This window comes from Chroicocephalus ridibundus, chromosome 12 (genome assembly GCF_963924245.1).
Source record: "Chroicocephalus ridibundus chromosome 12, bChrRid1.1, whole genome shotgun sequence".
NCBI lineage: Eukaryota > Metazoa > Chordata > Aves > Charadriiformes > Laridae > Chroicocephalus > Chroicocephalus ridibundus.
Window position 1 is genome coordinate 16,852,457 of NC_086295.1, and position 69,198 is coordinate 16,921,654.

Genomic DNA, 69,198 nt, shown 5'->3' on the forward strand with positions numbered 1-69,198 from the left:
GGCCTTCTGTTTCTAAGCTAACTGGTGTTAGTGTGGTGCAGGAGCTAGAGCTGGTGACACCAGCAGCAGGGAACCCTCTCTTGAATTCTCGCCAGCCTTCAGGGGTTCCTGCCCATCACTGATGTCTGTTAAAATGGACATAGTTACTTTGGCCTGCCAGAGACTGGTGTAATCGGAACTGTGTGCTTGTTCTCCTTCTTGAAGATACGTCCTCCGTTGTCCATCCAAGTTTTGCTTGCTGGCACAGGCTTGGTGGGCGCAGCTACCCGTGTGTCGTGGATCAGACCCCAGCAAGTGAAGATTTGGCTATTGCAGTCCAATTCGGCTGGGCTTTCTGTGTGCTGCCAGGTGACAAGGGAAGCCTGGCCATCCCCTGGCAGGGGCCCGCATTGCTATTTGGAAGGGCAGCAATAGGCTCTCTGTGTAGGAGTTTCCACGCGAGCCTTTTTCCGTAGGCAGGGGTAGGGATCTTGCACCGCTTCTTCCTGGAACAACTCCCCGTGGGTGTCAGGAGCAAGCAGCTCCTTTCTCTCTGTATTCACGATTTGCAGGTCAGGGAAGGAGACCCTGGAATGCAGCCTGTTGGAGGCTCAGCAGCACTTGTCTGAGCTGGAGATCAGCAGGAGTCATCTCGAAACCCAGCTCCACGCGGTGGCGCAGGCCAAGGAGGTGATCCAAGGTGAGAGCCTCCCGTTTCTGGTGATCCCGTGCCTGGGGAAGGTGGTATGAAAGCAGCTCTGTGTCCGCAGTGCTTCTGAGGAGTGAAGGAGCTGGAGACAGACCCCTCCTCCACGGAAACTCAAAGGGCGTAAGGTCAGTAAAGTCAGAGCCGCTGTTTGTGCAGACTCTGACTCTTGCCATTTGTCGTGTTTGCAGGGGAAGTGAAGTGCCTTCAGTGGGAGCTGGAAGCGGAGAGGTCTCTCCTGAAGCGGGAACGGCAAAACATGGCGCAAGAGCTCCTGCAGAAAGAAGAGCAGCATCCCGACACCCTCAAAGTTCGGGAGGCCGACCACCAAGGGGAGATAAACAAGCTGCTGCAAGACGTGGTAGGAAACACTATGCTTCTGAATGCTTCAAGCCAGCTTTGTGGGCTGGCTTGAGGAGAAGAACAGCCTGAGCGTGGGAAATGGCAGCAATGGTCTGTCCCGGGCGACACGGTGCCGGGCCAGGCAGCAGAGCCAGTGGCTCGTCCTGGAAGGAGCGTGGAGACCCCCAGGACTCTGGTGGGACAGTAAATGCAGGCACGGGTTGCGTGTGGGCGTAAGAGGAGTTCAACAGAAGGTTGGGTGGTCCCCAGCCAAAGCACGGCAGCAAAGGGCTGGGATCTTCCCAGCCTCCCGCCCGCCATGGAGTAGACTCCTAACGCTGCTGCCAGCTGCAGGCGGGGGAACTTTGTTCCTTCCTTTCTGTCCTTTGGCGGCTGACAGAGGTGTTGGAGCAGACGGAACAGGCCCCTTGTTGCTGGTACTGGCGTTCGCGGCCTGTCTTGTGAGGAGGGCACGAGGGTCTGGTCCCTTTCTGACCCTGCAGTCCGTCTGCACCTTTTCCTTGATGAAAAGGGAGCCGAGCTGTGACAATGGAGGCTGTGAGCCTACGCTGTTCTGAGGAGCTTGGCCGAGACTTCTTGTTTGTGTTTGTGCTTGGGCCGAGAAGAAAACGTTTGCTAGTAATTCACCATTCAGCTGCTCAAACGCTTTCCGTCAAGCCCAGAACTAATGAAAGAACTACGCAGCTTGCCGTTAAAATGAATGCGAGTCCAAGAGCTGTGCGTGGGTGGTTGGTTCTCTCCTATCTAGGCAAGATGAAGCAATGTGTGGCGGTTGGGATTTGGCCTGGAAAGGGCACAGTTGACCAAGCGAATGTACTAAACGTAGTAGAATTTTGTAAGGATGGCTGAACAGCAGCGACACTGATGGTGCTTAGAGGAGGCTTTCAGAGGTGGAGACTCCTGAGGTCCAGCTTTCCCAGGGTATTAGAGAGAATGGAAATGGTACCGTTGGCTGGTGAGGTTGAAGGCTTCATTGCGCTTTCAGGGTGTTCTTTTGGCGCAGGGATTTCTCCGAGGTGATGTGGAGGAGGGCCCCTGGGAAGGGAGAGTGTTGTTTTGGGCTGTGGGCCGGGAGGAGGAGGAGAAGGGACGTAGCACTGTCCTCTCCTCCATGGTCACTCTCCGCGATGTGTTGACTCTGGCCCTTCTCTCCTTTCTGTGGCACCACTCCCATCATGTGCTCTCTGAATGCCCAGCAGGCGATTGCAGAAGGGCAGCGGCTGTCCTGGCTCTCGGAGAAGAGACTCCTGTCGCAGCGGCTGGAACGTCTGCAGCGAGCAGTTGCAAGGCTGGACCGGGAGAAGACGGAGCTGAAGCAATACAGTGCTGAGCTCAGGAGGACTCTGGAGGAGGTAGACCAGGCTTTCGCTGCCTCTGCGCAGCATCACGGTCCTCTGGAAGGCACCGCATTTCCAGAGGCAGCACTGTGGAGTCCTCGGCTTGTTTCCTTCCCTCTCCCACTGTCCCCCGTGGCCACACGCTTTTGTCTTTTCTCTCTCTTCTGGCACCCCGTTGCCTTCGCAAATGCACGTTCACTGCGGTACCAGCCTTCTTGCCCCAGTGTCCCCATCCACACCCACTGGACACTCTTGTGTCAGGAACTCTTTCCTCCTGCTCGCTCTCTTCCGTGGGCTGCTTGGAGTGCTTTTTGGCCCCAGCGTTCTGTGGTGCAATTCACAGTCTCTGAGCAGCCATCTCCTTGCCAGGATGTCCAGAGGTCCTTTTGCTCCTTGTGTGGTGGCAGGTTTCTGTGACCCTTTCTCCTATCCAACGTGCAGGTGGAACGTGAACGGAGGAGGCTGAGGAGATATTGCAGAGGTTGGGCGCTGCCAGATGCAGGCGGATCTTCTCTCTCCGAGTCTGACCAGCACAAGATGCCGGCGTCTCAGCAGGTGAGACCAGGATCTTCCTTGGTGGGAGGAGGCTCTGGCCAGATGGAGGAACGATGGCAGCAGCCCCCCAGTATAGAGCGGGTGAGGAGCAGGAAAGCTCTCATCCAGAGCCGCTGTGGCTGTGCTGATGGGCACAGCTCTGCACGATGCTGTGGCCCGAGTTTTGTTTGGCCATCAGGAAGGGAGGCCGGCAGGCGGTGGGAATACCCAGTCAGACGCGTCCCTTGGCCATGGCCAGACAGCATCGTTCCCCGAGGTCTGGTCTCTGTGGTGCCTGTGGGTCAGGCAGGGTGGGAGAGGGATTGGAGGAAACTAAGAAAACGGAATGGGTGGGAAATAGAGAATAGTCTAAGGACGTTCCCCTTGAGTCTTGCTCGTCTTGTTGAGCTTTCCCATTTTCCCTTTTCACGCGCTAGCTGTCACGTTTTCAAGGCAGATGAGAGCAGAAGAGTTCCTCAGTGCCTTGTGTCACCAGTAACTCTCCTGCTGAGGAAAAAGCCTGTGGCAGTAAGGTGGCAGCAGCCCCAGTCTCTCCCTTGGAAAGGGGAGTTGGGTGACTTAATCCTGTAGGAACCTCTCTCTCTCATATCCATGGGATGTCTCGGGGTTGTACGTGTGAATGGTGAGCCAGAGAGAAAGTCAACGTGTTGATAGTGTGAGGTGAGGCCAGGGTGACTCTGGGAGCCTGTGACTTCCATTCCCCGAAGAGCAAGTGTTTGTCGGGGCTGGCGTTAGAGGGTGCGTCTTCCCCGAGAGCCGGTACCGTGGAGCTAGGGCTGGTCCTACCAGCGTGGGCTTGTCTGAGCTCGGCCTTTGGCCTCTTTCAGGTGTCCCTTCCGCAGACGCAGCTGGCGCAAGACGGAAAATAGAAGCGGGACTGGATTGCGTGCTGTGCAAAGACCGGCCAGGAACTTGAAGACCTTGAAGGCCAAAGCTGCTGCTCCGGTGGCAGAGACTCGGGAGCTGCGCTGAACCTTGTCCTGCCGCGGAGCAGCTGCAGCATCGCGGGGTTCCCGTCTTGGGCCCTTCCCTGGACTGTGTTTGTTTTCCTGCGGGCAGGGGGGGTGCATTTGTTCTGTTTAGATTTTGCAGCATGTGCTAGTGATAGTGGGGGTTTATGGTTTTGTACTAAAAGCCGTTTTGTACTATTTCTGAAGGGAAAAGGGAGAGGGGTTTTTATGTTTTTTTAATAAAAGCCATTTTGTACTGTTTCTGAAGGAAAGGGGGAGTGGGGTTTTTACCTTTTTGTAATAAAAGCCATTTTGTACTGTTTCTGAAGGAAAAAGAGAGTGGGGTTTTTATCTTTTTTGTAATAAAAGCCATTTTGTACTGTTTCTTGAAGTTAAAGGAGAGTGCTTGGTACGTTCATGGGTTAGAACAATGTTAGAGTAGGGATGTCAAAAGAATATGGTTAAAAAGTTCCAGGAGCGCTTTGTATAGAATTGTAGTAGAACTTTGATGGAGCTTGAGCTGAACTCCTGAAATTAAACCTTAATTGGCCTAATTAGGGGGATCTCCCAAACCGTTCCAAACTTGGACTTGAATGCATGTGTCTGATGAGGGCTGGTAAGGGAACTGTAGCTCACTCATGGGCTGTATCTCATCACTGTGAACCTGGGACTGTCGGAAACGCGTGGTGTGCTGGCTGTTGTTAAAGGCCCGGCACCCGATTCTGCAGAACTGAAATAAAGCCAAATATCTCGACTCAGTGTGTTGATTGGTTTTTGCCCAGCGGGTGAAGAACCCTGATTTAGGGCCATCTCCTCCGGCCCTGGTTTTTCCCATTCCCTGCTTGCAGCTCCCTTTGGGTGAGCCCTGGCACCGGCTGCTCGAACCTGCTCCGCTGCACCGTTCTGGGCCTCCACAATAGACCTGCCTCCCCGCTGCGCAGCGAGGAGACCCAAAGGACAGGTGGCAGAGCGGTCCCCAGGGGGAGACGCCAGCGTCCGTCCCCAGAGCGGCGGGAACAAGGGTTTTGTGCAGGGCTGCTTGCTCTGAGGAGAAAGAGCCCTGGAGAAAGGATCTCGACACAAGGACCGCCAGAACCCCGGCTCAGCAGAGCTGGAGCAGCCCCTCCGATAGCCCGGCCACAAAGCTTCCCAAAGGAGACAAAAGCTGGGTCTTCGCCTGACCCAGGCTGTGGGAGGGAGGAAGAGGAGGGAGAACATTGCAGGGAAGATGCCCAGACAGACACAGTATGGCCTGGCCTGAAGGAAGGAAGGCACAAGGCACCCCCTGGGAGCAAAGGTTTTATTGTCCGCCTGGTGGAGCTGCGCGGGGGCTCTGTGCCCCAGGAGCCGCACACCTCCTCAGGACCAAACGCTGCCCAAAGCTCCCCAACACGCTCGCCACAATCTCTCGAGCCTCCAGTCCAAATTCCTGCCATCGCTCCGCAGGAGAAGTGTCCAAAGGCTCTGCCTCTCTGGCACTGGCAAACAACCTCCCGCCGACCCCATGGGGAGCCCTCCTGAAGACGTGGAGGGGCTGATCCAGCGCCTTCCCCCATCCAGCACTTCCCCGACCACGGTCTCAGCCTCCTCTTTAAGCTCCTGCTCTTCGGCCAGCGTAGCCCGCAGCAGCGTAGGCTGGATGCTGTTGGGCACGTCTTCTCCGGCACGCTTCTGAGACTAAACTGAGGAGCAGCTTGGCATGAGGGGATGGTCAGGCATGAGGGGATGGTCAGGAAGAGCCGCTGAAGACAGGACTGAAGTGTAATGTGTTGGGATTCTTAACTTTGGGGGGTAGGTATGTATTCAGCTGCCCCACCTTTAAGGGGGCTCGTCCCCATCCCCACTGTGCTCCCGTTGCCATGGCCCGTGTTCCATCTGTAACTGCCAGTCCCTGGCGACGGGCACAACGCATCCCCTCTGCCCTGTGCCCGACAGCCCTTCTCTCCTGCTCCCCACACAGCCCTGCTCTCCTGCTCCTCACAGCTCCTACCCTCCACCCAGCCCTTCCCTTCCCATCCCGCCTGATCCCAACTTCTTTCCCCGAGCATTGTGATAATGAAGGCGATGAAGAAGAATCCATGTGTGCTGGCAGAGGTACATCCCTGTTCCCTGGAGGTGGGCAGCCCCCCGTAGTCGTGGTGCCAGGAGCTTGTCTCGCCCTCTCCCCCCACCCCTGCAAGGCCAGGGGCTGGCAGAAGCCCTTCTGGGCTGCTCATGCCCTGCTGGGATGCAGCATCCCTGCGCCGGGGGGACACGTCCCCACACACAGCCCAGGCTGCCCCGGGCTGGTGCCGCAGGGATGCTCGGCGGGAGCAGGCGGGTGCTGGCCAGAGCCTGAGCCGGTGCCTGCGCTGCCCCTTTCCAGGCTGGAGCCGTGGGAGCTGAGCCCTGCCAGCGGAGCAGCGCCGAGCCCAAAGGTTGCCTGCACCAAGTAAGGAGCTTCTGGGCGCCAGGGCAGGCGCGGGGCCGGGGTCTACGCGGGGGGCGCCGGGGACTGTGCCCAGAGCCCCGTGGGGCAGGGAGCAGGGCTGCTCACCCCTGCCCTCTCTGCTCCGCCAGATCCACAGGACCGTGCCGCACTCCAAGCTGCTGAAGGAGAGGAAGAAGAGGAGCCTCCAGCTGCAGGCACTGGGGCGTCAGTGCTGGTGGGTGCTGGTGGCCAAGGAGCCACTCAGGTCCAGCCAGTTCCTGCTGGAGCCCCATGGCCCCACGGCTCTCCCCAGGCAGCAAGAGGGGCAGGGGTGCGGAGACCCCCGTCCCACAGGTCCGCTGGGCTGGCCAGGGCAGGACCAATGCCCTTTTCTGCTTGCCTTTCGGCTTAGGATGTGCCAGACTGCGCTGGAGGCTGCAGAGGTGGCCGCCAGGAGTGTGGGGACGGAGGAAGAGATGGTGATGGAGGTGGATGTGGCTGAGGAGGAGGAGATGGAGGTGGATGTGGAGGAGGAGGAGGCGATGGATGTGGACCCGCCATCAGGAGGACAGGCACGTGCTCGCCATGCGCTGCCCGCAGGGAGGGAGGGTCTCCTGCCACCGGGATGGGGCTGGGGCTGGGGCTGGGCTGGGTGGTCCCCGCTGCAGGGACACGGCGCCCGCTGCCCTCGTGCTGGCGGCACAACGGCCCCCACCGCGCTGCCCTGAGCCCCCCTCCGCTTTGGGCCGGGAGCGGTTCCTTAGGGCCGGGACAGGCAAGTGTAAGCCCGAGCCCAGGCGGGGCTCAGCGCTGGTGGCAGAGTCCCGCTGTCCCCAGCGTGTCCCAGGGCTGTGGCCATGGAACGCCCGTCGGGGCGAAGCCCGACCCGAAGCAGCTGCTGCCGCTGAGCCGGCTCGGGAAGCCCCAGCTCTGCTGGGTGAGGCGCTGCTCGTTAGCCAAACGGCCGTGCCGCTGGCTTTTCTTCCAGGGGCAGCAGGCGTGCGGAGGCCAGACCAAGACCAGACCAAGGAAGAGGAAGTGTTGTAAATAGTTGTCTACAGTTTGTTAATAGTTTTGGTGTTTGTTAATAGTTTTGCTAGTTGTTAATATTTTTGTTAGTTGTTCAGAGTTGTAAAGAGTTGTAAGAGTTGTTACTGGTTGTTAAGAGTTGTAGGTAGTTGTGTTGTTGTTAATAAAGAGTTGTGTTCCTGTTTTTCACACCCAAGCTCTGTGTGCATTTCTTGGGAGCCGCGGCCTCTGCAGAGTTGTGGTTCCAGTGTCTCGGGGATGGCGGCGCTGGAAGCGGCTGGGGGTGGTGGCACGGCCACGCCGGGGGTCCCTGTGCACAGATGGGATGTGGCTGATGGAAGGGACGGCTCTGGGCACCAGCGGGGTTCATGGGCTGCTGGGGAGTGGGGTCCCCAACAGCAAAGGGGTCCCCAGCCAAGCACGGACTCTGCCATGACCGACCCCTGCCATGATGCCATCAAAGCAGGCAGGAAACCTGCTGCTGCCTTGCTGCTGGAGGGAAAGGAAAGGGAGGGACGGGGCACAAGCCAGGATGGGGCCGTAGAGCTGCAAAATGCAAACTGATCAGCCGAGGGCCATGACATCCTTGGGAATGGCTGGTACAAGGATGAGGGGAGAAGGTTTTGGAGCTGCAGGGGCTGATGTTTAATGGTGTGAACCTCCCCACGCTCGGGTCTTTGCTTCTGGTCCTGCCGTGCTTTACCCGGGGCCGTGCCCAGAGCCGAAGCCCGGAGCAAAGCCCTCCTTGCCCTCCGGCATTCCTGCTGCCGGCAGCGGCCCCGGGCCCTGGTCCCCACTCGGGGCGAGCCGTGGAGGGGGCAGCGCAGGCTGCGGGGGGCTTTGGGGAGAGGGAGCTGGTGCAGGGGTGCGGTGGGCGCAGGGTGTCGGGGTGCGGGGAGCCGTGGGTGCCGGCAGAGTGGCGAGGGGGGGCGATGCCGTGCGGGCCGGGGGTGCGGGATGCGGGGAGCCGCGGGGGGCCGGGGCTGCGGGCACGGGGCTGCCCCCGGCCGCTCGGGAGCCGCGGCCCCGCCCGCCCCCTCATTACCCGCGCCTCATTAGCGCCTCATTAGCGGCGGCCGGGGCGTGGTGCCCTCCCCGCGGAGGCGGTCGGGGAGCGCTGCCGGCCATGGGGGTTGCGGGCGGCGGCGCCCCGCCGTGCTGCTCCTGTCCCTGGGGGAGGCTGCCCGGGCGGGGGTCGGGCTGCGGGGGCCGGGCTGCGGAGGGGCCGCTGCCTGGGGTGCGGAGTCGGGGGGCGATGCGGGGTCCCCTCTCTCCGTGTGGCTGGGTCGGGGCTGTGTGTGTGTGTCCGGTGGGTGTCGGCTGGCGGAGCCGAGCTGTCCGTGCCCCCCCGGCTGTCAAGGCTCCCCTGGACACAGGGGCTTCAGCCAGGGACTCGCAGGTGTCCGGGCTGTCCCAGGGTCAGGCGCTGCAGGGAGCAGCCTGCACCCGGTCTCCACTCGGATCCTGCTGCCCAAAGCCATCCTTCTCCCTTCCCCCCCGCATGCTGAGACCCTTCCTGCGAGAGCTTTCCTCCTTGTGGCTTGAGTTGAGCTCCCCCCTGGTGTTGGTGAGTTTGTAGCGAGTGCCCCAAGATGATGGTGTTGGGAGGGCATTAACTTCAGCAGAGCTGTAACAATCCCAGATGAGCTGGGTAAGGAGGGTGGTGTTGGGCGGGTTTGGGGAAAGGTCTGCTTAAAGAGCAATGGAGCAGAAGGGGCAAGGTGGGGGGCAAGTGGGAAGTCAGCAATGAAATGTTTGCGGGGATGACTGGGGGCATCTTTTTGTGCCCGGCAGTGAGTTGTGGGGAGCGCAAAGGAGTTTCAAGGAACTGCAGGGAGCGATGAAGGGAAAGCCCCGGTGCCTTGGCTCGGAGGAAAGGTGCCAGGGCAAGGCGGGGGCCGAGTGCCCGGTGGGTCAGGCTTCCCAAGCTGCTGCCGAGCCCCCCGTGGGCTGGGAGGGGAAGGCATCGCCCTCAGCGGTGGGGTGGAGGCTGTGGGACGCGCTCCTTGGTGCCAGCCCCGCTGGCTGGCATGTGTCAGGGCTGAGGCGGGCGGGGGACAACCGGGATGGGGCGGGGGGTGGCGGCAGGGGGGGGGGGGGGGTCTCAACAAGCCGGGACGAGGTGCCAGTGCCGCTGCCGAGGCAAGCGGAGGGTCCTCAGCCCTGCCGCCTGCCCCAGCCAAAATAGGGAACTTTGGTTGTTGCCAGAAGGGGAAAACACTTCAGCAAAACTCTTTTGCTCAAGGAGAATGGAAAACATAGTACTGCTCGTTTTTTGAAAATGTCTTTATTTGGTGCTTGCATTCTTCTGCCAGCAAAATGCCGATGGGAGGTTGTCTGTGACCTGCTCTTTATTGCCCCTTCTCCACGGGACAGGCTGGCTCGGGATGAAAATTCTCTCTGGGCTGAGGCCCCGGAGATGCAGAATCCCCCCCAGGTTGGTGTCGGGAGTGGGGTTGCTGCCCACTGGCGAAAGGAGGAGGTGAGGGGGGAGGAGGAGGGATGAGCACTCTCACCGTTGGCTGGGGAAAGGACTTGTTTATTTTTTGCTCACAGGTGCAGGAATGAAGAGTTTTGGTGCCCCCGCAGCAGCCCTGGCCGGCAAAGGGCTGAGATAAGGGGCAGAGCCCCGACTGCGCTGCAGAGCCGGGGGTCCCAGGCTCATCCACCAGCGCAGCAGGAGCTTTGCTTCGCCAGGTCCAGTTCTCCCGACCCTGCTCTGCACGGGCTGCTCGCCCCCACGGGCTGCTCAGGGGAGGGCTTTAAGGCTGCAGAAGGTGGGTTCGCTCCGAGTCCTGCCAAACGGCAGAGAGCTGCTGATTCCTGGGTGTAGTGTCCCCTGACAGGAGAGGTCAAGACGGGGACCCTTTCCACTGCACAAGGAATGCAGAAAGTGTAGGCAGCCCTACAGGGAGGCCCCAAGGGTCCTTGTGCCCATCACCTGTTACCGGGAACCACTGAAAAGAGTCTGTCTCCATCCTCTTTAAACCCACCCTTTAGATACCTGGCAACATTAATAAGGTCTCCCCTCGGCCTTCTCTTCTCCAGGCTAAAGAGTCCCAGCTCTCTCAGCCTTTCCTCATAAGGGAGATGCTCCAATGCCTCCATCGTCTTTGTTGCCCTACGCTGGACTCTCTCCAGCCGTTCCCTGTCTCTCTTGAACTGGGGAGCCCAGAACTGGACACAGTATTCCAGTTGTGGCCTCACCAGTGCAGAGTAGAGGGGGAGAATGACCTCCCTGGACCTGCTGGCCACACTCTTCCCTATGCAGCCCAGAATTGCATTGGCCGCCTTGGCGACAAGGGCACATTGCTTGCTCGTGGATAATTTACTGGTCTTCTTCCCTGTCTGCTCGTTTTCTGGGACTTGGGGTCTTGGCCTTCTCCTGAGCTTTTAGGAGTTCCTCCTTGAAGTGAGACCAGCCTTCCTGGGCACCTTTGCCCTTCAGGACTGTCCCCCAAAGGACACTCTCAACCATGCTCCTAAGCAGGCCAAAGTTTGCCCTTCGGAAACCGCTCTCGGGAAACGTCTAAATTATCCCTGGCACCCTCAGAGACACCCCACTCCCCCAAGGAGTCAGACAAGGAGTCAGACAGCTGAAGGTGGGGGGGTTGAGGTAGGAGGCAGCTTTCAACCCGTTTTAAGCTGTGCTCCTGAAGCGGTGTTTGTGAAGATGGTTATGGGCTTGGAGGGGCTTGGTTTGTGGATTTGTTTGGCCTTAAGTGTATTACCCTTCAGGGTAACGCTTTCTGTGGCAGCTGGAAACAGTCCTTCTTGTACACCAAACCCAACCCCGTATTTGGAAGGGGCATTTCGGCTGCTGCAACGTGCGTTTTCTTCCCTGGGTGACACTCGGCCCCAAGCATACACAGCCTTTCACTTTGGCACATTCTTGTCCCCCTGGCTGAAAGATTCTGTGTTTTCACGGGTTGAATGCTTCCTCAGCCCACCACAGGCCATAATGACTGTGCCTTTACAGACCACTTCCCTTGCTCACTGCTTTCAGATTTGAGCATCGAAGCCATGGAGGGAGCAGGAGAGCAGCAGCTGGAGGTAGAGCACAACCTGTTTAAGCAGCGGTGGGATAAAGGTGGCAATCGCGTGACTCCAGGGGCCGAGAGACAGGGTAAGGCGCTCTTCTGCCTGTCTTGGGCGGATGCTCTGGTCGTCCTGCCATCACTGTGTGCCTGGTTTGGCTTTCACGGGAACAAGGGACAGCTGACGAGCATTTAAACACCTTTAAGGTGTTTAAAACTGAAACACCTTAAGGTTGAACCTTAAACACGTTTAAGGCACGCAAGTCTATGAAACGTGCAGATCAGTCCGACTGCTTTGATACTGGCTACTTTTGCGGGGCAAATCTTTGCCTGGTCCCTCTGACATTATGACAAGGGCTCATGGATGCATTTCAGGAATAAAGCTCCCAAGTTAATGGTCTTTGACGACTAGAAAGGAAGCAGCTGTTCTGGCCAAGCTTGGCTTTGGTTGTATCTTTAAATCACAGCGGGCTGACAAATGGGATGACCTGGTTAGAGGAAAGAGCCTCTCCCCAGGGAAGGTTCCGGCGACTCAAGCCTTTAAGCCTAACCTTGCCCCTTACTGCAGGTACTTTGTGTGTGTTCATGCAGACCTGAGAAATATATTGTAGTTGACTTATCGGTTACAAGTTGTAGGAAGTGGCCCTTGGCTATGTGACCCTCTCCTCTACCCTTTCTACCTGTTCTGACTCACCCTCGTTCTTCGATACAAACCAGAGAGGATTCTGGCAAAGTGTTGCAGTCTAACAGGAATACTGTCCTGACTTCTCCTTTCCAAAACGTGATCTCCTGACTACCTTTTCTGGGAGACAGCGTCATTCTGTGTGTCAGCATAAAGGGAGTTTGTTGGTTTGCATCACTTGGATGTAACTTTCTGGTGTTGAAGCTGAAAGGCTAAACTAAGGCAAGAGCTGAATGATGGGGAGGTACGAGGATTTCTCCCGTTGTCGCGGGAGTGTGGTGATAGTGCTCTCGCTGCGGTGTCCCTTGGCAGCCTTTCTCTATTCCCAGGACAGACGAGGCCGGGGGGCAAAGGGGACTGAGCCCCGTTTGTCGTGTTTCCCCCCTGAGCCCATGAAATAGCGCTGTATTCCCGGAGCCCGTTGCCCTGGAACTCGGAAGCTTTCCCTCCCGCCCCGGCTTCCCCGTTCCCTGCTGGCGGCCCGGGCCCTTCGCGCCGCCCGTCGGGGAGGACAAGGTCCGGGAGCTCCCCCCGGGCACGTCGGCGTTTCGCCCCGGGCCGGGCCCCCCGCTCCCGCGGCAGCCCGGGCCGAAGCCGCAGCCTCCGGCAGAGGCTCCGGCGCTGCCGCCGCCTTCCCCGGGCGACGGCCCGTCCCCGCGGCCCCGGCTCTCGCCCGCCGTCTCGGGGCCCCCCCGACACGCGGCTCGCGGGGACCGTTTCCCCCCGCTCCCGCCCCCAGCGTCGGCCGGGGCCGGTAACGGTCTCCGAGCGGAGCCGGCCGGAGCGAACCGCGGCCGGAGCGGCCTCTTCCCCCGCGGCAGCCCCGCAGCCCGCAGGAAAGCGCCGCCGCAGAGCGGCCCCGAGCGAGCCCGTCCCTCCCGCCCCGCGGCTCCCGGCGGCGCCCGTCAGGCGGCGGAGCCCGGCCGGCGAGCGGGGGCATGGCGGCGCCGGGCCCGGCCTCCCTGCAGCGCCGGCTGCAGAGCTCGCAGGAGGCGCGGCACCGGCAAGCGGTGCTGGTGCGGAAGCTGCAGGCGAAGGTGAGGAGCGGGGGCGCCTGCCCGGGGGGAGCTCCCCGAGGCCGGGCCGGGGTGCCCGCGCCGTCCGCGGACGGGACTCGGCGGCGGAGCCCTCGGGGGGCGAAGGCGCGGCCCCGGCGGGGTCCTGCCCGGGCCCTGCCCTGCGCTGCCGCGGGCGGGACGGCGCCGAGCCCGGAGCTCGGGGGAGGGAGGGAGGCCCCGGGAGCCGTCCCGTCCCGTCCCGTCCCGTCCCGTCGGCGGTCACCCCCGAGCCGCTCGCCGGGGCTTGGCCGGGCTCGGGGGAAGCGAAGCTTCCCGGTCCCGAAGGGACTCGGTGTCGGAGCGGCAGCGCCGTGGCGCGGGCTGAGCTCGGGCTGCAGAGAGCGAGAGAAAAGCCGGTGCCGGAGGAGCCGGGTCCGTCCCCGGCTGCAGTCGCTCATCTTCATGCCGTGTCTGCGCCCAGGTCCTGCAGTACCGGACCCGCTGCCGAGAGCTGGAGCAGCAGCTGGAAGCAGGAGCGGTGAGTGCGCAGGGCGCGAACTGAAGAGAGCGGCCGGAGCGTTCGGGAGCGAAAAAGCTCCCCGAGCCATGGCAGGGGAAAGCAAGATTGTGCTCCCGGAGGGTTTCAAGAAGCGCTGCGAGTTTGCCCGCCCCTGTTCTGCCCAGTTGCCGCTCTCAGAGCAGCCAGCGGTCCCAGAAATGCAGGATTGGAGTTGTGTGCGGGAGTGCTTTATTGGTGGGGAGCGTTTCGTCCTGGGTCTCGGGAGAGGGCTTTGCTGCCTGTTCTGGGGCTGTCTCTGAAATAGAATGGGTGGACAGACAGTGTTTTGGAAGGCGAGAATGCTGGCGTCGGGCAGAGAGAGCTGGCTCTGTGCTTTTCGTTCTGCTTGCCGGCTAAAGCAGATCTAGGAAAGAAAGGGTGGGAGCGTAGGAGAGCATTCCTGGGCTTCAGGTGGAAGAATTGGACCAACCATTCGCTTTGTTCTTCAGGGATGCCTCCCAGGCAGGTGGGAAGGCAGGGAGGCCCTGGAGAAATCCCTGCTTGAGGTGAAAGAGGAGCAGCAAAGGTACAAGGAAGAAGCGTTCCCTCCTACTCGGTATCCTGGATGCTCACGGCAGGGAGGGAAAACCTGTCCGTGGTAGGCAGTCTCCGCAAGGGAAGTGTTGGGGCAAGCCCTTTGGAAAGGAGAGAGGTGCACAACCTGTTCTGTGGGGCAGTAATAGTGGTGTGTGCTGACCGCTTCTGTTTGGAGCGGGGCGTTCCTGCGGGTGAGCTCCAAGGGTCCCTTTCCAGCCTAAACGCTGCCCTGGTGCAGTAGGTGAGGGGCTGGGGGCAACGCTAGAGAAAGGTGATGCGTCCAGTGATGAGGCGGCACGAAGGGGAGGCAGCCGTCAACTGTGGGCATCGTCCGAGTTGCAGAGGAAGGGGAAAGCCAACCTGTAGGTGGAAACTGAAGGCTTAAAGCAAGGAGAAGCACATGAGTTGGCCATCAGCGAGAGATCTTAGTTCATCCTAGAAAGCGCTTTTCCTGCCTCTCAGTTTGAGAACAAAGTCAGTGTTGGGGGAGCCGGGAAATCCCGGGGATGCTGCTTGTGGATCGGGGTTGTTCAGTGACCTCATGGCTGTTCCTCCCTTTGCAAGGTGCGAGGATCTGGCCGAAGCGAACAGTCTGCTGCAGGAGCACCTGGAGAAAGCGAAAGAGGTGAATTCAGCCCTCAAAGAAGATGTTGGAAAGCTGACGGTGGATTGGATGAGGGCGCGGGAGGAGCTGGAAGCGAAGGAGCGCGAATGGCGCCAGGAACGTGAGGTGAGGCTCAGCTGCGGGAATGTCAGAGGTGGTGCCAGCGTGGCATGAGAACGCGTTTTGTTTCTGGCCCAGAGAACTTGCTGTGAGAAGGTTGTGGCTCTGTTGAGGATGTATTGGTGTTGACGAGCAGAAGAGAGGGGTTGTCGCGGATGGAGTGATAGACTTCACTCCTAAGAGAGAAGCAGCAATATATTTATTGATATAAACCAATGATTTGACCAAGTCGATAGCAGACGCGACAGTTTTAAGGGGGTGCTATAGCAAGGTCCACTTCGTTTTTTGCTGCTCGTACAGTGATGGCGGAGGCTGAACTGGCATTTCTTTTTGTCTTTGCATCTGTAGCTCTATGAGAACTACTTCAGGGGTGACCGTGACCGTCTGCTCAGGCTGTGGCTTGAGATGGTCACCTTCCGCCGTCATTTCCTGGAAATGAAGACTGCCACGAACCGGTGAGTAGAAGTTGAGGCCCGATCTCTGGCAGAAAAGATGTACCTTCCCTTCACACCTCTCTGAGGTTCCTTTCTCACAGTTGCCTTCTACACAAACAAGAGCAGCGTAGCCGTGAGAGTGTCTGCTGCTGGTGTCAGCAGGCGACTTCAGACTCTGGGTTACTGTCAGCCATTTATCTTCCTGGATGATGAACCTTCCTTAATGCGTCGAGCGTGCCTTGGTTCTTGAGTTCTTTGTGCTTTTTCGTTACGCCGTTTTAGGCTTATTCTTCCTCCACCTTCCTGAAAAGTTTATTATGTGGCTGTTGTCATGAGCCTCTGAGCAGTCGCTCGCCAAGGTGTGTCCTGACCCCAGAGTGTCAGGGGAATGATTTGTCCCCAGCCGAGATGTCATCTTTCCTGGCAGCTTTTCCTCTTGGCGCCATTACGTGCGTGAGAAGCGAGTCAGCTGAGAGAGCTGGTGGTGTGAACGTTGGCTCTTCCTTTGTTCTTCTGCAGAGATTTGTCAGAGCTGAAGGCAGAGCAAACGAGGCTTTCTGGGTCTGTAATGGCAAACTGCTCCCGTCTAAACTGCAGCGTGATGTCCTTCCAAGGCAAGGGGGAGCTGGAGAAGAAGGAGCTTCAGGAGAGGTAAAGGTGTTTTAAACTTTGCTGTTAGCACCGTTCTCTTCTGGGGCTGCCTCTTGCATTCATAGATGGGCTGTGTTCACATTGCAAACACACCCGTTCTGCACGGCCTTGTTTCTGTCCCGAGTCAAACGGTTGCCTTCAACAGAAAGGACGGCAAAAATCGTCTGACTGCCAGAAGCTCCTCTGGGTAAGACCAGACTGGCAAAGAGGTGGCGTATTCCAGTGCTTTTGCTGTGAACTGGTTCTTGGTGAGCAAGCGAGAGCAGCCTAAAGAGAGCTCTGTCTCTGGTACAGCCCTTTTGCTCCCCGGGGCGGTGCTAGAGGAGTCGGCAGGAATTTGCCCAGCACCATCCTAAGCACTGTAGCACCTCTGTGCTGACAGTTCCTTGCGAGACTGAGTGCAGAAGGCCTTTGGGGCAAGAAGGGCCATTTTGCAACATGCAGCGTATTAACCGGGCCCCTCCTGTGATCCCATGGTTATTGGACTGGACATTCATAGCCGTCTCCCCAGACAGCTTGCAGGGCCTTGGATTCATTCACTGCAGAAGGCAAAAGTAATTGTGGGAGTCGTAGTCTGGACTTTCAAAGCCTGTTTTAGCCCAAGAAGAACTTGTGCAAGGCTTGTATCCAACGTATGAAAGAGGAGAGAGAGAACTAAGAGGCAGGAAGCTGTTGCCAGTACCTGAACGTTTTGGAAACGTTCTGTGATGTCTGGAAGCTTGATTTACTTTCTCAATGAGGAACGTTTCATCCATGACAAAGAGCGATGCAGCTCTAGTCAGGAAATGCCGGTGGTGTTTAGGTGTAGGTCCAAAGCCGTTGGAAATCATTCCAACTGCCATATCTGGGACACAGTATGTGCTCCTGGTTTTGGAAACGAGAATGTTTTTACATTGACAACTCGTTTGTCTTTCCCCTTCTCACAGACTGAAGGACTTAGTGGCACTCGAAGACAAACACTGCGTGTTACAGCATGAGTTGGTAGTTGCGAGAGAGGCGCTGGAGGAATCGCACCTTGAGAGGGATGTGCTGAAGGAAGAGAAGCATGAGCTTAGAGTGGCCCTGGAGAAGGTATGGCCACCTTGTGATAGCAAGACCAGCACAGATGCTTTTTTCGTGTCAGTAGATGCCAGGGAATGTGCTGTTCTCCTCCTTGGGAAATGGTGATGAGACCACGCAGGCTCCTTGGGGTAGTTTGTGGGCACGTGCTTATTGGGAGCGCTGACCTGGGAGTATGTCAGCGAGACGCAGGGGATGTGGAGTTGCTGCTCTCCTCTTCTTCAGAGTAAGTCTTGCTGTATTTAATTTCCTCTGTGCTTCTGTGATTGCAGCTGGAGCAAGAGAATGAGGCTCTGTTGTGTAAAGTGGATGAGATGGAGAGAGCAAAGATCTCTGCCCAGGAGAAGCTGAGCTTGTGTGAAAGAACAAAGAGCGAGCTCTGTGCAGAGAAAGGCCACCTGGAGCAGCTGCTGAAGAAAGCAGAGGAGCAACAAGAGGAGCTGCGGGTAGAGCTGGGGGTCCTGGCAGAGGAGAAGGAAGAAGCCCAAGAGAAACTCCTTGAGGTGAGACCAAAGACCTGGTGCTTCTGGGTGGGCATGTGGCTGCTCGGCTGGGTGAAGCTGTGCGTGTTGGCCTCCTTTTTGGCTTCTGGTAAGTTGCAGAGAGAGGACTGCATCCACGACTCTACTGTTCTCCCATGTGGCAAAAGCAGCAAACTGTGTAGCTCTGGAGCCTTTGTCTGGGGCAAAAGCCAGGGCTGCACGCAAGGACTCTCACTGCCTTTTGTCCCGCTTCCAGGTTTCCCGCCAGCAAGAGTCGTCTCGCAGTGGCCTGGAGCAGTTGCGCCAGGAGTCCTCTCGCCAAGGGCACGCGCTGGCTGAGGTGTGCGCAGAGAAGGAGTTGCTGGTGCGGGAGAAGGCTGCCCTGGAGGTGCGACTGGCAGCCCTGGAGCGGGAGAGACAAGGCCTTTCGGAGCAGCTGGCAGAGGCCAGGTAAGGGCAGGGAGGAGACCCTGGGCAGGACGTTCTTTAATGTCTGTAATGGTAAAGGTGACAGTGGTTCCACGGGGATTGATTGCATCCTGTGTGCTTTTCACATGTTTTCGCTTCCATGGACAGAAAATGGAAGAATTGCAAGGAAAAAAAAAAAGTCTACCTTGATTTGAAGGTTATTTTTCTGACAGCTAAAGCTGGCAAAGCTCTCCTGAGCGTGGGGCTCATGTTTATGCCCCCTTACGTGTTCCTCTGTGACGTCCACAGCAAGCCGAGTGGACTCTGAACGGAGCCACAATTAAACCACGCAGACGTTTCCCAGAACGTGAAGTTTCTCTCGGGTCTTGGATTCTTGTTCTGTGCATTTGAACATCGATCTTTCCTTGTCACGTAGTTTGAGGTGGGATCTTCAGAATTGATGGCTATTGCTTATGGAGGTTGTGAGCAGGACGCTGCCCTTTGGGAGAAGCCGGAGGCTCCTGCAGAAAATGTGGAGGGCCTTCTGTTTCTAAGCTAACTGGTGTTAGTGTGGTGCAGGAGCTAGAGCTGGTGACACCAGCAGCAGGGAACCCTCTCTTGAATTCTCGCCAGCCTTCAGGGGTTCCTGCCCATCACTGATGTCTGTTAAAATGGACATAGTTACTTTGGCCTGCCAGAGACTGGTGTAATCGGAACTGTGTGCTTGTTCTCCTTCTTGAAGATACGTCCTCCGTTGTCCATCCAAGTTTTGCTTGCTGGCACAGGCTTGGTGGGCGCAGCTACCCGTGTGTCGTGGATCAGACCCCAGCAAGTGAAGATTTGGCTATTGCAGTCCAATTCGGCTGGGCTTTCTGTGTGCTGCCAGGTGACAAGGGAAGCCTGGCCATCCCCTGGCAGGGGCCCGCATTGCTATTTGGAAGGGCAGCAATAGGCTCTCTGTGTAGGAGTTTCCACGCGAGCCTTTTTCCGTAGGCAGGGGTAGGGATCTTGCACCGCTTCTTCCTGGAACAACTCCCCGTGGGTGTCAGGAGCAAGCAGCTCCTTTCTCTCTGTATTCACGATTTGCAGGTCAGGGAAGGAGACCCTGGAATGCAGCCTGTTGGAGGCTCAGCAGCACTTGTCTGAGCTGGAGATCAGCAGGAGTCATCTCGAAACCCAGCTCCACGCGGTGGCGCAGGCCAAGGAGGTGATCCAAGGTGAGAGCCTCCCGTTTCTGGTGACCCCGTGCCTGGGGAAGGTGGTATGAAAGCAGCTCTGTGTCCGCAGTGCTTCTGAGGAGTGAAGGAGCTGGAGACAGACCCCTCCTCCACGGAAACTCAAAGGGCGTAAGGTCAGTAAAGTCAGAGCCGCTGTTTGTGCAGACTCTGACTCTTGCCATTTGTCGTGTTTGCAGGGGAAGTGAAGTGCCTTCAGTGGGAGCTGGAAGCGGAGAGGTCTCTCCTGAAGCGGGAACGGCAAAACATGGCGCAAGAGCTCCTGCAGAAAGAACAGCAGCATACCGACACCCTCAAAGTTCGGGAGGCCGACCACCAAGGGGAGATAAACAAGCTGCTGCAAGACGTGGTAGGAAACACTATGCTTCTGAATGCTTCAAGCCAGCTTTGTGGGCTGGCTTGAGGAGAAGAACAGCCTGAGCGTGGGAAATGGCAGCAATGGTCTGTCCCGGGCGACACGGTGCCGGGCCAGGCAGCAGAGCCAGTGGCTCGTCCTGGAAGGAGCGTGGAGACCCCCAGGACTCTGGTGGGACAGTAAATGCAGGCACGGGTTGCGTGTGGGCGTAAGAGGAGTTCAACAGAAGGTTGGGTGGTCCCCAGCCAAAGCACGGCAGCAAAGGGCTGGGATCTCAGCAGCCTCCCGCCCGCCATGGAGTAGACTCCTAACGCTGCTGCCAGCTGCAGGCGGGGGAACTTTGTTCCTTCCTTTCTGTCCTTTGGCGGCTGACAGAGGTGTTGGAGCAGACGGAACAGGCCCCTTGTTCCTGGGACTGGCGTTCGCGGCCTGTCTTGTGAGGAGGGCACGAGGGTCTGGTCCCTTTCTGACCCTGCAGTCCGTCTGCACCTTTTCCTTGATGAAAAGGGAGCCGAGCTGTGACAATGGAGGCTGTGAGCCTACGCTGTTCTGAGGAGCTTGGCTGAGACTTCTTGTTTGTGTTTGTGCTTGGGCCGAGAAGAAAACGTTTGCTAGTAATTCACCATTCAGCTGCTCAAACGCTTTCCGTCAAGCCCAGAACTAATGAAAGAACTACGCAGCTTGCCGTTAAAATGAATGCGAGTCCAAGAGCTGTGCGTGGGTGGTTGGTTCTCTCCTATCTAGGCAAGATGAAGCAATGTGTGGCGGTTGGGATTTGGCCTGGAAAAGGCACAGTTGACCAAGCGAATGTACTAAACGTAGTAGAATGTTGTAAGGATGGCTGAACAGCAGCGACACTGATGGTGCTTAGAGGAGGCTTTCAGAGATGGGGACTCCTGAGGTCCAGCTTTCCCAGGGTATTAGAGAGAATGGAAATGGTACCGTTGGCTGGTGAGGTTGAAGGCTTCATTGCGCTTTCAGGGTGTTCTTTTGGCGCAGGGATTTCTCCGAGGTGATGTGGAGGAGGGCCCCTGGGAAGGGAGAGTGTTGTTTTGGGCTGTGGGCCGGGAGGAGGAGGAGAAGGGACGTAGCACTGTCCTTTCCTCCATGGTCACTCTCCGCGATGTGTTGACTCTGGCCCTTCTCTCCTTTCTGTGGCACCACTCCCATCATCTGCTCTCTGAATGCCCAGCAGGCGATTGCAGAAGGGCAGCGGCTGTCCTGGCTCTCGGAGAAGAGACTCCTGTCGCAGCGGCTGGAACGTCTGCAGCGAGCAGTTGCAAGGCTGGACCGGGAGAAGACGGAGCTGAAGCAATACAGTGCTGAGCTCAGGAGGACTCTGGAGGAGGTAGGCCAGGCTTTCGCTGCCTCTGCGCAGCATCACGGTCCTCTGGAAGGCACCGCATTTCCAGAGGCAGCACTGTGGAGTCCTCGGCTTGTTTCCTTCCCTCTCCCACTGTCCCCCGTGGCCACACGCTTTTGTCTTTTCTCTCTCTTCTGGCACCCCGTTGCCTTCGCAACTGCACGTTCACTGCGGTACCAGCCTTCTTGCCCCAGTGTCCCCATCCACACCCACTGGACACTCTTGTGTCAGGAACTCTTTCCTCCTGCTCGCTCTCTTCCGTGGGCTGCTTGGAGTGCTTTTTGGCCCCAGCGTTCTGTGGTGCAATTCACAGTCTCTGAGCAGCCATCTCCTTGCCAGGATGTCCAGAGGTCCTTTTGCTCCTTGTGTGGTGGCAGGTTTCTGTGACCCTTTCTCCTATCCAACGTGCAGGTGGAACGTGAACGGAGGAGGCTGAGGAGATATTGCAGAGGTCGGGCGCTGCCAGATGCAGGCGGATCTTCTCTCTCCGAGTCTGACCAGCACAAGATGCCGGCGTCTCAGCAGGTGAGACCAGGATCTTACTTGGTGGGAGGAGGCTCTGGCCAGATGGAGGAACGATGGCAGCAGCCCCCCAGTATAGACCGGGTGAGGAGCAGGAAAGCTCTCATCCAGAGCCGCTGTGGCTGTGCTGATGGGCACAGCTCTGCACGATGCTGTGGCCCGAGTTTTGTTTGGCCATCAGGAAGGGAGGCCGGCAGGCGGTGGGAATACCCAGTCAGACGCGTCCCTTGGCCATGGCCAGACAGCATCGTTCCCCGAGGTCTGGTCTCTGTGGTGCCTGTGGGTCAGGCAGGGTGGGAGAGGGACTGGAGGAAACTCAGAAAACGGAATGGATGGGAAATAGAGAATAGTCTAAGGACGTTCCCCTTGAGTCTTGCTCGTCTTGTTGAGCTTTCCCGTTTTCCCTTTTCACGCGCTAGCTGTCACGTTTTCAAGGCAGATGAGAGCAGAAGAGTTCCTCAGTGCCTTGTGTCACCAGTAACTCTCCTGCTGAGGAAAAAGCCTGTGGCAGTAAGGTGGCAGTAGCCCCGGTCTCTCCCTTGGAAAGGGGAGTTGGGTGACTTAATCCTGTAGGAACCTCTCTCTCTCATATCCATGGGATGTCTCGGGGTTGTACGTGTGAATGGTGAGCCAGAGAGAAAGTCAACGTGTTGATAGTGTGAGGTGAGGCCAGGGTGACTCTGGGAGCCTGTGACTTCCATTCCCCGAAGAGCAAGTGTTTGTCGGGGCTGGCGTTAGAGGGTGCGTCTTCCCCGAGAGCCGGTACCGTGGAGCTAGGGCTGGTCCTACCAGCGTGGGCTTGTCTGAGCTCGGCCTTTGGCCTCTTTCAGGTGTCCCTTCCGCAGACGCAGCTGGCGCAAGACGGAAAATAGAAGCGGGACTGGATTGAGTGCTGTGCAAAGACCGGCCAGGAACTTGAAGACCTTGAAGGCCAAAGCTGCTGCTCCGGTGGCAGAGACTCGGGAGCTGCGCTGAACCTTGTCCTGCCGCGGAGCAGCTGCAGCATCGCGGGGTTCCCGTCTTGGGCCCTTCCCTGGACTGTGTTTGTTTTCCTGCGGGCAGGGGGGGTGCATTTGTTCTGTTTAGATTTTGCAGCATGTGCTAGTGTTAGGGGGGGTTTATGGTTTTGTACTAAAAGCCGTTTTGTACTATTTCTGAAGGGAAAAGGGAGAGGGGTTTTTATGTTTTTTTAATAAAAGCCATTTTGTACTGTTTCTGAAGGAAAGGGGGAGGGGGGTTTTTACCTTTTTGTAATAAAAGCCATTTTGTACTGTTTCTTGAAGTTAAAGGAGGGTGCTTGGTACATTCATGGGTCAGGAAAAGGTTAGAGTAGGGATGTCAAAAGAATATGGTTAAAAATTTACAGGAGCGCTGTGTATATAATTGTAGTAGAACTTTGATGGAACTTGAGCTGAACTCCTGAAATTAAACCTTAATTGGCCTAATTAGGGGGATCTCCCAAACTTGGACTTGAATGCATGTGTGTGATGAGGGCTGGTAAGGGAACTGTAGCTCACTCATGGGCTGTATCTCATCACTGTGAACCTGGGACTGTCGGAAACGCGTGGTGTGCTGGCTGTTGTTAAAGGCCCGGCACCCGATTCTGCAGAACTGAAATAAAGCCAAATATCTCGACTCGGTGTGTTGATTGGTTTTTGCACAGAGGGTGAAGAACCCTGATTTAGGGCCATCTCCTCCGGCCCTGGTTTTTCCCATTCCCTGCTTGCAGCTCCCTTTGGGTGAGCCCTGGCACCGGCTGCTCGAACCTGCTCCGCTGCACCGTTCTGGGCCTCCACAATAGACCTGCCTCCCCGCTGCGCAGCGAGGAGACCCAAAGGACAGGTGGCAGAGCGGTCCCCAGGGGGAGACGCCAGCGTCCGTCCCCAGAGCGGCGGGAACAAGGGTTTTGTGCAGGGCTGCTTGCTCTGAGGAGAAAGAGCCCTGGAGAAAGGATCTCGACACAAGGACCGCCAGAACCCCGGCTCAGCAGAGCTGGAGCAGCCCCTCCGATAGCCCGGCCACAAAGCTTCCCGAAGGAGACAAAAGCTGGGTCTTCGCCTGACCCAGGCTGTGGGAGGGAGGAAGAAGAGGGAAATCATTGCAGGGAAGATGCCCGGACAGACACAGTATGGCCTGGCCTGAAGGAAGGAAGGCACAAGGCACCCCCTGGGAGCAAAGGTTTTATTGTCCGCCTGGTGGAGCTGCGCGGGGGCTCTGTGCCCCAGGAGCCGCACACCTCCTCAGGACCAAACGCTGCCCAAAGCTCCCCAACACGCTCGCCACAATCTCTCGAGCCTCCAGTCCAAATTCCTCCCATCGCTCCGCAGGAGAAGTGTCCAAAGGCTCTGCCTCTCTGGCACTGGCAAACAACCTCCCGCCGACCCCATGGGGAGCCCTCCTGAAGACGTGGAGGGGCTGATCCAGCGCCTTCCCCCATCCAGCACTTCCCCGACCACGGTCTCAGCCTCCTCTTTAAGCTCCTGCTCTTCGGCCAGCGTAGCCCGCAGCAGCGTAGGCTGGATGCTGTTGGGCACGTCTTCTCCGGCACGCTTCTGAGACTAAACTGAGGAGCAGCTTGGCATGAGGGGATGGTCAGGCATGAGGGGATGGTCAGGAAGAGCCGCTGAAGACAGGACTGAAGTGTAATGTGTTGGGATTCTTAACTTTGGGGGGTAGGTATGTATTCAGCTGCCCCACCTTTAAGGGGGCTCGTCCCCATCCCCACTGCGCTCCCGTTGCCATGGCCCGTGTTCCATCTGTAACTGCCAGTCCCTGGCGACGGGCACAACGCATCCCCTCTGCCCTGTGCCCGACAGCCCTTCTCTCCTGCTCCCCACACAGCCCTGCTCTCCTGCTCCTCACAGCTCCTACCCTCCACCCAGCCCTTCCCTTCCCATCCCGCCTGATCCCAACTTCTTTCCCTGAGCATTGTGATAATGAAGGCGATGAAGAAGAATCCATGTGTGCTGGCAGAGGTACATCCCTGTTCCCTGGAGGTGGGCAGCCCGCAGTGGCTGGGGGGCCGAGACCTTGTCTCGCCCTCTCCCCCCACCCCTGCAAGGCCAGGGGCTGGCAGAAGCCCTTCTGGGCTGCTCATGCCCTGCTGGGATGCAGCATCCCTGCGCCGGGGGGACACGTCCCCACACACAGCCCAGGCTGCCCCGGGCTGGTGCCGCAGGGATGCTCGCCGGGAGCAGGCGGGTGCTGGCCGCAGCCTGAGGCGGTGCCTGCGCTGCCCCTTTCCAGGCTGGAGCCGTGGGAGCTGAGCCCTGCCAGCGGAGCAGCGCCGAGCCCAAAGGCCGCCTGCACCGAGTAAGGAGCTTCTGGGCGCCAGGGCAGGCGCGGGGCCGGGGTCTACGCGGGGGGCGCCGGGGACTGTGCCCAGAGCCCCGTGGGGCAGGGAGCAGGGCTGCTCACCCCTGCCCTCTCTGCTCCGCCAGATCCACAGGACCGTGCCGCACTCCAAGCTGCTGAAGGAGAGGAAGAAGAGGAGCCTCCAGCTGCAGGCACTGGGGCGTCAGTGCTGGTGGGTGCTGGTGGCCAAGGAGCCACTCAGGTCCAGCCAGTTCCTGCTGGAGCCCCATGGCCCCACGGCTCTCCCCGGGCAGCAAGAGGGGCAGGGGTGCGGAGACCCCCGTCCCACAGGTCCGCTGGGCTGGCCAGGGCAGGACCAATGCCCTTTTCTGCTTGCCTTTCGGCTTAGGATGTGCCAGACTGCGCTGGAGGCTGCAGAGGCGGCTGCCAGGAGTGTGGGGACGGAGGAAGAGATGGCGATGGAGGTGGATGTGGCTGAGGAGGAGGAGATGGAGGTGGATGTGGAGGAGGAGGAGGCGATGGATGTGGACCCGCCATCAGGAGGACAGGCACGTGCTCGCCATGCGCTGCCCGCAGGGAGGGAGGGTCACCTGCCACCGGGATGGGGCTGGGGCTGGGGCTGGGCTGGGTGGTCCCCGCTACAGGGACACGGCGCCCGCTGCCCTCCTGCTGGCGGCACAACAGCCCCCACCGCGCTGCCCTGAGCCCCCCTCCGCTTTGGGCCGGGAGCGATTCCTTAGGGCCGGGACAGGCAAGTGTAAGCCCGAGCCCAGGCGGGGCTCAGCGCTGGTGGCAGAGTCCCGCTGTCCCCAGCGTGTCCCAGGGCTGTGGCCATGGAACGCCCGTCGGGGCGAAGCCCGACCCGAAGCAGCTGCTGCCGCTGAGCCGGCTCGGGAAGCCCCAGCTCTGCTGGGTGAGGCGCTGCTCGTTAGCCAAACGGCCGTGCCGCTGGCTTTTCTTCCAGGGGCAGCAGGCGTGCGGAGGCCAGACCAAGACCAGACCAAGGAAGAGGAAGAGTTGTAAATAGTTGTCTACAGCTTGTTAATAGTTTTGGTGTTTGTTAATAGTTTTGTTAGTTGTTAATATTTTTGTTAGTTCTTCAGAGTTGTAAAGAGTTGTAAGAGTTGTTACTGGTTGTCAGTAGTTGTAGGTAGTTGTGTTGTTGTTAATAAAGAGTTGTGTTCCTGTTTTTCACACCCAAGCTCTGTGTGCATTTCTTGGGAGCCGCGGCCTTTGCAGAGTTGTGGTTCCAGTGTCTCGGGGATGGCGGCGCTGGAGGCGGCTGGGGGCGGTGGCACGGCCACGCCGGGGGTCCCTGTGCACAGATGGGATGCGGCTGATGAAAGGGACGTCCCTGGGCACCAGCGGGGTTCATGGGCTGCTGGGGAGTGGGGTCCCCAACAGCAAAGGGGTCCCCAGCCAAGCACGGACTCTGCCATGACCGACCCCTGCCATGATGCCATCAAAGCAGGCAGGAAACCTGCTGCTGCCTTGCTGCTGGAGGGAAAGGAAAGGGAGGGACGGGGCACAAGCCAGGATGGGGCTGCAGAGCTGCAAAACGCAAACTGATCAGCCGAGGGCCATGACATCCTTGGGAATGGCTGGTACAAGGATGAGGGGAGAAGGTTTTGGAGCTGCAGGGGCTGATGTTTAATGGTGTGAACCTCCCCACGCTCGGGTCTTTGCTTCTGGTCCTGCCGTGCTTTACCCGGGGCCGTGCCCAGAGCCGAAGCCCGGAGCAAAGCCCTCCTTGCCCTCCGGCATTCCTGCTGCCGGCAGCGGCCCCCGGCCCTGGTCCCCACTCGGGGCGAGCCGTGGAGGGGGCAGCGCAGGCTGCGGGGGGCTTTGGGGAGAGGGAGCTGGTGCAGGGGTGCGGTGGGCGCAGGGTGTCGGGGTGCGGGGAGCCGTGGGTGCCGGCAGAGTGGCGAGGGGGGGCGATGCCGTGCGGGCCGGGGGTGCGGGATGCGGGGAGCCGCGGGGGGCCGGGGCTGCGGGCACGGGGCTGCCCCCGGCCGCTCGGGAGCCGCGGCCCCGCCCGCCCCCTCATTACCCGCGCCTCATTAGCGCCTCATTAGCGGCGGCCGGGGCGTGGTGCCCTCCCCGCGGAGGCGGTCGGGGAGCGCTGCCGGCCATGGGGGTTGCGGGCGGCGGCGCCCCGCCGTGCTGCTCCTGTCCCTGGGGGAGGCTGCCCGGGCGGGGGTCGGGCTGCGGGGGCCGGGCTGCGGAGGGGCCGCTGCCTGGGGTGCGGAGTCGGGGGGCGATGCGGGGTCCCCTCTCTCCGTGTGGCTGGGTCGGGGCTGTGTGTGTGTGTCCGGGGGGTGTCGGCTGGCGGAGCCGAGCTGTCCGTGCCCCCCCGGCTGTCAAGGCTCCCCTGGACACAGGGGCTTCAGCCAGGGACTCGCAGGTGTCCGGGCTGTCCCAGGGTCAGGCGCTGCAGGGAGCAGCCTGCACCCGGTCTCCACTCGGATCCTGCTGCCCAAAGCCGTCCTTCTCCCTTCCCCCCCGCATGCTGAGACCCTTCCTGCGAGAGCTTTCCTCCTTGTGGCTTGAGTTGAGCTCCCCCCTGGTGTTGGTGAGTTTGTAGCGAGTGCCCCAAGATGATGGTGTTGGGAGGGCATTAACTTCAGCAGAGCTGTAACAATCCCAGATGAGCTGGGTAAGGAGGGGGGTGTTGGGCGGGTTTGGGGAAAGGTCTGCTTAAAGAGCAATGGAGCAGAAGGGGCAAGGTGGGGGGCAAGTGGGAAGTCAGCAATGAAATGTTTGCGGGGATGACTGGGGGCATCTTTTTGTGCCCGGCAGTGAGTTGTGGGGAGCGCAAAGGAGTTGCGAGGAACTGCAGGGAGCGATGAAGGGAAAGCCCCGGTGCCTTGGCTCGGAGGAAAGGTGCCAGGGCAAGGCGGGGGCCGAGTGCCCGGTGGGTCAGGCTTCCCAAGGTGCTGCCGAGCCCCCCGTGGGCTGGGAGGGGAAGGCATCGCCCTCAGCGGTGGGGTGGAGGCTGTGGGACGCCCTCCTTGGTGCCAGCCCCGCTGGCTGGCATGTGTCAGGGCTGAGGCGGGTGGGGGACAACCGGGATGGGGCGGGGGGTGGCGGCAGGGGGGGGTCTCAACAAGCCGGGACGAGGTGCCAGTGCTGCTGCCGAGGCAAGCGGAGGGTCCTCAGCCCTGCCGCCTGCCCCAGCCAAAATATGGAACTTTGGTCGTTCCCAGAAGGGGAAAACACTTCAGCAAAACTCTTTTGCTCAAGGAGAATGGAAAACATAGTACTGCTCGTTTTTTGAAAGTGTCTTTATTTGGTGCTTGCATTCTTCTGCCAGCAAAATGCCGATGGGAGGTTGTCTGTGACCTGCTCTTTATTGCCCCTTCTCCACGGGATAGGCTGGCTTGGGATGAAAATTCTCTCTGGGCTGAGGCCCCGGAGATGCAGAATCCCCCCCAGGTTGGTGGCGGGAGTGGGGTTGCTGCCCACTGGCGGAAAGGAGGAGGTGAGGGGGGAGGAGGAGGGATGAGCACTCTCACCGTTGGCTGGGGAAAGGACTTGTTTATTTTTTGCTCACAGGTGCAGGAATGAAGAGTTTTGGTGCCCCCGCAGCAGCCCTGGCCGGCAAAGGGCTGAGATAAGGGGCAGAGCCCCGACTGCGCTGCAGAGCCGGGGGTCCCAGGCTCATCCACCAGCGCAGCAGGAGCTTTGCTTCGCCAGGTCCAGTTCTCCCGACCCTGCTCTGCACGGGCTGCTCGCCCCCACGGGCTGCTCAGGGGAGGGCTTTAAGGCTGCAGAAGGTGGGTTCGCTCCGAGTCCTGCCAAACGGCAGAGAGCTGCTGATTCCTGGGTGTAGTGTCCCCTGACAGGAGAGGTCAAGACGGGGACCCTTTCCACTGCACAAGGAATGCAGAAAGTGTAGGCAGCCCTACAGGGAGGCCCCAAGGGTCCTTGTGCCCATCACCTGTTACTGGGAACCACTGAAAAGAGTCTGTCTCCATCCTCTTTAAACCCACCCTTTAGATACTTGGCAACATTAATAAGGTCTCCCCTCAGCCTTCTCTTCTCCAGGCTAAAGAGTCCCAGCTCTCTCAGCCTTTCCTCATAAGGGAGATGCTCCAATGCCTCCATCGTCTTTGTTGCCCTCCGCTGGACTCTCTCCAGCCATTCCCTGTCTCTCTTGAACTGGGGAGCCCAGAACTGGACACAGTATTCCAGTTGTGGCCTCACCAGTGCAGAGTAGAGGGGGAGAATGACCTCCCTGGACCTGCTGGCCACACTCTTCCCTATGCAGCCCAGAATTCCGTTGGCTGCCTTGGCGGCAAGGGCACATTGCTTGCTCATGGATAATTTACTGGTCTTCTTCCCTGTCTGCTCGTTTTCTGGGACTTGGGGATGTGGCCTTCTCCTGAGCTTTTAAGAGTTCCTCCTTGAAGTGAGACGAGCCTTCCTGGGCACCTTTGCCCTTCAGGACTGTCCCCCAAGGGACACTCTCAACCATGCTCCTAAGCAGGCCAAGGTTCGCCCTTCGGAAATCTTCGGGAACAGCTCTCGGGAAACGTCTAAATTATCCCTGGCACCCTCAGAGACACCCCACTCCCACAAGGAGTCAGACAGCTGAAGGTGGGGGGGTTGAGGTAGGAGGCAGCTTTCAACACGTTTTAAGCTGTGCTCCTGAAGCGGTGTTTGTGAAGATGGTTATGGGCTTGGAGGGGCTTGGTTTGTGGATTTGTTTGGCCTTAAGTGTATTACCCTTCAGGGTAACGCTTTCTGTGGCAGCTGGAAACAGTCCTTCTTGTACACCAAACCCAACCCCGTATTTGGAAGGGGCATTTCGGCTGCTGCAACGTGCGTTTTCTTCCCTGGGTGACACTCGGCCCCAGGCATACACAGCCTTTCACTTTGGCACATTCTTGTCCCCCTGGCTGAAAGATTCTGTGTTTTCACGGGTTGAATGCTTCCTCAGCCCACCACAGGCCATAATGACTGTGCCTTTACAGACCACTTCCCTTGCTCACTGCTTTCAGATTTGAGCATCGAAGCCATGGAGGGAGCAGGAGAGCAGCAGCTGGAGGTAGAGCACAACCTGTTTAAGCAGCGGTGGGATAAAGGTGGCAATCGCGTGACTCCAGGGGCCGAGAGACACGGTAAGGCGCTCTTCTGCCTTTCTTGGGCGGATGCTCTGGTCGTCCTGCCATCACTGAGTGCCTGGTTTGGCTTTCATGGGAACAAGGGACAGCTGACGAGCATTTAAACACCTTTAAGGTGTTTGAAACTGAAACACCTTAAGGTTGAACCTTAAACACGTTTAAGGCACGCAAGTCTATGAAACGTGCAGATCAGTCCGACTGCTTTGATACTGGCTACTTTTGCAGGGCAAATCTTTGCCTAGTCCCTCTGACATTATGACAAGGGCTCATGGATGCATTTCAGGAATAAAGCTCCCAAGTTAATGGTCTTTGACGACTAGAAAGGAAGCAGCTGTTCTGGCCAAGCTTGGCTTTGGTTGTATCTTTAAATCACAGTGGGCTGACAAATGGGATGACCTGGTTAGAGGAAAGAGCCTCTCCCCAGGGAAGGTTCCGGCGACTCAAGCCTTTAAGCCTAAACTTGCCCCTTAGTGCAGGCACTTTGTGTGTGTTCATGCAGACCTGAGAAATATATTGTAGTTGACTTATCGGTTACAAGTTGTAGGAAGTGGCCCTTGGCTACGTGACCCTCTCCTCTACCCTTTCTACCTGTTCTGACTCACCCTCGTTCTTCGATACAAACCAGAGAGGATTCTGGCACAGTGTTGCAGTCTAACAGGAATACTGTCCTGACTTCTCCTTTCCAAAACGTGATCTCCTGACTACCTTTTCTGGGAGACAGCGTCATTCTGTGTGTCAGCATAAAGGGAATTTGTTGGTTTGCATCACTTGGATGTAACTTTCTGGTGTTGAAGCTGAAAGGCTAAACTGAGGCAAGAGCTGAATGATGGGGAGGTACGAGGATTTCTCCCGTTGTCGCGGGAGTGTGGTGATAGTGCTCTCGCTGCGGTGTCCCTTGGCAGCCTTTCTCTACTCCCAGGACAGACGAGGCCGGGGGGCAAAGGGGACTGAGCCCCGTTTGTCGTGTTTCCCCCCTGAGCCCACGAAATAGCGCTGTATTCCCGGGGTCCCTTGCCCTGGAACTCGGAAGCTTTCCCTCCCGCCCCGGCTTCCCCGTTCCCTGCTGGCGGCCCGGGCCCTTCGCGCCGCCCGTCGGGGAGGACAAGGTCCGGGAGCTCCCCCCGGGCACGTCGGCGTTTCGCCCCGGGCCGGGCCCCCCGCTCCCGCGGCAGCCCGGGCCGAAGCCGCAGCCTCCGGCAGAGGCTCCGGCGCTGCCGCCGCCTTCCCCGGGCGACGGCCCGTCCCCGCGGCCCCGGCTCTCGCCCGCCGTCTCGGGGCCCCCCCGACACGCGGCTCGCGGGGACCGTTTCCCCCCGCTCCCGCCCCCAGCGTCGGCCGGGGCCGGTAACGGTCTCCGAGCGGAGCCGGCCGGAGCGAACCGCGGCCGGAGCGGCCTCTTCCCCCGCGGCAGCCCCGCAGCCCGCAGGAAAGCGCCGCCGCAGAGCGGCCCCGAGCGAGCCCGTCCCTCCCGCCCCGCGGCTCCCGGCGGCGCCCGTCAGGCGGCGGAGCCCGGCCGGCGAGCGGGGGCATGGCGGCGCCGGGCCCGGCCTCCCTGCAGCGCCGGCTGCAGAGCTCGCAGGAGGCGCGGCACCGGCAAGCGGTGCTGGTGCGGAAGCTGCAGGCGAAGGTGAGGAGCGGGGGCGCCTGCCCGGGGGGAGCTCCCCGAGGCCGGGCCGGGGTGCCCGCGCCGTCCGCGGACGGGACTCGGCGGCGGAGCCCTCGGGGGGCGAAGGCGCGGCCCCGGCGGGGTCCTGCCCGGGCCCTGCCCTGCGCTGCCGCGGGCGGGACGGCGCCGAGCCCGGAGCTCGGGGGAGGGAGGGAGGGAGGGAGGCCCCGGGAGCCGTCCCGTCCCGTCCCGTCCCGTCCCGTCCCGTCCCGTCCCGTCGGCGGTCACCCCCGAGCCGCTCGCCGGGGCTTGGCCGGGCTCGGGGGAAGCGAAGCTTCCCGGTCCCGAAGGGACTCGGTGTCGGAGCGGCAGCGCCGTGGCGCGGGCTGAGCTCGGGCTGCAGAGAGCGAGAGAAAAGCCGGTGCCGGAGGAGCCGGGTCCGTCCCCGGCTGCAGTCGCTCATCTTCATGCCGTGTCTGCGCCCAGGTCCTGCAGTACCGGACCCGCTGCCGAGAGCTGGAGCAGCAGCTGGAAGCAGGAGCGGTGAGTGCGCAGGGCGCGAACTGAAGAGAGCGGCCGGAGCGTTCGGGAGCGAAAAAGCTCCCCGAGCCATGGCAGGGGAAAGCAAGATTGTGCTCCCGGAGGGTTTCAAGAAGCGCTGCGAGTTTGCCCGCCCCTGTTCTGCCCAGTTGCCGCTCTCAGAGCAGCCAGCGGTCCCAGAAATGCAGGATTGGAGTTGTGTGCGGGAGTGCTTTATTGGCGGGGAGCGTTTCGTCCTGGGTCTCGGGAGAGGGCTTTGCTGCCTGTTCTGGGGCTGTCTCTGAAATAGAATGGGTGGACAGACAGTGTTTTGGAAGGCGAGAATGCTGGCGTCGGGCAGAGAGAGCTGGCTCTGTGCTTTTCGTTCTGCTTGCCGGCTAAAGCAGATCTAGGAAAGAAAGGGCGGGAGCGTAGGAGAGCATTCCTGGGCCTCAGGTGGAAGAATTGGACTAACCATTCGCTTTCTTCTTCAGGGATGCCTCCCAGGCAGGTGGGAAGGCACGGAGGCCCTGGAGAAAGCCCTGCTTGAGGTGAAAGAGGAGCAGCAAAGGTACAAGGAAGAAGCGTTCCCTCCTACTCGGTATCCTGGATGCTCACGGCAGGGAGGGAAAACCTGTCCGTGGTAGGCAGTCTCCGCAAGGGAAGTGTTGGGGCAAGCCCTTTGGAAAGGAGAGAGGTGCACAACCTGTTCTGTGGGGCAGTAATAGTGGTGTGTGCTGACCGCTTCTGTTTGGAGCGGGGCGTTCCCGCGGGTGAGCTCCAAGGGTCCCTTTCCAGCCTAAACGCTGCCCTGGTGCAGTAGGTGAGGGGCTGGGGGCAACGCTAGAGAAAGGTGATGCGTCCAGTGATGAGGCGGCACGAAGGGGAGGCAGCCGTCAACTGTGGGCATCGTCCGAGTTGCAGAGGAAGGGGAAAGCCAACCTGTAGGTGGAAACTGAAGGCTTAAAGCAAGGAGAAGCACATGAGTTGGCCATCAGCGAGAGATCTTAGTTCATCCTAGAAAGCGCTTTTCCTGCCTCTCAGTTTGAGAACAAAGTCAGTGTTGGGGGAGCCGGGAAATCCCGGGGATGCTGCTTGTGGATAGGGGTTGTTCAGTGACCTCATGGCTGTTCCTCCCTTTGCAAGGTGCGAGGATCTGGCCGAAGCGAACAGTCTGCTGCGGGAGCACCTGGAGAAAGCAAAGGAGGTGAATTCAGCCCTCAAAGAAGATGTTGGAAAGCTGACGGTGGATTGGATGAGGGCGCGGGAGGAGCTGGAAGCGAAGGAGCGCGAATGGCGCCAGGAACGTGAGGTGAGGCTCAGCTGCGGGAATGTCAGAGGTGGTGCCAGCGTGGCATGAGAACGCGTTTTGTTTCTGGCCCAGAGAACTTGCTGTGAGAAGGTTGTGGCTCGGTTGAGGATGTGTTGGTGTTGACGAGCAGAAGAGAGGGGTTGTCGTGGATGGAGCGATAGACTTCACTCCTAAGAGAGAAGCAGCAATATATTTATTGATATAAACCAATGATTTGACCAAGTCAGTAGCAGACGCGACAGTTTTAAGGGGGTGCTATAGCAAGGTCCACTTGGTTTTTTACTGCACAGAGGACGGGGTCAGAGAGAGCTGTCAGGGAGACCCTCCCGTTGAGTCAAGGTTCAGAAAGGACCCCTGGCTTTCTAAAGGCCTTCTGAGAGAGGAGTCTGGGTGCGGCTGGACCCAATCCTAGTCGCAGACTTGGTCAATGGTTTATGGCTAAAGGATTATATGTGCACAATCAATGCTTTATATCACAGAATGTCAAAGTTCAGCATGCTATAAACCAATTTAGCGAGGATCTGTTGCAGCCCGGAATCTCTTAACCTGGAGGAGTAATCCTGAGCAGCGTCCCTGCTCACGGGGAGATCCCGGCCGCAGCCCGCTGCCGAGCAGGAGAGCTCCAAATGCCCTTGGGCTCTTGACTATTTATGGGGGGAAGATGACGACTTCCAGTCGTATTTGCACATTGACCACAGTACCAGTATCGCGGTGAGGTGGGCGCATTGCTCGCGTCACCCCTTGGCTGTTGTGGTGTTATGTGTCTCCCTGAGACCCCCTGTGAGCCCCGGATGCCGTCATCATGATGAGATGCGCCCATGCTGACCTCCAGGGGTGGTTATCGCTTGGGCAGGGTTATGGGAGACAAAGATCAAGTCATGCATGGGAAGGGGAGCTCAGCGTGGCAGGGGTGGGAGATGGAGGAGTGTCAGCAATTCGTGGTGACGGAAGAGGCCCACCTGCTGTGGCCGTGCTGCTGGGTCCTGAAGGCAAATGCTTGCTGCTGCTGGACGCTGTAGGGCAGCGACACAGGAGCGCTCGTCTTTTTGATGGTTCTTAAATCTGCGTCTAGAGCCGTGAGAGCAGAGAGGTCTGTGTGTTTTGAGATTCAGAGCAGCCAAGGGAAGAAGAAGACAGGCCTCCGTCACCGCTAGCAAATGGGACGGTGGTCTTGGAGGGGCTTGTCTTTGTCTTCCTCCACCAAGAGTGTGAGACAGCTCTGCAAGGCGAGGTGCTGACTCGGGGTCAGCTTGCTTTGCTGATGTCCCCTCCCGCAGGAGAAGGGTGGATGTTGCCTTCTTTGAAGGCAGGTGGCAGGTCTGCTGGGGCTGCTTCTGCGGTGCCTCTTCAGTCCTTGGTGCCCTGTCGGAATAGTTGTTCAAGGAGAGCTGGCGATGGTGGTTGTGCTCTCTGCCAGCTGAAAGACTCGTACAGTGATGGCGGAGGCTGAACTGGCATTTCTTTTTGTCTTTGCATCTGTAGCTCTATGAGAACTACTTCAGGGGTGACCGTGACCGTCTGCTCGGGCTGTGGCATCAGATGGTCACCTTCCGCCGTCATTTCCTGGAAATGAAGACTGCCACGAACCGGTGAGTAGAAGTTGAGGCCCGATCTCTGGCAGAAAAGATGTACCTTCCCTTCACACCTCTCTGAGGTTCCTTTCTCACAGTTGCCTTCTACACAAACAAGAGCAGCGTAGCCGTGAGAGTGTCTGCTGCTGGTGTCAGCAGGCGACTTCAGACTCTGGGTTACTGTCAGCCATTTATCTTCCTGGATGATGAACCTTCCTTAATGCGTCGAGCGTGCCTTGGTTCTTGAGTTCTTGGTGCTTTTTCGTTACGCCGTTTTAGGCTTATTCTTCCTCCACCTTCCTGAAAAGTTTATTATGTGGCTGTTGTCGTGAGCCTCTGAGCAGTCGCTCGCCAAGGTGTGTCCTGACCCCAGAGTGTCAGGGGAATGATTTGTCCCCAGCCGAGATGTCATCTTTCCTGGCAGCTTTTCCTCTTTGCGCCATTACGTGCGTGAGAAGCGAGTCAGCTGAGAGAGCTGGTGGTGTGAACGTTGGCTCTTCCTTTGTTCTTCTGCAGAGATTTGTCAGAGCTGAAGGCAGAGCAAACGAGGCTTTCTGGGTCTGTAATGGCAAACTGCTCCCGTCTAAACTGCAGCGTGATGTCCTTCCAAGGCAAGGGGGAGCTGGAGAAGAAGGAGCTTCAGGAGAGGTAAAGGTGTTTTAAACTTTGCTGTTAGCACCGTTCTCTTCTGGGGCTGCCTCTTGCATTCATAGATGGGCTGTGTTCACATTGCAAACACACCCGTTCTGCACGGCCTTGTTTCTGTCCCGAGTCAAACGGTTGCCTTCAACAGAAAGGACGGCAAAAATCGTCTGACTGCCAGAAGCTCCTCTGGGTAAGACCAGACTGGCAAAGAGGTGGCGTATTCCAGTGCTTTTGCTGTGAACTGGTTCTTGGTGAGCAAGCGAGAGCAGCCTAAAGAGAGCTCTGTCTCTGGTACAGCCCTTTTGCTCCCCGGGGCGGTGCTAGAGGAGTCGGCAGGAATTTGCCCAGCACCATCCTAAGCACTGTAGCACCTCTGTGCTGACAGTTCCTTGCGAGACTGAGTGCAGAAGGCCTTTGGGGCAAGAAGGGCCATTTTGCAACATGCAGCGTATTAACCGGGCCCCTCCTGTGATCCCATGGTTATTGGACTGGACATTCATAGCCGTCTCCCCAGACAGCTTGCAGGGCCTGGGATTCATTCACTGCAGAAGGCAAAAGTAGTTGTGGGAGTCGTAGTCTGGACTTTCAAAGTCTGTTTTAGCCCAAGAAGAACTTGTGCAAGGCTCGTATCCAACGTATGAAAGAGGAGAGAGAGAACTAAGAGGCAGGAAGCTGTTGCCAGTACCTGAACGTTTTGGAAACGTTCTGTGATGTCTGGAAGCTTGATTTACTTTCTCAATGAGGAACGTTTCATCCATGACAAAGAGCGATGCAGCTCTAGTCAGGAAATGCCGGTGGCGTTTAGGTGTAGGTCCAAAGCCGTTGGAAATCATTCCAACTGCCATATCTGGGACACAGTATGTGCTCCTGGTTTTGGAAACGAGAATGTTTTTACATTGACAACTTGTTTGTCTTTCCCCTTCTCAAAGACTGAAGGACTTAGTGGCACTCGAAGACAAACACTGCGTGTTACAGCATGAGTTGGTAGTTGCGAGAGAGGCGCTGGAGGAATCGCACCTTGAGAGGGATGTGCTGAAGGAAGAGAAGCATGAGCTTAGAGTGGCCCTGGAGAAGGTATGGCCACCTTGTGATAGCAAGACCAGCACAGATGCTTTTTTGGTGTCAGTAGAGGCCAGGGAACGTGCTGTTCTCCTCCTTGGGCAATGGTGATGAGACCACGCAGGCTCCTTGGGGTAGTTTGTGGGCACGTGCTTCTTGGGAGCGCTGACCTGGGAGTATGTCAGCGAGACGCAGGGGATGTGGAGTTGCTGCTCGAAGGCAGGGATTTCCCTGCCCTTGTTGTCATGTTGTTCTTTTGTCTCTTCAGGCCGAGCAGTCGGTGGCAGAGCTGACGGGGGCTCAGCATGAGCTGAGTGCTGAACTTGCCGATCTACGTGTTGCAACAGCAAACATGAGCTGTATCAATGAAGCTCTTGCGTTGGACAAAGTGCAACTGAACCAACTTGTGCTGCAGGTGAGCAGAGTTGCCAAAGGTCTTGGCAGGTGTTTGTCTCCAGCTGCTGCTTCTTCTCAGACCTCTTGCCTTCTGACAGTGTGACTGACTGAATATGGAACTGTTCCTTTTTCTGTCCAAGCCCAACCTTCATAGGAAGTCTAGCAAGAGCGCCACAGATGCTGTTTCTGGCAGGGGAAGACAGGGACAATCATAGACTCGTAGAATTGTCTAGGTTGGAAGGGACCTTTAAAATCATTGAGTCCAAACATGAACCTAACACTGCCAAAACCCCACTAACCCATGTCCCTGAGCACCACGTCTACCCGTCTTTGAACACCGTGTTGCTCCCTTTCCATTCTCCTACTGTTGTTTAAATGCAGCGTCCTTCTTCTTCTTGGGCAATGGTGATGAGACCACGCAGGCTCCTTGGGGTAGTTTGTGGGCACGTGCTTCTTGGGAGCGCTGACCTGGGAGTATGTCAGCGAGACGCAGGGGATGTGGAGTTGCTGCTCTCCTCTTCTTCAGAGTAAGTCTTGCTGTATTTGATTTCCTCTGTGCTTCTGTGATTGCAGCTGGAGCAAGAGAATGAGGCTCTGTTGTGTAAAGTGGATGAGATGGAGAGAGCAAAGATCTCTGCCCAGGAGAAGCTGAGCTTGTGTGAAAGAACAAAGAGCGAGCTCTGTGCAGAGAAAGGCCACCTGGAGCAGCTGCTGAAGAAAGCAGAGGAGCAACAAGAGGAGCTGCGGGTAGAGCTGGGGGTCCTGGCAGAGGAGAAGGAAGAAGCCCAAGAGAAACTCCTTGAGGTGAGACCAAAGACCTGGTGCTTCTGGGTGGGCATGTGGCTGCTTGGCTGGGTGAAGCTGTGCGTGTTGGCCTCCTTTTTGGCTTCTGGTAAGTTGCATCCACGACTCTACTGCTCTCCCGTGTGGCAAAAGCAGCAAACTGTGTAGCTCTGGAGCCTTTGTCTGGGGCAAAAGCCAGGGCTGCACGCAAGGACTCTCACTGCATTTTGTCCCGCTTCCAGGTTTCCCGCCAGCAAGAGTCGTCTCGCAGTGGCCTGGAGCAGTTGCGCCAGGAGTCCTCTCGCCAAGGGCACGCGCTGGCCGAGGTGTGCGCAGAGAAGGAGTTGCTGGTGCGGGAGAAGGCTGCCCTGGAGGTGCGACTGGCAGCCCTGGAGCGGGAGAGACAAGGCCTTTCGGAGCAGCTGGCAGAGGCCAGGTAAGGGCAGGGAGGAGACCCTGGGCAGGACGTTCTTTAATGTCTGTAATGGTAAAGGTGACAGTGGTTCCACGGGGATTGATTGCATCCTGCGTGCTTTTCACATGTTTTCTCTTCCATGGAGAGAAAATGGAAGAATTTCAAGCAAAAAAAAAAGTCTACCTTGATTTGAAGGTTATTTTTCTGACAGCTGAAGCTGGCAAAGCTCTCCTGAGCGTTGGGCTCATGTTTCTGCCCCCTTACGTGTTCCTCTGTGACGTCCACAGCAAGCCGAGTGGGCTCTGAACGGAGCCAGAATTAAACCACGCAGACGTTTCCCAGAACGTGAAGTTTCTCTCGGGTCTTGGATTCTTGTTCTGTGCATTTGAACATCGATCTTTCCTTGTCACGTAGTTTGAGGTGGGATCTTCAGAATTGACGGCTATTGCTTATGGAGGTTGTGAGCAGGACGCTGCCCTTCGGGAGAAGCCAGAGGCTCCTGCAGAAAATGTGGAGGGCCTTCTGTTTCTAAGCTAACTGGTGTTAGTGTGGTGCAGGAGCTAGAGCTGGTGACACCAGCAGCAGGGAACCCTCTCTTGAATTCTCGCCAGCCTTCAGGGGTTCCTGCCCATCACTGATGTCTGTTAAAATGGACATAGTTACTTTGGCCTGCCAGAGACTGGTGTAATCGGAACTGTGTGCTTGTTCTCCTTCTTGAAGATACGTCCTCCGTTGTCCATCCAAGTTTTGCTTGCTGGCACAGGCTTGGTGGGCGCAGCTACCCGTGTGTCGTGGATCAGACCCCAGCAAGTGAAGATTTGGCTATTGCAGTCCAATTCGGCTGGGCTTTCTGTGTGCTGCCAGGTGACAAGGGAAGCCTGGCCATCCCCTGGCAGGGGCCCGCATTGCTATTTGGAAGGGCAGCAATAGGCTCTCTGTGTAGGAGTTTCCACGCGAGCCTTTTTCCGTAGGCAGGGGTAGGGATCTTGCACCGCTTCTTCCTGGAACAACTCCCCGTGGGTGTCAGGAGCAAGCAGCTCCTTTCTCTCTGTATTCACGATTTGCAGGTCAGGGAAGGAGACCCTGGAATGCAGCCTGTTGGAGGCTCAGCAGCACTTGTCTGAGCTGGGGATCAGCAGGAGTCATCTCGAAACCCAGCTCCACGCGGTGGCGCAGGCCAAGGAGGTGATCCAAGGTGAGAGCCTCCCGTTTCTGGTGACCCCCGTGCCTGGGGAAGGTGGTATGAAAGCAGCTCTCTGTCCGCAGTGCTTCTGAGGAGTGAAGGAGCTGGAGACAGACCCCTCCTCCACGGAAACTCAAAGGGCGTAAGGTCAGTAAAGTCAGAGCCGCTGTTTGTGCAGACTCTGACTCTTGCCATTTGTCGTGTTTGCAGGGGAAGTGAAGTGCCTTCAGTGGGAGCTGGAAGCGGAGAGGTCTCTCCTGAAGCGGGAACGGCAAAACATGGCGCAAGAGCTCCTGCAGAAAGAAGAGCAGCATACCGACACCCTCAAAGTTCGGGAGGCCGACCACCAAGGGGAGATAAACAAGCTGCTGCAAGACGTGGTAGGAAACACTATGCTTCTGAATGCTTCAAGCCAGCTTTGTGGGCTGGCTTGAGGAGAAGAACAGCCTGAGCGTGGGAAATGGCAGCAATGGTCTGTCCCGGGCGACACGGTGCCGGGCCAGGCAGCAGAGCCAGTGGCTCGTCCTGGAAGGAGCGTGGAGACCCCCAGGACTCTGGTGGGACAGTAAATGCAGGCACGGGTTGCGTGTGGGCGTAAGAGGAGTTCAACAGAAGGTTGGGTGGTCCCCAGCCAAAGCACGGCAGCAAAGGGCTGGGATCTTCCCAGCCTCCCGCCCGCCATGGAGTAGACTCCTAACGCTGCTGCCAGCTGCAGGCGGGGGAACTTTGTTCCTTCCTTTCTGTCCTTTGGCGGCTGACAGAGGTGTTGGAGCAGACGGAACAGGCCCCTTGTTCCTGGTACTGGCGTTCGCGGCCTGTCTTGTGAGGAGGGCACGAGGGTCTGGTCCCTTTCTGACCCTGCAGTCCGTCTGCACCTTTTCCTTGATGAAAAGGGAGCCGAGCTGTGACAATGGAGGCTGTGAGCCTACGCTGTTCTGAGGAGCTTGGCTGAGACTTCTTGTTTGTGTTTGTGCTTGGGCCGAGAAGAAAATGTTTGCTAGTAATTCACCATTCAGCTGCTCAAACGCTTTCCGTCAAGCCCAGAACTAATGAAAGAACTACACAGCTTGCCGTTAAAATGAATGCGAGTCCAAGAGCTGTGCGTGGGTGATTGGTTCTCTCCTATCTAGGCAAGATGAAGCAATGTGTGGCGGTTGGGATTTGGCCTGGAAAGGGCACAGTTGACCAAGCGAATGTACTAAACGTAGTAGAATGTTGTAAGGATGGCTGAACAGCAGCGACACTGATGGTGCTTAGAGGAGGCTTTCAGAGATGGGGACTCCTGAGGTCCAGCTTTCCCAGGGTATTAGAGAGAATGGAAATGGTACCGTTGGCTGGTGAGGTTGAAGGCTTCATTGCGCTTTCAGGGTGTTCTTTTGGCGCAGGGATTTCTCCGAGGTGATGTGGAGGAGGGCCCCTGGGAAGGGAGAGTGTTGTTTTGGGCTGTGGGCCGGGAGGAGGAGGAGAAGGGACGTAGCACTGTCCTTTCCTCCATGGTCACTCTCCGCGATGTGTTGACTCTGGCCCTTCTCTCCTTTCTGTGGCACCACTCCCATCATCTGCTCTCTGAATGCCCAGCAGGCGATTGCAGAAGGGCAGCGGCTGTCCTGGCTCTCGGAGAAGAGACTCCTGTCGCAGCGGCTGGAACGTCTGCAGCGAGCAGTTGCAAGGCTGGACCGGGAGAAGACGGAGCTGAAGCAATACAGTGCTGAGCTCAGGAGGACTCTGGAGGAGGTAGACCAGGCTTTCGCTGCCTCTGCGCAGCATCACGGTCCTCTGGAAGGCACCGCATTTCCAGAGGCAGCACTGTGGAGTCCTCGGCTTGTTTCCTTCCCTCTCCCACTGTCCCCCGTGGCCACACGCTTTTGTCTTTTCTCTCTCTTCTGGCACCCCGTTGCCTTCGCAAATGCACGTTCACTGCGGTACCAGCCTTCTTGCCCCAGTGTCCCCATCCACACCCACTGGACACTCTTGTGTCAGGAACTCTTTCCTCCTGCTCGCTCTCTTCCGTGGGCTGCTTGGAGTGCTTTTTGGCCCCAGCGTTCTGTGGTGCGATTCACAGTCTCTGAGCAGCCATCTCCTTGCCAGGATGTCCAGAGGTCCTTTTGCTCCTTGTGTGGTGGCAGGTTTCTGTGACCCTTTCTCCTATCCAACGTGCAGGTGGAACGTGAACGGAGGAGGCTGAGGAGATGTTGCAGAGGTCGGGCGCTGCCAGATGCAGGCGGATCTTCTCTCTCCGAGTCTGACCAGCACAAGATGCCGGCGTCTCAGCAGGTGAGACCAGGATCTTACTTGGTGGGAGGAGGCTCTGGCCAGATGGAGGAACGATGGCAGCAGCCCCCCAGTATAGACCGGGTGAGGAGCAGGAAAGCTCTCATCCAGAGCCGCTGTGGCTGTGCTGATGGGCACAGCTCTGCACGATGCTGTGGCCCGAGTTTTGTTTGGCCATCAGGAAGGGAGACCGGCAGGCGGTGGGAATACCCAGTCAGACGCGTCCCTTGGCCATGGCCAGACAGCATCGTTCCCCGAGGTCTGGTCTCTGTGGTGCCTGTGGGTCAGGCAGGGTGGGAGAGGGATTGGAGGAAACTCAGAAAACGGAATGGGTGGGAAATAGAGAATAGTCTAAGGACGTTCCCCTTGAGTCTTGCTCGTCTTGTTGAGCTTTCCCATTTTCCCTTTTCACGCGCTAGCTGTCACGTTTTCAAGGCAGATGAGAGCAGAAGAGTTCCTCAGTGCCTTGTGTCACCAGTAACTCTCCTGCTGAGGAAAAAGCCTGTGGCAGTAAGGTGGCAGTAGCCCCAGTCTCTCCCTTGGGAAGGGGAGTTGGGTGACTTAATCCTGTAGGAACCTCTCTCTCTCATATCCATGGGATGTCTCGGGGTTGTACGTGTGAATGGTGAGCCAGAGAGAAAGTCAACGTGTTGATAGTGTGAGGTGAGGCCAGGGTGACTCTGGGAGCCTGTGACTTCCATTCCCCGAAGAGCAAGTGTTTGTCGGGGCTGGCGTTAGAGGGTGCGTCTTCCCCGAGAGCCGGTACCGTGGAGCTAGGGCTGGTCCTACCAGCGTGGGCTTGTCTGAGCTCGGCCTCTGGCCTCTTTCAGGTGTCCCTTCCGCAGACGCAGCTGGCGCAAGACGGAAAATAGAAGCGGGACTGGATTGAGTGCTGTGCAAAGACCGGCCAGGAACTTGAAGACCTTGAAGGCCAAAGCTGCTGCTCCGGTGGCAGAGACTCGGGAGCTGCGCTGAACCTTGTCCTGCCGCGGAGCAGCTGCAGCATCGCGGGGTTCCCGTCTTGGGCCCTTCCCTGGACTGTGTTTGTTTTCCTGCGGGCAGGGGGGGTGCATTTGTTCTGTTTAGACTTTGCAGCATGTGCTAGTGATAGTGGGGGTTTATGTTTTTGTACTAAAAGCCGTTTTGTACTATTTCTGAAGGGAAAAGGGAGAGGGGTTTTTATGTTTTTTTAATAAAAGCCATTTTGTACTGTTTCTGAAGGAAAGGGGGAGTGGGGTTTTTACCTTTTTTGTAATAAAAGCCATTTTGTACTGTTTCTTGAAGGAAAAGGAGAGTGCTTGGTACATTCATGGGTTAGAAAAATGTTAGAGTAGGGATGTCAAAAGAATATGGTTAAAAAGTTCCAGGAGCGCTTTGTATAGAATTGCAGTAGACCTTTGATGGAACTTGAGCTGAACTCCTGAAATTAATCCTTAATTGGCCTAATTAGGGGGATCTCCCAAACCGTTCCAAACTTGGACTTGAATGCATGTGTCTGATGAGGGCTGGTAAGGGAACTGTAGCTCACCCATGGGCTGTATCTCATCACTGTGAACCTGGGACTGTCGGAAACGCGTGGTGTGCTGGCTGTTGTTAAAGGCCCGGCACCCGATTCTGCAGAACTGAAATAAAGCCAAATATCTCGACTCAGTGTGTTGATTGGTTTTTGCCCAGCGGGTGAAGAACCCTGATTTAGGGCCATCTCCTCCGGCCCTGGTTTTTCCCATTCCCTGCTTGCAGCTCCCTTTGGGTGAGCCCTGGCACCGGCTGCTCGAACCTGCTCCGCTGCACCGTTCTGGGCCTCCACAATAGACCTGCCTCCCCGCTGCGCAGCGAGGAGACCCAAAGGACAGGTGGCAGAGCGGTCCCCAGGGGGAGACGCCAGCGTCCGTCCCCAGAGCGGCGGGAACAAGGGTTTTGTGCAGGGCTGCTTGCTCTGAGGAGAAAGAGCCCTGGAGAAAGGATCTCGACACAAGGACCGCCAGAACCCCGGCTCAGCAGAGCTGGAGCAGCCCCTCCGATAGCCCGGCCACAAAGCTTCCCGAAGGAGACAAAAGCTGGGTCTTCGCCTGACCCAGGCTGTGGGAGGGAGGAAGAAGAGGGAAATCATTGCAGGGAAGATGCCCAGACAGACACAGTATGGCCTGGCCTGAAGGAAGGAAGGCACAAGGCACCCCCTGGGAGCAAAGGTTTTATTGTCCGCCTGGTGGAGCTGCGCGGGGGCTCTGTGCCCCAGGAGCCGCACACCTCCTCAGGACCAAACGCTGCCCAAAGCTCCCCAACACGCTCGCCACAATCTCATAGAATCATAGAATCATAGGGTTGGAAGGGACCTCTGGAGATCATCTAGTCCAACCCCCTGCCAGAGCAGGGTCACCTAGAGCAGGTTACACAGGAACATGTCCAGGTGGGTTTTGAATGTCTCCAGAGTTGGAGACTCCACCACCTCTCTGGGCAGCCTGTTCCAGTGCTCTGCCACCCTCAGGGTAATGAAGTTCCTCCTCATGTTTAGGTGGAACTTCCTATGTTCCAGTTTGTGCCCATTGCCTCTTGTCCTGTCCCCGGGCACCACTGAAAAGAGCCTCGCCCCATCGTCCTGACACCCACCCTTTAAGTATTTATAAGCGTTGATAAGGTCACCCCTCAGACGTCTTTTTTCCAGACTGAAGAGACTCAAATCCCTCAGCCTTTCCTCATAAGAGAGGTGTTCCAGTCCCCTAATCATCTTTGTAGCCCTCCGCTGCACCCTTTCCAGCAGTTCCCCGTCCCTCTTGAACCGGGGAGCCCAGAGCTGGACACAGTACTGCAGGTGCGGCCTCACCAAGGCAGAGTAGAGGGGGAGGATGACCTCCCTTGACCTGCTGGCCACGCTCTTCTTGATGCACCCCAGGATGCCATTGGCCTTCTTGGCCACAAGGGCACATTGCTGACTCATGGTCATCCTGTTGTCCACCAGGACTCCCAGGTCTCTTTCCACAGAGCTGCTCTCCAGCAGGTCAGCACCCAACCTGTACTGGTGCATGGGGTTGTTCCTCCCCAGGTGCAGCACCCTACACTTGCCCTTGTTGAACTTCATAAGGTTTCTCTCTGCCCAGATCTCCAACCTGTCCAGGTCTCTCTGTATGGCGGCACAGCCTTCCGGTGTGTCAGCCACCCCCCCCAGCTTTGTGTCATCGGCGAACTTGCTGAGGGTGCACTCTATCCCCTCATCCAGGTCATTGATGAATATGTTGAACAGGACTGGACCCAGTACTGACCCCTGGGGAACACCACTCGTCACTGGTCTCCAACTAGACTCTGTGCCCCTAATCACAACCCTCTGAGCTCTATCTTTCAACCAGTTTTCTATCCACCCCACTGTCCATTCATCTAACCCACACTTCCTAAGCTTCCCTATGAGGATGCTGTGGGAGACCGTGTCAAACGCCTTGCTTAAGTCAAGGTAGACCACATCTACCGCCCTCCCCTCATCTATCCATCTAGTCATGCCATCGTAGAAGGCTATCAGGTTAGTCAGACATGATTTCCCCTTGGTGAATCCATGCTGAGTACTTCTGATAGCTTTCCTTTCCTCCACGTGCCTTGAGATGACACCCAGAACGAGCTGTTCCATCATCTTTCCAGGGATGGAGGTGAGGCTGACCGGCCTGTAGTTCCCCGGCTCCTCCTTCTTGCCTTTCTTGAAGACTGGAGTGACATTGGCTTTCCTCCAGTCCGCAGGCACCTCGCCTGTTCTCCAGGACTTTTCAAAGATGATGGAGAGCGGCCCAGCAATGACTTCTGCCAGCTCCCTCAGCACTCTCGGGTGCATCCCATCAGGGCCCATGGACTTGTGAATATCTAGATGATCTAATTGGTCCCTCACTCGCTCCTCCTCAACCCAAGGGAAGTCGTCTTCTTTCCCTGTTACTTTATTCAATGCCTGGGACTCCTGAGGGTTGGGCCGAGCAGAAAAGACCGAAGCAAAGAAGGCATTCAGTAACTCTGCCTTCTCCACATCCTCCGTCACCATGACTCCTGCCTCATTCAGCAGTGGGCCTACAACTTCTCTGGTCTTCCTTTTGCTTCCAATATACTTGTAGAAGCTCTTTTTGTTGTGCTTGATGTCCCTAGCCAGGTCTAATTCCAAGGCGGCCTTGGCTTTCCTTGTTTCATCCCTGCACGCTCTGGTGGCATTCTTGTAATCCTCCCAAGGGGTCAGTCCCTTCTTCCACTTGTTATAAACTTCCTTCTTCCTCTTGAGCTTTTTCTGAAGCTCCCTGCTCAACCATGCAGGTCTCCTGCGTCCCTTGGCCGATTTCTTTCTCTTAGGGATGCACCGATCCTGAGCTTGGAGGAAGTGGTCTTTGAATATCAACCAGCTTTCTTGAGCCCCTTTGCCTTCCAGAGTCCTAGCCCACGGGATCTCTTCAAGCAGTTTCTTGAAGAGGTCAAAGTTAGCCCTCCTGAAATCCAAGGTTGTAATTTTACTTCTTGTTGTTGTTTTGTGGATAGTACCCATGATCCTGAACTCAATCATTTCATGATCACTACAACCTAGGGTGCCCCCAACCTTAATGTCCTCCACCAATCCCTCTGTGTTTGTCAGTACCAGGTCTAGAAGTGCTCCTCTCCTTGTTGGCTCCTGTACCACCTGTGTCAAAAAGTTGTCATCAATGCACTGGAGGAGCCTCCTGGACTGTGCATGCCTGGCTGTGTGGTCTTCCCAGCAGATATCGGGGTGATTGAAGTCCCCCATGAGAACCAGGGCCTGCGCTTGCGAGGCTACCTTCAGTTGTCTGTAGAAAGCCTCATCAGTCTCCCCATCCTGATCAGGTGGCCTGTAATAAACACCCACAACAGTGTCCCTCATATTTGCCTGTCCCTTAATCCTCACCCATAAGCTCTCAACCCGCTCTTCATCCGCCCCTAGTGAGAGCTCGATGCATTCCAAATGCTCTCTCACATAGAGTGCAATTCCACCACCTCGCCTCGCTGGTCTGTCTTTCCTGAAAAGGATATAGCCATCCATGACAGCATTCCAGTCATGCGAGTTGTCCCACCACGTCTCAGTAATTGCAATGAGATCATGGCCCCGCAACCGCACACAGACCTCCAGCTCTTCCTGCTTATTCCCCATGCTGCGTGCATTGGTGTATAAGCATTTCAGAGAGGGAGTTGTGTGTGTAGTTTTGACCCTTGAGATGTGGTGTGCCTTCTGGCTTTCAGAAATACTGGCACACTGGCCCACGAGCGCTGAGCAACTACACCCTGGCACCTCACCAGCAAGCCCAGTACCATCCCCACCCCCCTTCAGATCTAGTTTAAAGCCCTCTCAATGAGCCCCGATAACTCTTGTCCTAGAACCCTTTTTCCCCTGGAGGTCAAGGTATTCCTGCCTGTTACCAGCAGGCCTGGCGTTTTGTAGATCAGGCCATGATCAAAGAACCCAAAGTCCTGCCGGCAGCACCAAGCTCGAAGCCAGGCATTGATCTGCTGGGTCCTTCTATTTACCCCCCTCTCTCGAGCCTCCAGTCCAAATTCCTCCCATCGCTCTGCAGGAGAAGTGTCCAAAGGCTCTGCCTCTCTGGCACTGGCAAACAACCTCCCGCCGACCCCATGGGGAGCCCTCCTGAAGACATGGAGGGGCTGATCCAGCGCCTTCCCCCATCCAGCACTTCCCCGACCACGGTCTCAGCCTCCTCTTTAAGCTCCTGCTCTTCGGCCAGCGTAGCCCGCAGCAGCGTAGGCTGGATGCTGTTGGGCACGTCTTCTCCGGCACGCTTCTGAGACTAAACTGAGGAGCAGCTTGGCATGAGGGGATGGTCAGGCATGAGGGGATGGTCAGGAAGAGCCGCTGAAGACAGGACTGAACTGTAATGTGTTGGGATTCTTAACTTTGGGGGGTAGTGTATGTATTCAGCTGCCCCACCTTTAAGGGGGCTCGTCCCCATCCCCACTGCGCTCCCGTTGCCATGGCCCGTGTTCCATCTGTAACTGCCAGTCCCTGGCGACGGGCACAACGCATCCCCTCTGCCCTGTGCCCGACAGCCCTTCTCTCCTGCTCCCCACACAGCCCTGCTCTCCTGCTCCTCACAGCTCCTACCCTCCACCCAGCCCTTCCCTTCCCATCCCGCCTGATCCCAATTTCTTTCCCCGAGCATTGTGATAATGAAGGCGATGAAGAAGAATCCATGTGTGCTGGCAGAGGTACATCCCTGTTCCCTGGAGGTGGGCAGCCCGCAGTGGCTGGGGGGCCGAGAACTTGTCTCGCCCTCTCCCCCCACCCCTGCAAGGCCAGGGGCTGGCAGAAGCCCTTCTGGGCTGCTCATGCCCTGCTGGGATGCAGCATCCCTGCGCCAGGGGGACACGTCCCCACACACAGCCCAGGCTGCCCCGGGCTGGTGCCGCAGGGATGCTCGGCGGGAGCAGGCGGGTGCTGGCCGGAGCCTGAGCCGGTGCCTGCGCTGCCCCTTTCCAGGCTGGAGCCGTGGGAGCTGAGCCCTGCCAGCGGAGCAGCGCCGAGCCCAAAGGCCGCCTGCACCGAGTAAGGAGCTTCTGGGCGCCAGGGCAGGCGCGGGGCCGGGGTCTACGTGGGGGGCGCCGGGGACTGTGCCCAGAGCCCCGTGGGGCAGGGAGCAGGGCTGCTCACCCCTGCCCTCTCTGCTCCGCCAGATCCACAGGACCGTGCCGCACTCCAAGCTGCTGAAGGAGAGGAAGAAGAGGAGCCTCCAGCTGCAGGCGCTGGGGCGTCAGTGTTGGTGGGTGCTGGTGGCCAAGGAGCCACTCAGGTCCAGCCAGTTCCTGCTGGAGCCCCATGGCCCCACGGCTCTCCCCGGGCAGCAAGAGGGGCAGGGGTGCGGAGACCCCCGTCCCACAGGTCCGCTGGGCTGGCCAGGGCAGGACCAATGCCCTTTTCTGCTTGCCTTTCGGCTTAGGATGTGCCAGACTGCGCTGGAGGCTGCAGAGGCGGCTGCCAGGAGTGTGGGGACGGAGGAAGAGATGGCGATGGAGGTGGATGTGGCTGAGGAGGAGGAGATGGAGGTGGATGTGGAGGAGGAGGAGGCGATGGATGTGGACCCGCCATCAGGAGGACAGGCACGTACTCGCCATGCGCTGCCCGCAGGGAGGGAGGGTCTCCTGCCACCGGGCTGGGGCTGGGGCTGGGCTGGGTGGTCCCCGCTGCAGGGACACGGCGCCCGCTGCCCTTGTGCTGGCGGCACAACGGCCCCCACCGCGCTGCCCTGAGCCCCCGTCCGCTTTGGGCCGGGAGCGGTTCCTTAGGGCCGGGACAGGCAAGTGTAAGCCCGAGCCCAGGCGGGGCTCAGCGCTGGCGGCAGAGTCCCGCTGTCCCCAGCGTGTCCCAGGGCTGTGGCCATGGAACGCCCGTCGGGGCAAAGCCCGACCCGAAGCAGCTGCTGCCGCTGAGCCGGCTCGGGAAGCCCCAGCTCTGCTGGGTGAGGCGCTGCTCGTTAGCCAAACGGCCGTGCCGCTGGCTTTTCTTCCAGGGGCAGCAGGCGTGCGGAGGCCAGACCAAGACCAGACCAAGGAAGAGGAAGAGTTGTAAATAGTTGTCTACAGTTTGTTAATAGTTTTGGTGTTTGTTAATAGTTTTGTTAGTTGTTAATATTTTTGTTAGTTGTTCAGAGTTGTTAAGAGTTGTAAGAGTTGTTACTGGTTGTCAGTAGTTGTAGGTAGTTGTGTTGTTGTTAATAAAGAGTTGTGTTCCTGTTTTTCACACCCAAGCTCTGTGTGCATTTCTTGGGAGCCGCGGCCTTTGCAGAGTTGTGGTTCCAGTGTCTCGTGGATGGCGGCGCTGGAGGCGGCTGGGGGTGGTGGCACGGCCATGCCGGGGGCAGGGGGTCCCTGTGCACAGATGGGATGCGGCTGATGAAAGGGACGTCCCTGGGCACCAGCGGGGTTCATGGGCTGCTGGGGAGTGGGGTCCCCAAGAGCAAAGGGGTCCCCAGCCAAGCACGGACTCTGCCATGACCGACCCCTGCCATGATGCCATCAAAGCAGGCAGGAAACCTGCTGCTGCCCTTGCTGCTGGAGGGAAAGGAAAGGGAGGGACGGGGCACAAGCCAGGATGGGGCTGCAGAGCTGCAAAATGCAAACTGATCAGCCGAGGGCCATGACATCCTTGGGAATGGCTGGTACAAGGATGAGGGGAGAAGGTTTTGGAGCTGCAGGGGCTGATGTTTAATGGTGTGAACCTCCCCACGCTCGGGTCTTTGCTTCTGGTCCTGCCGTGCTTTACCCGGGGCCGTGCCCAGAGCCGAAGCCCGGAGCAAAGCCCTCCTTGCCCTCCGGCATTCCTGCTGCCGGCAGCGGCCCCGGGCCCTGGTCCCCACTCGGGGCGAGCCGTGGAGGGGGCAGCGCAGGCTGCGGGGGGCTTTGGGGAGAGGGAGCTGGTGCAGGGGTGCGGTGGGCGCAGGGTGTCGGGGTGCGGGGAGCCGTGGGTGCCGGCAGAGTGGCGAGGGGGGGCGATGCCGTGCGGGCCGGGGGTGCGGGATGCGGGGAGCCGCGGGGGGCCGGGGCTGCGGGCACGGGGCTGCCCCCGGCCGCTCGGGAGCCGCGGCCCCGCCCGCCCCCTCATTACCCGCGCCTCATTAGCGCCTCATTAGCGGCGGCCGGGGCGTGGTGCCCTCCCCGCGGAGGCGGTCGGGGAGCGCTGCCGGCCATGGGGGTTGCGGGCGGCGGCGCCCCGCCGTGCTGCTCCTGTCCCTGGGGGAGGCTGCCCGGGCGGGGGTCGGGCTGCGGGGGCCGGGCTGCGGAGGGGCCGCTGCCTGGGGTGCGGAGTCGGGGGGCGATGCGGGGTCCCCTCTCTCCGTGTGGCTGGGTCGGGGCTGTGTGTGTGTGTCCGGGGGGTGTCGGCTGGCGGAGCCGAGCTGTCCGTGCCCCCCCGGCTGTCAAGGCTCCCCTGGACACAGGGGCTTCAGCCAGGGACTCGCAGGTGTCCGGGCTGTCCCAGGGTCAGGCGCTGCAGGGAGCAGCCTGCACCCGGTCTCCACTCGGATCCTGCTGCCCAAAGCCGTCCTTCTCCCTCCCCCCCGCATGCTGAGACCCTTCCTGCGAGAGCTTTCCTCCTTGTGGCTTGAGTTGAGCTCCCCCCTGGTGTTGGTGAGTTTGTAGCGAGTGCCCCAAGATGATGGTGTTGGGAGGGCATTAACTTCAGCAGAGCTGTAACAATCCCAGATGAGCTGGGTAAGGAGGGTGGTGTTGGGCGGGTTTGGGGAAAGGTCTGCTTAAAGAGCAATGGAGCAGAAGGGGCAAGGTGGGGGGCAAGTGGGAAGTCAGCAATAAAATGTTTGCGGGGATGACTGGGGGCATCTTTTTGTGCCCGGCAGTGAGTTGTGGGGAGCGCAAAGGAGTTGCGAGGAACTGCAGGGAGCGATGAAGGGAAAGCCCCGGTGCCTTGGCTCGGAGGAAAGGTGCCAGGGCAAGGCGGGGGCCGAGTGCCCGGTGGGTCAGGCTTCCCAAGCTGCTGCCGAGCCCCCCGTGGGCTGGGAGGGGAAGGCATCGCCCTCAGCGGTGGGGTGGAGGCTGTGGGACGCGCTCCTTGGTGCCAGCCCCGCTGGCTGGCATGTGTCAGGGCTGAGGCGGGCGGGGGACAACCGGGATGGGGCGGGGGGTGGCGGCAGGGGGGGGTCTCAACAAGCCGGGACGAGGTGCCAGTGCCGCTGCCGAGGCAAGCGGAGGGTCCTCAGCCCTGCCACCTGCCCCAGCCAAAATATGGAACTTTGGTCGTTGCCAGAAGGGGAAAACACTTCAGCAAAACTCTTTTGCTCAAGGAGAATGGAAAACATAGTACTGCTCGTTTTTTGAAAATGTCTTTATTTGGTGCTTGCATTCTTCTGCCAGCAAAATGCCGATGGGAGGTTGTCTGTGTCCTGCTCTTCATTGCCCCTTCTCCACGGGACAGGCTGGCTCGGGATGAAAATTCTCTCTGGGCTGAGGCCCCGGAGATGCAGAATCCCCCCCAGGTTGGTGTCGGGAGTGGGGTTGCTGCCCACTGGCGAAAGGAGGAGGTGAGGGGGGAGGAGGAGGGATGAGCACTCTCACCGTTGGCTGGGGAAAGGACTTGTTTATTTTTTGCTCACAGGTGCAGGAATGAAGAGTTTTGGTGCCCCCGCAGCAGCCCTGGCCGGCAAAGGGCTGAGATAAGGGGCAGAGCCCCGACTGCGCTGCAGAGCCGGGGGTCCCAGGCTCATCCACCAGCGCAGCAGGAGCTTTGCTTCGCCAGGTCCAGTTCTCCCGACCCTGCTCTGCACGGGCTGCTCGCCCCCACGGGCTGCTCAGGGGAGGGGTTTAAGGCTGCAGAAGGTGGGTTCGCTCCGAGTCCTGCCAAATGGCAGAGAGCTGCTGATTCCTGGGTGTAGTGTCCCCTGACAGGAGAGGTCAAGACGGGGACCCTTTCCACTGCACAAGGAATGCAGAAAGTGTAGGCAGCCCTACAGGGAGGCCCCAAGGCTCCTTGTGCCCATCACCTGTTACTGGGAACCACTGAAAAGAGTCTGTCTCCATCCTCTTTAAACCCACCCTTTAGATACTTGGCAACATTAATAAGGTCTCCCCTCGGCCTTCTCTTCTCCAGGCTAAAGAGTCCCAGCTCTCTCAGCCTTTCCTCATAAGGGAGATGCTCCAATGCCTCCATCGTCTTTGTTGCCCTCCGCTGGACTCTCTCCAGCCGTTCCCTGTCTCTCTTGAACTGGGGAGCCCAGAACTGGACACAGTATTCCAGTTGTGGCCTCACCAGTGCAGAGTAGAGGGGGAGAATGACCTCCCTGGACCTGCTGGCCACACTCTTCCCTATGCAGCCCAGAATTCTGTTGGCCGCCTTGGCGACAAGGGCACATTGCTTGCTCGTGGATAATTTACCGGTCTTCTTCCCTGTCTGCTCGTTTTCTGGGACTTGGGGTCTTGGCCTTCTCCTGAGCTTTTAGGAGTTCCTCCTTGAAGTGAGACCAGCCTTCCTGGGCACCTTTGCCCTTCAGGACTGTCCCCCAAAGGACACTCTCAACCATGCTCCTAAGCAGGCCAAAGTTTGCCCTTCGGAAATCTTCGGGAACCGCTCTCGGGAAATGTCTAAATTATCCCTGGCACCCTCAGAGACACCCCACTCCCCCAAGGAGTCAGACAAGGAGTCAGACAGCTGAAGGTGGGGGGGTTGAGGTAGGAGGCAGCTTTCAACCCGTTTTAAGCTGTGCTCCTGAAGCGGTGTTTGTGAAGATGGTTATGGGCTTGGAGGGGCTTGGTTTGTGGATTTGTTTGGCCTTAAGTGTATTACCCTTCAGGGTAACGCTTTCTGTGGCAGCTGGAAACAGTCCTTCTTGTGCACCAAACCCAACCCCGTATTTGGAAGGGGCATTTCGGCTGCTGCAACGTGCGTTTTCTTCCCTGGGTGACACTCGGCCCCAAGCATACACAGCCTTTCACTTTGGCACATTCTTGTCCCCCTGGCTGAAAGATTCTGTGTTTTCACGGGTTGAATGCTTCCTCAGCCCACCACAGGCCATAATGACTGTGCCTTTACAGACCACTTCCCTTGCTCACTGCTTTCAGATTTGAGCATCGAAGCCATGGAGGGAGCAGGAGAGCAGCAGCTGGAGGTAGAGCACAACCTGTTTAAGCAGCGGTGGGATAAAGGTGGCAATCGCGTGACTCCAGGGGCCGAGAGACAGGGTAAGACGCTCTTCTGCCTGTCTTGGGCGGATGCTCTGGTCGTCCTGCCATCACTGAGTGCCTGGTTTGGCTTTCATGGGAACAAGGGACAGCTGACGAGCATTTAAACACCTTTAAGGTGTTTAAAACTGAAACACCTTAAGGTTGAACCTTAAACACGTTTAAGGCACGCAAGTCTATGAAACGTGCAGATCAGTCCGACTGCTTTGATACTGGCTACTTTTGCGGGGCAAATCTTTGCCTAGTCCCTCTGACATTATGACAAGGGCTCATGGATGCATTTCAGGAATAAAGCTCCCAAGTTAATGGTCTTTGACGACTAGAAAGGAAGCAGCTGTTCTGGCCAAGCTTGGCTTTGGTTGTATCTTTAAATCACAGTGGGCTGACAAATGGGATGACCTGGTTAGAGGAAAGAGCCTCTCCCCAGGGAAGGTTCCGGCGACTCAAGCCTTTAAGCCTAACCTTGCCCCTTACTGCAGGCACTTTGTGTGTTTTCATGCAGACCTGAGAAATATATTGTAGTTGACTTATCGGTTACAAGTTGTAGGAAGTGGCCCTTGGCTACGTGACCCTCTCCTCTACCCTTTCTACCTGTTCTGACTCACCCTCGTTCTTCGACACAAACCAGAGAGGATTCTGGCAAAGTGTTGCAGTCTAACAGGAATACTGTCCTGACTTCTCCTTTCCAAAACGTGATCTCCTGACTACCTTTTCTGGGAAACAGTGTCATTCTGTGTGTCAGCATAAAGGGAGTTTGTTGGTTTGCATCACTTGGATGTAACTTTCTGGTGTTGAAGCCGAAAGGCTAAACTAAGGCAAGAGCTGAATGATGGGGAGGTACGAGGATTTCTCCCGTTGTCGCGGGAGTGTGGTGATAGTGCTCTCGCTGCGGTGTCCCTTGGCAGCCTTTCTCTACTCCCAGGACAGACGAGGCCGGGGGGCAAAGGGGACTGAGCCCCGTTTGTCGTGTTTCCCCCCTGAGCCCACGAAATAGCGCTGTATTCCCGGGGTCCCTTGCCCTGGAACTCGGAAGCTTTCCCTCCCGCCCCGGCTTCCCCGTTCCCTGCTGGCGGCCCGGGCCCTTCGCGCCGCCCGTCGGGGAGGACAAGGTCCGGGAGCTCCCCCCGGGCACGTCGGCGTTTCGCCCCGGGCCGGGCCCCCCGCTCCCGCGGCAGCCCGGGCCGAAGCCGCAGCCTCCGGCAGAGGCTCCGGCGCTGCCGCCGCCTTCCCCGGGCGACGGCCCGTCCCCGCGGCCCCGGCTCTCGCCCGCCGTCTCGGGGCCCCCCCGACACGCGGCTCGCGGGGACCGTTTCCCCCCGCTCCCGCCCCCAGCGTCGGCCGGGGCCGGTAACGGTCTCCGAGCGGAGCCGGCCGGAGCGAACCGCGGCCGGAGCGGCCTCTTCCCCCGCGGCAGCCCCGCAGCCCGCAGGAAAGCGCCGCCGCAGAGCGGCCCCGAGCGAGCCCGTCCCTCCCGCCCCGTCCCGTCCCGTCCCGTCCCGTCGGCGGTCACCCCCGAGCCGCTCGCCGGGGCTTGGCCGGGCTCGGGGGAAGCGAAGCTTCCCGGTCCCGAAGGGACTCGGTGTCGGAGCGGCAGCGCCGTGGCGCGGGCTGAGCTCGGGCTGCAGAGAGCGAGAGAAAAGCCGGTGCCGGAGGAGCCGGGTCCGTCCCCGGCTGCAGTCGCTCATCTTCATGCCGTGTCTGCGCCCAGGTCCTGCAGTACCGGACCCGCTGCCGAGAGCTGGAGCAGCAGCTGGAAGCAGGAGCGGTGAGTGCGCAGGGCGCGAACTGAAGAGAGCGGCCGGAGCGTTCGGGAGCGAAAAAGCTCCCCGAGCCATGGCAGGGGAAAGCAAGATTGTGCTCCCGGAGGGTTTCAAGAAGCGCTGCGAGTTTGCCCGCCCCTGTTCTGCCCAGTTGCCGCTCTCAGAGCAGCCAGCGGTCCCAGAAATGCAGGATTGGAGTTGTGTGCGGGAGTGCTTTATTGGCGGGGAGCGTTTCGTCCTGGGTCTCGGGAGAGGGCTTTGCTGCCTGTTCTGGGGCTGTCTCTGAAATAGAATGGGTGGACAGACAGTGTTTTGGAAGGCGAGAATGCTGGCGTCGGGCAGAGAGAGCTGGCTCTGTGCTTTTCGTTCTGCTTGCCGGCTAAAGCAGAGCTAGGAAAGAAAGGGCGGGAGCGTAGGAGAGCATTCCTGGGCTTCAGGTGGAAGAATTGGACCAACCATTCGCTTTGTTCTTCAGGGATGCCTCCCAGGCAGGTGGGAAGGCACGGAGGCCCTGGAGAAAGCCCTGCTTGAGGTGAAAGAGGAGCAGCAAAGGTACAAGGAAGAAGCGTTCCCTCCTACTCGGTATCGTGGATGCTCACGGCAGGGAGGGAAAACCTGTCAGTGGTAGGCAGTCTCCGCAAGGGAAGTGTTGGGGCAAGCCCTTTGGAAAGGAGAGAGGTGCACAACCTGTTCTGTGGGGCAGTAATAGTGGTGTGTGCTGACCGCTTCTGTTTGGAGCGGGGCGTTCCTGCGGGTGAGCTCCAAGGGTCCCTTTCCAGCCTAAACGCTGCCCTGGTGCAGTAGGTGAGGGGCTGGGGGCAACGCTAGAGAAAGGTGATGCGTCCAGTGATGAGGCGGCACGAAGGGGAGGCAGCCGTCAACTGTGGGCATCGTCCGAGTTGCAGAGGAAGGGGAAAGCCAACCTGTAGGTGGAAACTGAAGGCTTAAAGCAAGGAGAAGCACATGAGTTGGCCATCACCCAGAGATCTTAGTTCATCCTAGAAAGCGCTTTTCCTGCCTCTCAGTTTGAGAACAAAGTCAGTGTTGGGGGAGCCGGGAAATCCCGGGGATGCTGCTTGTGGATAGGGGTTGTTCAGTGACCTCATGGCTGTTCCTCCCTTTGCAAGGTGCGAGGATCTGGCCGAAGCGAACAGTCTGCTGCGGGAGCACCTGGAGAAAGCGAAAGAGGTGAATTCAGCCCTCAAAGAAGATGTTGGAAAGCTGACGGTGGATTGGATGAGGGCGCGGGAGGAGCTGGAAGCGAAGGAGCGCGAATGGCGCCAGGAACGTGAGGTGAGGCTCAGCTGCGGGAATGTCAGAGGTGGTGCCAGCGTGGCATGAGAACGCGTTTTGTTTCTGGCCCAGAGAACTTGCTGTGAGAAGGTTGTGGCTCGGTTGAGGATGTGTTGGTGTTGACGAGCAGAAGAGAGGGGTTGTCGCGGATGGAGCGATAGACTTCACTCCTAAGAGAGAAGCAGCAATATATTTATTGATATAAACCAATGATTTGACCAAGTCGGTAGCAGACGCGACAGTTTTAAGGGGGTGCTATAGCAAGGTCCACTTGGTTTTTTACTGCTCGTACAGTGATGGCGGAGGCTGAACTGGCATTTCTTTTTGTCTTTGCATCTGTAGCTCTATGAGAACTACTTCAGGGGTGACCGTGACCGTCTGCTCGGGCTGTGGCATCAGATGGTCACCTTCCGCCGTCATTTCCTGGAAATGAAGACTGCCACGAACCGGTGAGTAGAAGTTGAGGCCCGATCTCTGGCAGAAAAGATGTACCTTCCCTTCACACCTCTCTGAGGTTCCTTTCTCACAGTTGCCTTCTACACAAACAAGAGCAGCGTAGCCGTGAGAGTGTCAGCTGCTGGTGTCAGCAGGCGACTTCAGACTCTGGGTTACTGTCAGCCATTTATCTTCCTGGATGATGAACCTTCCTTAATGCGTCGAGCGTGCCTTGGTTCTTGAGTTCTTGGTGCTTTTTCGTTACGCCGTTTTAGGCTTATTCTTCCTCCACCTTCCTGAAAAGTTTATTATGTGGCTGTTGTCGTGAGCCTCTGAGCAGTCGCTCGCCAAGGTGTGTCCTGACCCCAGAGTGTCAGGGGAATGATTTGTCCCCAGCCGAGATGTCATCTTTCCTGGCAGCTTTTCCTCTTTGCGCCATTACGTGCGTGAGAAGCGAGTCAGCTGAGAGAGCTGGTGGTGTGAACGTTGGCTCTTCCTTTGTTCTTCTGCAGAGATTTGTCAGAGCTGAAGGCAGAGCAAACGAGGCTTTCTGGGTCTGTAATGGCAAACTGCTGCCGTCTAAACTGCAGCGTGATGTCCTTCCAAGGCAAGGGGGAGCTGGAGAAGAAGGAGCTTCAGGAGAGGTAAAGGTGTTTTAAACTTTGCTGTTAGCACCGTTCTCTTCTGGGGCTGCCTCTTGCATTCATAGATGGGCTGTGTTCACATTGCAAACACACCCGTTCTGCACGGCCTTGTTTCTGTCCCGAGTCAAACGGTTGCCTTCAACAGAAAGGACGGCAAAAATCGTCTGACTGCCAGAAGCTCCTCTGGGTAAGACCAGACTGGCAAAGAGGTGGCGTATTCCAGTGCTTTTGCTGTGAACTGGTTCTTGGTTGTTACGTGAAACGGGGCCAAGTGGTTTTGGCAGAAGATAAACCCCCTTGCGTTCTAACACTCCTCACCCAGGTGGGAGGCCGGGTGCGGCTGGGTTTAAATTCTGAGTGATGCCCAATTCAGCACTATCAGTCCAATCGCGTTTAATATGTATTAAACTATTACGATTTGGATACACTAATAGTGGGCTGCACCTTCAGTCTAGTCATGCTCCTGAACTAGCACGGCCTCTCTCAAGTTTTGGTCGCGTTCAGTGAGAAAGCGAAACGGCTAGCTACTTAAACAGTGCAGTTTATTTAAACAACAGATATACAGGTTCTTTAGGATTGCCGGTGATAAATACGCTGTCTGCAAAGCACGTGCAAATAAAGATATTGCTAAGTATACAAACGCGCGACAAAATTATAAGCGATACAGCCTGGCTATAAATGTAGGGTAGAGATTCTCTAGAGAAATTTCTAAGTCCCCGAGAAAGCGCTCGGTGTAATCGAAGTCTTACCCAAAGGCGTCCCTATGGGGGGGAAGAGAGGCTCAGCCCGTCGACTGATCCCGGAAATCAGCGGTGGAATTCTTCGCGATGGTGTCTTCCCTGACATCCCCTCTCTCTTGGGCTATTTTTATATTATTTTTTTATCTTCAAAGTGGAGTTTGAGTGACTTTAGTCATACGTACTGTTATTATGATTAATGTATTCAAGGAGGAGTGTTCACACCTCGGGGGCGGATAGCCTCCGGGATGGAGGTGTGTTTTGGTACATTGTGGTGAGCAAAGTTCGCACCAAAGGGCAGCATTTCATCAACATTTGACGAAATGTTGGCTCGGGTAGCGTGTAGGCCGCTTATCAGTTCCGTAGTACCATCTCGTCCCCATATCTGCTATTCGTCACAAGGGAAGGCCACGGAACAAGCGTGTTCCGTTCCATCCCTCGTGTAGTTTCGCAAACAACCTTGTACAGGGAATCACAGATGTTGCATTCTTCGTGTGCTGGCTGCGGCTGTATTCTACCTCAGAAGCCTCTTGATTTTATGACTTTCCTTAATGTGTGAACAATGCTGTATTTTTGTATTCTTGGCCAATTTAGTAATTATTCCACATAATCCACCCAGTGACTACAGTCACTCAAGCTCCACGATAATCAATACTGATGGGGAATATCACATGTCCTCTTATGGCGAGGGATATCAAGTGCAAATACTTCTTGTGGGGTGATAAAGCGAGTTAAGTGTTTCATCATAATCCAAAGTCTAACATACAAAACAATTGTCAAATCAAAGCACAATACAGTGAGTACTAGTAGAACAACAACAGGATGGAGCATCTTGTTAAAAGGTCCTGTAGCTGTTGGTGACCATCCAAAGAGGGTGTCCCACCATTCATGTCCTCCGTCTCTCTTGGCCCTTTCCAGTACGTGGTGTATTTCTTCAACATCATGATGGACAGTAATCAGAGTTCTTTGTCCATTTTCTTGGGCCTCTTTCAACAATCGCTTCAATTCATCGTGTTGTAGCAACTTCTTCACTAGTGAGAGATTCATTCCGATAGGGGCAGGCAGGAAATCTCGAATCAATGTGTAATTAGATTGTAGCAATTGAAAAGACGTAACAGGAGCTGAATAACTGAAGTCACATCCAATGATGTTAGTAAAGTTAGAAACACAAAGATTTGAGTGATTACTTCTATCTACTGCTATGTCATCTACGAATACGAGAGTACAGGGAGACCTCATGCAAACACACCCTTTCCCAATATACACAAGCACAGTTTCTGGGGTTTCATCAGGTTGTATCTCAAAATGACAAACATTCTGGTTGGTGTCAAGACAAATGTCTTGTGCCTTGAGAGTATTACTCTCACAAATGAATCCTTGTTGATCTCGTGAAATGCATGCTTCAACATCAACAGTTTGCCATTTATTCTCGTTTTGTTGTGCCCACACTCTGTGCTCTACCGGATGGAGTATGGCTCCATGGTGATTCAACCCCAGTGCGATGATTGGGTATATGGTGTATACTGAGGCATTGCGTATCGTTAAGACAAAAGCTGTGGCTTTGCTCTCAGTGGGATCATAGGTGAAATTAACCAGATACCACCAGGATTGAAACTTCCTCTCAAACTCAATTGCATTATCCCATATTACTTTTCGAATTTCGGTGGGCAAGGTGCCTTCTTCACCTTCCCTTATAATTGCGGCTGTCATAGATTGCATCCACAGTTGGGCTTGGATACAACTAAGGGCCAAGGAAACATTGTTTTGGGTTGTACCAAGTGCATTTGTGATCAGCTGATGGTCTTTTTCACCTGTTTCTTCCCACTGAGGCAATATATTCGATAAAAGCCGTTGGTGATTTCCCAATGCTGACAGAGAGGACTGTAGAGGATGTTTTAATTTGTCTAGATCACTAGTAGTTGAGATACTTGCAAACAAACTAGTCACAGCATCTATACTATTTAAGACTCCCAGTCCTGTTCCCAAGATACCAGTCACATCTGTCTTCAGTCGTTGTGAGGTGGCAACAGTTCGCCGGCCTAACCATGCTGACCATCCTGCATAAGATGTACTCAGGAATGGTGAGCAGGTGGGTTTGATCGCAGAGATATTAATCTGCATTGACAATTCTACTCGTTTGAAGGAATATGTTGGGTTAAACAGTATTTGTTGTTGACCTGTGTGTTTAATGGCATAAGGGCCAATGTTAAAGGTGTAAGGAGTTAGACTAACGGCGGGCTGAGTAGCTACACCCTTGAAAGTTTGTGGGGGTGTAGGTTTTGGGTTCATTTCAACAGGTTCAGATGTATTTGAGTCAATCATAAATTCAAATAACAATTCCGTGCCCCTGTAGCCCCAAATACAATATACTACGATAGGTTTGATAAAGGTGAAGTTGTGCCAGCAATCTGAGTTTGGCTCTATAATTTTGTAACAATCAGTGTTATATTTGTCCGGTTTAGTAGAGTCTACATGGATGGTTTCAATTACAGTTGGTCTATGGTGAGCAGACCCATTGATTACTCGGCAGCTAATTTGTATTTTCTTTCCTGGGGCGGCTTCAAGCTTAGCCATTTGGAGTGAGTCTTTCCAACTCCATTTATCTCTGGAATATACTTCACTTCCTTGTATAACCAGAGTGGAGAGATTTAAATCCCTTATGTTTTCTAGTGTCTCAGTGCTTGCAGTGTATCGTGACAGTGCATTATCCCAAAGCTCATCATCAAGGGGCAGATTCTTAAGTCCGCTCAATGAGGTGTCATTGTCAGGGGTTTCAGATAGTGGCAGTGGAACCAGAGTAGTCTGTGGAGTTGAGTCAGGTTCGACTATATCTATGCTTTGATCTATCTCATGTTTTGAAAACACCTCATTTTCATGTAGGACTACAGTGGCCAGGCTCAATTTTCCTTTTCCTGTTCCTGCCATCGCATTGTGTTTTACATAAGCTTGAGACCACGGCCATTCTGGGTCTCTTTGACTACAAACAACAGGGAGTAAAAAGATAAAACTGAATAGCATCAATTCCATCTGCCAATTCGTCATTCTAAAATTTAGGCCTCCAGGTGGCCATACATAACCAAAATAATATTATTGCCAGGATCAATGTCAGGATTCCCTGGAGACACTCGAGGTTAGCGTAGGCCAATGCGTCTGTCCACGTACAGTTCTTCCAAGGTTCCTGTAAGACACAAAGGAAAAGAAAATCTGCTCGGTCTCATTTGACCGACGGGGTTAAAAAGAGGGTGAGATCCACCGGGTGCTGATCCGGTGTATCTTCCCTGAACAGTCTTTGGCTTCCCATGCTTGGGGGTTTTTGGGAGTAGCTAGCACCATTGGTACTGTGCCAATTTGAGGCGTTTTCACTAACACAGGTTGCCCAGGGTGAAATTGTCCTAGGTATATTCGTGGTTCATTGGGAACTTTTGGAGTGATGATATCAGCAGATACACAGAAAGCTTTCATTTTAGGACAGCCATCTCCACTCCATCTGTTATTTAATTGATAGATGGCATCATCCAATCGCAAATGCCAACCAGGTTCATGAGTTTTTGCAAAACGCTTCACCAATCCATTGGTGCGTTCAACAATGCCATTAGCCTGAGGATAATAGGGAGTATGAAATACCCATCGAATCCCTTCTTCTTTGGCCCAATCTTGTACCACTGTAGCGGTAAAGTGTGAACCATTATCACTTTGGATTTCCTCAGGAAGGGGAAGTGTGCTGAACCACCCTTGTAGGCCTTTCACTGTGTTGTCCCCAGTAGCTGATTTGAAGCTGGTGGCCATAGTGAGGCCAGAGATAATCTCCACTCCGACTAGGACGTATCTTTTCTCACCTGATGATCTCAAGGGCCCAATATAATCAATTTGCCATGAATGCCACAATGTTTTCTTGTCCCGAATGTGTAAAAAATCACGCTCTGTTCTCTCCTTATCTGCTCTGCTCGTTGCAATGCTCGCACCAGGGACAGTAAACCCTTCTCAAGGTCTGAATATCTGCTCTCAGTATCATTAAAGGAGTGAGAGCTAAATTCTAATGGTCTCTCCGGTCCTGCTGGTCCCTTTTGCCATAAGTTACAATGAGAACCATGTTCGCTGAACCCCCATTCTACATGGACAGGGTCAGTTGGATGTATGGGGCCAAGTTGTTGGAATAACCTTAGCTCTTCTATTAGCAATTCTAGTGCATTAGTATGTTGTTCAGTCCACTCCCAGGATTTACCTTTTTTGAGCAAACAATAAAGGGGGCGAGCAATGATGGAAAAGCCAGGGATGTGTTTACGCCAATAACTTAAAGTTCCCAGAACTTGCTGTAACTCCTTCGTGCTGGAAGGATTCTGTCCATGTTCTATTTTTTTCAGGGTATCCTGAGGGACAGAAGCAGCTCCCTTAATCCACCAGACCCCCAGGAATTTAACTTCCTGTGCGGGTCCCTGACATTTTGAGTCTGGAATTTCCAATCCCAAATCTGATAATGTTTTTCGGATGTTTTGCATCATGTCTTGTACACTTTCTTGGCTCTCTCCCCCTATTAAGATGTCGTCAATATATTGGTATACTGTACATCCCTGTGAAACAGGAATCTCTGATAGCGCTTTAGCTAAAGCATTAGGAGCAATGGTGGGGGAATGTTTGTATCCTTGTGGAAGTCGGTTAAAGGTATATTGGACTCCTTTCCACGTGAATGCAAACCGCGCTTTGTCCTGCTCAAGGAGGGGAATCATAAAAAACATGTCTTTTACATCTAAGGCAGCCATCCAAGGATGGGCAGCTCCTTTTATCATTGTCACAATTTCCGCGATATTCGGAACCGCAGCGGTCAGGGGTGCAGTGTTGGCGTTTAACTTTCGGTAATCTACTGTGAAACGCCATTGCCCGGTTGGTTTCTTTACTGGCCACACCGGTGAATTATAAGGCGAGTGAGTCCTCTTAATGATGTTTCTTTTTTCTAAATCTGATACCACCCCGTCTGCTCCTGCAAGTGCAGCTGCAGGCAGTGGGTACTGTCGGACGTTGGTAATTTTAGAGGGAGGCAAAGGTATAGATGTTTCTAATAGGCCCAGTTTAACTGTGTCTAATCCTTTTTTGCGTCCTGCAAAACTCCACACAGTTCCATCCGGGAATTTCCACATTCGCCCACGCAGCACGTCAAATCCTAGGAGGTTAGTATGTGAGGCACCCACTAACACTTCTGCCCTAGTCATTCGCTGCTCTCCCGGCAACCAGAGGTTAATTTTTGCAGTGGGGCGTGTTTTTACCACACCATCAATTCCTGTGAAGTTGACTCTGCGTCGGGTGGGATTTCTACCTAGAAGTTGTGCTGTTTCGTTAGTGATTGCAGACATTTGGGCTCCGGTATCGATAATAAAATTTACCAATATCTTCCGGGGTCCAACAGGAATGACAATAACGGGTTCGGAGTCTTTATGAGAGAGCCATTGAATTGCTAGTACCTGCCGGACAGGGTTCTCTTCTGGGGCCGCCTCTTGCATTCATAGATGGGCTGTGTTCACATTGCAAACACACCCGTTCTGCACGGCCTTGTTTCTGTCCCGAGTCAAACGGTTGCCTTCAACAGAAAGGACGGCAAAAATCGTCTGACTGCCAGAAGCTCCTCTGGGTAAGACCAGACTGGCAAAGAGGTGGCGTATTCCAGTGCTTTTGCTGTGAACTGGTTCTTGGTGAGCAAGCGAGAGCAGCCTAAAGAGAGCTCTGTCTCTGCTACAGCCCTTTTGCTCCCCGGGGCGGTGCTAGAGGAGTTGGCAGGAATTTGCCCAGCACCATCCTAAGCACTGTAGCACCTCTGTGCTGACAGTTCCTTGCGAGACTGAGTGCAGAAGGCCTTTGGGGCAAGAAGGGCCATTTTGCAACATGCAGCGTATTAACCGGGCCCCTCCTGTGATCCCATGGTTATTGGATTGGACATTCATAGCCGTCTCCCCAGACAGCTTGCAGGGCCTTGGATTCATTCACTGCAGAAGGCAAAAGTAATTGTGGGAGTCGTAGTCTGGACTTTCAAAGTCTGTTTTAGCCCAAGAAGAACTTGTGCAAGGCTTGTATCCAACGTATGAAAGAGGAGAGAGAGAACTAAGAGGCAGGAAGCTGTTGCCAGTACCTGAACGTTTTGGAAATGTTCTGTGATGTCTGGAAGCTTGATTTACTTTCTCAATGACGAACGTTTCATCCATGACAAAGAGCGATGCAGCTCTAGTCAGGAAATGCCGGTGGTGTTTAGGTGTAGGTCCAAAGCCGTTGGAAATCATTCCAACTGCCGTATCTGGGACACAGTATGTGCTCCTGGTTTTGGAAAGGAGAATGTTTTTACATTGACAACTTGTTTGTCTTTCCCCTTCTCACAGACTGAAGGACTTAGTGGCACTCGAAGACAAACACTGCGTGTTACAGCATGAGTTGGTAGTTGCGAGAGAGGCGCTGGAGGAATCGCACCTTGAGAGGGATGTGCTGAAGGAAGAGAAGCATGAGCTTAGAGTGGCCCTGGAGAAGGTATGGCCACCTTGTGATAGCAAGACCAGCACAGATGCTTTTTTCATGTCAGTAGACGCCAGGGAACGTGCTGTTCTCCTCCTTGGGAAATGGTGATGAGACCACGCAGGCTCCTTGGGGTAGTTTGTGGGCACGTGCTTATTGGGAGCGCTGACCTGGGAGTATGTCAGCGAGACGCAGGGGATGTGGAGTTGCTGCTCTCCTCTTCTTCAGAGTAAGTCTTGCTGTATTTGATTTCCTCTGTGCTTCTGTGATTGCAGCTGGAGCAAGAGAATGAGGCTCTGTTGTGTAAAGTGGATGAGATGGAGAGAGCAAAGATCTCTGCCCAGGAGAAGCTGAGCTTGTGTGAAAGAACAAAGAGCGAGCTCTGTGCAGAGAAAGGCCACCTGGAGCAGCTGCTGAAGAAAGCAGAGGAGCAACAAGAGGAGCTGCGGGTAGAGCTGGGGGTCCTGGCAGAGGAGAAGGAAGAAGCCCAAGAGAAACTCCTTGAGGTGAGACCAAAGACCTGGTGCTTCTGGGTGGGCATGTGGCTGCTTGGCTGGGTGAAGCTGTGCGTGTTGGCCTCCTTTTTGGCTTCTGGTGAGTTGCAGAGAGAGGACTGCATCCACGACTCTAATGTTCTCCCGTGTGGCAAAAGCAGCAAACTGTGTAGCTCTGGAGCCTTTGTCTGGGGCAAAAGCCAGGGCTGCACGCAAGGACTCTCACTGCATTTTGTCCCGCTTCCAGGTTTCCCGCCAGCAAGAGTCGTCTCGCAGTGGCCTGGAGCAGTTGCGCCAGGAGTCCTCTCGCCAAGGGCACGCGCTGGCCGAGGTGTGCGCAGAGAAGGAGTTGCTGGTGCGGGAGAAGGCTGCCCTGGAGGTGCGACTGGCAGCCCTGGAGCGGGAGAGACAAGGCCTTTCGGAGCAGCTGGCAGAGGCCAGGTAAGGGCAGGGAGGAGACCCTGGGCAGGACGTTCTTTAATGTCTGTAATGGTAAAGGTGACAGTGGTTCCACGGGGATTGATTGCATCCTGTGTGCTTTTCACATGTTTTCGCTTCCATGGACAGAAAATGGAAGAATTTCAAGCAAAAAAAAAAAGTCTACCTTGATTTGAAGGTTATTTTTCTGACAGCTAAAGCTGGCAAAGCTCTCCTGAGCGTTGGGCTCATGTTTCTGCCCCCTTACGTGTTCCTCTGTGACGTCCACAGCAAGCCGAGTGGGCTCTGAACGGAGCCACAATTAAACCACGCAGACGTTTCCCAGAACGTGAAGTTTCTCTCGGGTCTTGGATTCTTGTTCTGTGCATTTGAACATCGATCTTTCCTTGTCACGTAGTTTGAGGTGGGATCTTCAGAATTGACGGCTATTGCTTATGGAGGTTGTGAGCAGGACGCTGCCCTTCGGGAGAAGCCAGAGGCTCCTGCAGAAAATGTGGAGGGCCTTCTGTTTCTAAGCTAACTGGTGTTAGTGTGGAGCAGGAGCTAGAGCTGGTGACACCAGCAGCAGGGAACCCTCTCTTGAATTCTCGCCAGCCTTCAGGGGTTCCTGCCCATCACTGATGTCTGTTAAAATGGACGTAGTTACTTTGGCCTGCCAGAGACTGGTGTAATCGGAACTGTGTGCTTGTTCTCCTTCTTGAAGATACGTCCTCCGTTGTCCATCCAAGTTTTGCTTGCTGGCACAGGCTTGGTGGGCGCAGCTACCCGTGTGTCGTGGATCAGACCCCAGCAAGTGAAGATTTGGCTATTGCAGTCCAATTCGGCTGGGCTTTCTGTGTGCTGCCAGGTGACAAGGGAAGCCTGGCCATCCCCTGGCAGGGGCCCGCATTGCTATTTGGAAGGGCAGCAATAGGCTCTCTGTGTAGGAGTTTCCACGCGAGCCTTTTTCCGTAGGCAGGGGTAGGGATCTTGCACCGCTTCTTCCTGGAACAACTCCCCGTGGGTGTCAGGAGCAAGCAGCTCCTTTCTCTCTGTATTCACGATTTGCAGGTCAGGGAAGGAGACCCTGGAATGCAGCCTGTTGGAGGCTCAGCAGCACTTGTCTGAGCTGGAGATCAGCAGGAGTCATCTCGAAACCCAGCTCCACGCGGTGGCGCAGGCCAAGGAGGTGATCCAAGGTGAGAGCCTCCCGTTTCTGGTGACCCCGTGCCTGGGGAAGGTGGTATGAAAGCAGCTCTCTGTCCGCAGTGCTTCTGAGGAGTGAAGGAGCTGGAGACAGACCCCTCCTCCACGGAAACTCAAAGGGCGTAAGGTCAGTAAAGTCAGAGCCGCTGTTTGTGCAGACTCTGACTCTTGCCATTTGTCGTGTTTGCAGGGGAAGTGAAGTGCCTTCAGTGGGAGCTGGAAGCGGAGAGGTCTCTCCTGAAGCGGGAACGGCAAAACATGGCGCAAGAGCTCCTGCAGAAAGAAGAGCAGCATACCGACACCCTCAAAGTTCGGGAGGCCGACCACCAAGGGGAGATAAACAAGCTGCTGCAAGACGTGGTAGGAAACACTATGCTTCTGAATGCTTCAAGCCAGCTTTGTGGGCTGGCTTGAGGAGAAGAACAGCCTGAGCGTGGGAAATGGCAGCAATGGTCTGTCCCGGGCGACACGGTGCCGGGCCAGGCAGCAGAGCCAGTGGCTCGTCCTGGAAGGAGCGTGGAGACCCCCAGGACTCTGGTGGGACAGTAAATGCAGGCACGGGTTGCGTGTGGGCGTAAGAGGAGTTCAACAGAAGGTTGGGTGGTCCCCAGCCAAAGCACGGCAGCAAAGGGCTGGGATCTTCCCAGCCTCCCGCCCGCCATGGAGTAGACTCCTAACGCTGCTGCCAGCTGCAGGCGGGGGAACTTTGTTCCTTCCTTTCTGTCCTTTGGCGGCTGACAGAGGTGTTGGAGCAGACGGAACAGGCCCCTTGTTCCTGGTACTGGCGTTCGCGGCCTGTCTTGTGAGGAGGGCACGAGGGTCTGGTCCCTTTCTGACCCTGCAGTCCGTCTGCACCTTTTCCTTGATGAAAAGGGAGCCGAGCTGTGACAATGGAGGCTGTGAGCCTACGCTGTTCTGAGGAGCTTGGCTGAGACTTCTTGTTTGTGTTTGTGCTTGGGCCGAGAAGAAAATGTTTGCTAGTAATTCACCATTCAGCTGCTCAAACGCTTTCCGTCAAGCCCAGAACTAATGACAGAACTACGCAGCTTGCCGTTAAAATGAATGCGAGTCCAAGAGCTGTGCGTGGGTGGTTGGTTCTCTCCTATCTAGGCAAGATGAAGCAATGTGTGGCGGTTGGGATTTGGCCTGGAAAGGGCACAGTTGACCAAGCGAATGTACTAAACGTAGTAGAATGTTGTAAGGATGGCTGAACAGCAGCGCCACTGATGGTGCTTAGAGGATGCTTTCAGAGATGGGGACTCCTGAGGTCCAGCTTTCCCAGGGTATTAGAGAGAATGGAAATGGTACCGTTGGCTGGTGAGGTTGAAGGCTTCATTGCGCTTTCAGGGTGTTCTTTTGGCGCAGGGATTTCTCCGAGGTGATGTGGAGGAGGGCCCCTGGGAAGGGAGAGTGTTGTTTTGGGCTGTGGGCCGGGAGGAGGAGGAGAAGGGACGTAGCACTGTCCTTTCCTCCATGGTCACTCTCCGCGATGTGTTGACTCTGGCCCTTCTCTCCTTTCTGTGGCACCACTCCCATCATCTGCTCTCTGAATGCCCAGCAGGCGATTGCAGAAGGGCAGCGGCTGTCCTGGCTCTCGGAGAAGAGACTCCTGTCGCAGCGGCTGGAACGTCTGCAGCGAGCAGTTGCAAGGCTGGACCGGGAGAAGACGGAGCTGAAGCAATACAGTGCCGAGCTCAGGAGGACTCTGGAGGAGGTAGACCAGGCTTTCGCTGCCTCTGCGCAGCATCACGGTCCTCTGGAAGGCACCGCATTTCCAGAGGCAGCACTGTGGAGTCCTCGGCTTGTTTCCTTCCCTCTCCCACTGTCCCCCGTGGCCACACGCTTTTGTCTTTTCTCTCTCTTCTGGCACCCCGTTGCCTTCGCAAATGCACGTTCACTGCGGTACCAGCCTTCTTGCCCCAGTGTCCCCATCCGCACCCACTGGACACTCTTGTGTCAGGAACTCTTTCCTCCTGCTCGCTCTCTTCCGTGGGCTGCTTGGAGTGCTTTTTGGCCCCAGCGTTCTGTGGTGCAATTCACAGTCTCTGAGCAGCCATCTCCTTGCCAGGATGCCCAGAGGTCCTTTTGCTCCTTGTGTGGTGGCAGGTTTCTGTGACCCTTTCTCCTATCCAACGTGCAGGTGGAACGTGAACGGAGGAGGCTGAGGAGATATTGCAGAGGTCGGGCGCTGCCAGATGCAGGCGGATCTTCTCTCTCCGAGTCTGACCAGCACAAGATGCCGGCGTCTCAGCAGGTGAGACCAGGATCTTACTTGGTGGGAGGAGGCTCTGGCCAGATGGAGGAACGATGGCAGCAGCCCCCCAGTATAGAGCGGGTGAGGAGCAGGAAAGCTCTCATCCAGAGCCGCTGTGGCTGTGCTGATGGGCACAGCTCTGCACGATGCTGTGGCCCGAGTTTTGTTTGGCCATCAGGAAGGGAGGCCGGCAGGCGGTGGGAATACCCAGTCAGACGCGTCCCTTGGC